The sequence below is a fragment of the Adiantum capillus-veneris genome, chromosome 29 (genome assembly GCF_014529385.1).
Source record: "Adiantum capillus-veneris isolate H3 chromosome 29, ASM1452938v2, whole genome shotgun sequence".
NCBI classification, from domain to species: domain Eukaryota; kingdom Viridiplantae; phylum Streptophyta; class Polypodiopsida; order Polypodiales; family Pteridaceae; genus Adiantum; species Adiantum capillus-veneris.
The window spans coordinates 117,370,469-117,442,557 of NC_140959.1; the positions used below are offsets into that span (position 1 = coordinate 117,370,469).

A 72,089-nucleotide genomic window follows, 5' to 3' on the forward strand; every position below is an offset into this window, starting at 1 on the left:
CTTTTGGAACACCTTAAGCCCCTCAATAACCTTAATCATGGAGCACCTTAGCACCTAGTCATTAAGCACCTCAAGCACCTTAGTCAGCAAGCACCTCAAGCACCTTAGTCATAGCAAGCACGACAAGCACCTCAAGCTTGGGCCAGGTTCCCACGTTTATCTCAACCCTAGCTTGCCTAAGGTCTAAGGACTTTTAACACTAACCTTTGGATTTCTTTAATGAAGCTAACCCTAAGGTCTTTAAGCTCCATTCTAGCATTGCTCTTTGACATACCATCTCTCATTTGGACCCTTTGACTTTGGCCCGGTGTTGAGATAGATCCATAAGCACATGTATATATTCTAACCCTTGTTCTCGTTTATTCTCCCACATTAAATGATCATTTTAATACGAAAAAATCATTTGGGTTGGTTAGATATTAGATTTTATGTCTCTCTCTCTCTCTCTCTCTCTCTCTCTCTCTCTCTCTCAACTAGAAGGAACCATCAAATTCCATTGATTTGTGTGTAATTTAATAAGAAAACATTTTAGACATTAATCATTGGCAGAGTTAATGCCTTAACCCATCACTTGTTAAAGTATGGATAAACCAATGTCCTCTTTTAATTCATAAACTTCTTCTTAGATGCAATATTTAGGCTTTTACGTCCATTTTACAATAATTCTCAACCACAAAAGCACATATCTCAGCAAATAACCAAGCCATTCTTGAAAATCTAATCAAGCTTAGTCTAGAGATACAACCATTTCCAAAGTTTGTCCTAAGCCTTTCTTGGGCCTTCAAACTGAAGATGTGCTTTCTCGGTTGGATCATTTTGAAAACACTCCAATTCACCACTCTTGGTGTAAGACCCAAAATCTCAACAAGGTATTCATGGTATTAGAAGGAATTGTAGCAATTTGGCATGTTCAGCAAAAACCTACAATCAAGGAAGGTTGGGAATCATTCAAATTTCTAGTTTGAAATTTTGGACATGATTATATGGAAAAGAGTGCTCTTCCACAACTAGAAGAATGTTTTGAAAAAACATAAAATGGTTTCTCAGTTAGGGTAAAACTGAAACAAACCTTGGTAAGAATTGAGACTAAGATGAATGAAAATACGAAGCCCTTCTTTATTTCTCCACAAATGTGTCTTGACTTACAAAGGAGTCAAAGATTTAGGTCCATAAATCTTTGCAAAGGCAATCTTCATAGCCCAATGATATGAAGCAATGTCGTTGATGAGAAGAAACCCCTTACATACCTTCCTTAAAGGATCATGTTCCAATGGACATTGACATACAAAATGCTCAAGGATATTTTCAAGCATGAGATGCATCAAGTAGACCTAACTGTTTCAATTGTAATCAATATGGTCATTTTTCTAGAAATTGTAGACAACTTCCAAAGATGCAAGAAATTTTCACTACATACAAAATGTGCAAATTGAAGCCACTTCTCCTTGCCAAAAAATGCTTGAGCAAATGGATCCAAGATGCACCCCAAATTTCATATTGTCAAAATTCAATGATCTCTTTCTCAGACAGGGTTTTTTTTGTTACAATTTAAAAATTAAAAATTACAATTTGTATCATCTGCAAATGAAGCGTATCCTGATTAGTCAAGATGTTGTTCTTATGAAAGGTGCAGTTAAGCCTTTGTTAGCATGTACAAAGGAGATAGATACAAGCTCACAAAGTGTACACAATACATTGTTGTGTCTATTCAATGGTGGGAGTACAATTTAAGTCCTGATGACGCACATGTGCATTATATGCAGGTTTCAAAAAATTTCAAGTTTTCAACATGCCTCTTATGCATGTTTATTTTTTGATGCAGACTTATAAGATATAATTGATAAGGATAACATAATAATAAATTGGGTTCATCTTTATTTAGTCATATTTTTTAAAAAATCAACATGCCATTTATAATAGCTCTCCTAATGGCTTCAAAAATACATAATCCCTACCTATATAGTGCAAGGACGCTCTAAAGAGAAGAAAACGATAAGGAAATATAAGAAAAAGAAAAATACATATGTATCAATGTGCATTGGACCATCTCTTTATATGGACGCAAAAGGTCTTTTGACTTTTCATTTTGTGAGTCTTTTTCATTTCCTAAACTCACCCTTCATTTATGCACTTCAGATGTTTTGAAAAGGTTTTTATCTTTCCGATATTGGGGAGACCTAATGCATCGTTTGACTATGTTTTGGCTATGTCTAGTATGTATCGTGAGGAAGGATGGGTGTCATTTGATGAAGCACAAAATGTAGAATTTTGGTTGGCTACAATGCAATCTAAGTATGATGCATTTATGAAGAATGGACATGGTCTCTGTGTGATTTTCCTCCTAGCAAAAACGCCATTGTCCTAAGTAGGTATTGAAGTTGAAATGATACATGATGGTAGGGTTGAGTGGACTTGTGGCAAAAGGGTATGTTCAAGAAAAGGACATTTATTTGTTTACGTCTATTGAGGTGAAACCAGTTTGTTATCAATGCTAGTGGTTCAAAAATAGGTATTGTTCCAATGAAAGATAATCACTTTAAAGATTTTGAGAGTCAAATTTCAAGACCATATGAAAAAAAGTACCATATTTATGATTACTCACTAAAAGTCATTACTTATTATACCTATGGAAGTATTATTTCATAAGTTTTGATTTTCTTATTAGAATCGGTCAGCAAAGTATTTGTCATCTTTTTGACACAAACTTGTACCTTAGATCGACACGTCAAATCAGTTGCCTTTGTTCAACCTTTGATCCAATATCAACCTAGTTATAAAAATATTGTTGTAGATGCCTTTGATATCGTCTTTGGTCAATAGTAATTCAATCACTAATAGTTCATATTCTGATCTTATGTGTGACTCTTATCATGACGATATTGAAGTGATGTATACAAATTGTATCTCAACTAATTATTACTCATATTTTCATATCACAGTGTGTAAAACATACACAAGGTAAGTCCCAAGGATTTCTCATGCCTTTTCCTATTCCTTTGGGGACTTGGCAAGAGTTATCCATTGAATTCATGACAATTTTTCCTGACACTTCATCACAACATGACATAATATGGACTATTATTGATATAGTTAGCAAAATAAAATATTTCATTGTAGGCAAGAAAACATTGACTACACTGCAAGTTGCTAGGGCATTTCAATCAAAAAAGTGTGTGTTCATTATGTTTTTCCTAAAGAAATCGTTTTTTACAGAGATCACTTGAAGGTAATTGTCAAAATGAAGCCACTAATAGCAGCATTTTAGACCTCCTTAGGTGTTACAAAATCTACCACCGCCAAAATTGAGATTAACACGTACCTTTATTTTAGTTTACTTAGAGAGATAAGAGTGCACTCCACCATAAGAAAAGCATCGTTTGAGATTTTATATGGCCAAAAGTTACCCATACTATTGTAAATCTTGGCTATAAAATTCGGGCTAATAAATACCATAGTCTGATTTCTTTCGAAGTGACTCGGCGTATTCAAAGACATCAAGTACAATATACTAAACCGATCAATAAGAAATGCAAAACCAATGACTTTGCAAAAAACACCAGTATGCATAGCTTAGAATGGAGAAAAGCGAACGTAAAGATAATGAAAAACATCTCAAGATATATCTTGCTTCTAAATTTTATGCTCGTTTCAAAATCATTCAAAAGATTTATGATGATGCTTACATGCTACATGGGCCTTTCAAAACCATTCAAAAGGTTAATCGTATTGCTTGCATGCTAAAATTAGGCATATACATGATTCTTTTCACACAAACCTACCACATCCACTCAAAAGCAATCTTCTTATTATGACTGACTGAAAATCGTCCTCTCTTATAAAGTGATGTAGTATTTTGGATCAATGTTGTTGTCGGATCAATGTTGGACAACAATACCATCGATGTCTCATAAAGCATAATAACCATTTAATTGAGGAGGCAAGGTGGATTCGAGCATCACTTCTTACTCGTCAACATCCATCACCCATATGTGATTCTCACAATCCCATTCGCACAAAATAGATAGCACACGGATTGTTGAGTGCCGCAATGTATGATTGATTCTAGTATATAGCGCCAATTGACGCAACACTATTGTGTCAAGCACCGACCATAGTAACACATGTTTGTAACTTTCTTTAAATTTTTTATTCTTGTGCAAATTGCCAATTGATACACCACAACCATTACATGCAAATCGTGAGGCAATATAGTTTAGATTGATGATTAAGGCAATGTCGATTACTTGTAGAGATCGTCAATTGAGGTAGTACAAACGAGACCAATTGCTTTTACATTTAGGGTCATGTCAAGAAAATAAGAATAGGATAATGATTTTTTATTTCAATCCAATTTAGATAGTACAACTTAGAACATTTGCTTTAAAAATTTAGGTAATGTTATGAAAATAAGAATTTAATGATGATTTCTGATTTCTATCCTCTCGGATACTTTGCTGGTGAGAACTATGATATAACATGTGGTTGACGTGTTGATAGACAAGTAGATGCGAATTACAATGACTCATTCGCTTTACGCAACCTTTACTGCTAGGTGAAAGCACACTCAAGGTTACAAAACATCTTCAAGACCATGCTAATTAGCATAATCTTGTGTAATGTATAAGTAGATTAAGGATAAAGTAGATCAAAATGATCTCTAGGCTGCCTCACCTCAACACTTTGCCCATCAAAATTAGGGTGGATTAGAGAGTAGCATTCAAGGTATGGCTGTGTATAATCAAGAAGAGAGGCTTAGACTTTGTAATGCACACCGCTCAGAATTCTAAGCCTACTCCTCTTGAGACTTTACTTAAATTTGATATGCTTTCACAAATGTCCAGAGCTTATTTGATGCTCAAGGATTATATCCACACTAACTCAAAAGACTCTTTTGGGAAACGATTATGACTAAAGCTAAGCGTGGGAGTGACAATGCGCAGAAGGACACCGTAACTTTATCAAACAAAACTTCTGGCCAGAGCATTACAAGTTTTTTTTTAAATGATTGGATTACACTGGATTTTAGCTTGAACTAAGACTCATCTTATTACACTTGAAACCCCTCTACTGACACTTTGAGCTGATTAGAATGCCAGGTGACTATAAACAATGCACTGCCGTTAAACACAAACTGAACAGAAAACCACAGAGCAGGATAAAGCATGCCTTCGATGATACACAAAAGAGCTGAGTAAAGTTCGCCAGACACAGTCCCCATACTAGCTCAAGCCTACAGCAAAGATTAACTATACAATTGCCACAAGAGGATGCCTTCTCGTATGGAATGGAAGCTCTAGCGTTAAACACATCTACAAGAATTTGCACAGGAGGAAGGTTAGGAATACAGGAAATATCAGGTCAGCCTTTCTTGCTTTCTTCGTTTTCATCATCACTTTCCTTTGAAGGTTCATCAATGAAGCTATCAATTGGATTAGCATATGTCTGAAGAACATCAGTTTCTCTGATTCTAAGTGAGCTGCTGTTACTGATAGCAGGCGGAATACCAGGCTCACAAGTCCCTGCGTATAAACCACGACTTCCGGACACCCATGCCGAAGTCTCCGCGTTGCACTCCTGATGGAAATTCTACAAAACAATTTGTTTTGTTATCAACGTGTACACTACACTAGAAGCATAGGATCAACACAAGGAGATGATCTAAGAACAGAACTGAAAATACCATACAACACAGAATAGGTGAAGAGACTTGCCACGACACATGAAAGGCTTCCACTGGTAAAAAGTGCAGGAACCATCCCCAACAAAGGGCAGCTGAAATCTGGAAACCTCTCCAGCTCTGAAGATAAACTTGTCGCCCAGAGTGACTCAGACACCTGCTCGACGCCATCATCGGAGCGCCTGGCCAAGATTCTGTTATTAGAAAGAAAGGGGAGCACATCAACATGTTCCCTGTGTTCTCCCTCTGGCAGACCAGGTAAACCCATGCCTTGAAACAAGCTCTGACCTGGTGCATCCTGTCCATCAAGCAACCTTTCCCCTCCAGACAGAATATTGCTGAGGAAACTTGGGAGGACCGTTGGGAATCCTGCGGAGGGTACAGGAGGAGGTGCACTTACCAAAAACCCTTTGCTGGCTGATTGAAAATCTACTACAGGTATGTGGACTATAGGATCCGAGAAGAAGGAAGAAAGACTAGTAGTCTGTAAAGGCATTGGAATATTTACAAGAGAAGACACTGGCAAAGGAATTGGAGATATGCTAACCCGGTCAAGACTTAAGGTCGTCTGTGACAATAACGTTGAAGGAGGCTTCACTGAGAAAAAAGTTGAAGACGATGCATTGCTCAATTCATTCATTGGGGGAAGGTACGGGGGAGTAAATGTGTATTGTAAAGCTGAAGATCGCAATGGACAAGGACAATAATAGGGGGCCAAAAGAGTAGATGTCGGAATAGGTAAATGAGAAGGTATGGGAAGGTGAAGACCATTTGAACTGAAAGAAGTCCCTCCAATCATTGGAGAGGTTGAATTTGGAGGACTTGCTGATATCGATGGAACGCTCAATGCTTGTTTGAGTGAAGGATCACCACTGGCAGCTAGTTCAGGCACAAATGGAGACAATGTGCTCGAACAAGATTGCACGCCAACCCTTTCTTCCTCACCGGCCAAAACAGCAGCAGAGCGACCTCCACAAGGTAAACTAGCAGAAATTCGATCCGAATTTACATCTGAGTTAGAACTACCACAATGGTTGTTGCATAAGCTGAATGCATTCACAGGGTACCGTCTTCTATGTTTCTCTCTGAAGGATAAAAGCGAGCGAATGTTAGTCAATCCTTTGGTAGCACCATCTTTGAATCCACTTGCTCTGGGACTGAGGCGTGGTGACTGCCTTACTCCACATGAAGAAGAAGCACTTGAGCTTGAAGCAGCACTAGTTGCAAGTGTCGCAGATGATGCCGATGACAAAGGCAATGGTGATGATGGTTGAAATCCAGCTGACGATGATGCTGCAGCCAAGTTATTCCGTAACTGACATACGAAAGAATTTAATCGAGACTCATTCACACCAGTCAACTGCGACAATGTTGGTCTCTGAAGCAGATAGTCCTTCAACTGCAACAGTTGCAAATAAAACAACATAAATAGGATAGAATGAAGTCAAAGAATCATACAGAAACCAGATTGCTAATTAAAGGGAAACCTCAGTAACCAGCCGACTGCCAATAGCCATTGATCTTTCAGATTGCCAAAAGAAGCGCTTGCCATTAGAAGTCTTCAATACAAAAGATCTGCACGAAGAATCTTCATCAAGAATTTCCAAAGTGACATGGGTGTCCTCGACCATGGACTTGACCGCAGCAATCCTCTCAATTTCATCATCGTCCCCAATAAAAGAGAGCCGCATCTCCGAACAGGGAAGCATTGACAAGCTCAAATAGCCTCTGCACAGATTACCCAAAAATTAACCTCCACTGTCTATTTTACTTGAAGCAGTTTGTTTATCTTATGTTGCTTTGTTTTATCTTCTGTTGCCATGTTTTTTCTTGCTGACCACCTCATGCATAAATGCTTCAACAAATAAATAACAGCTGAACCCATAAATGGGCCCAAATTCACTCAAAGCATCATAGCTACTGCTTTTGAAGATTCAGTACAGAGGGTTGCCATATGCTGCTCCCACCCCCGAAATTGGATGAGTGGTGAGGCTAGAGCTCACTGCGTACCATCTCCTCGTTTTGTAATTTTTTTGTATTCCAAGAGTTTTTGCCGTCCATTATGTATCCAGTGTCATGTCAGTTCATCTTTTCAGACTTACTTTCAACAAAAAAAAGGGCTCCAAGACCTGTTTTTCTAGAGAGAGAGAGAGAGAGAGAGAGAGAGAGAGAGAGAGAGAGAGAGAAGAAGAGTATTTTAACGTCGTAGGAAACTATCCCAAGAGACCTTAAAGATCTATCCGACAAGGAGAGTTGAACTCAAGACTTGTCATTCAAGAGGGAAATGGCATGACCAATCTACCACACTTTGGTGATAGAAAGGTTATACCATTTTCCTCCTTTTATTAGCACACCCACACACACATCCGAGAAGAAGAGTATTTTAACGTCGTAAGAAACTATCCCAAGAGACCTTAAAGATCTATCCGACGAGGAGAGTTGAACTCAAGACCTGTTATTCAAGAGGGAAATGGCAGAGAGAGAGAGAGAGAGAGAGAGAGAGAGAGAGAGAGAGAGAGAGAGAGAGAGATGAAATGTTATATTACTGTCTTGACAGTGTCTTCTAAAGGCCAAAATGACCTATGAGACCAAAGAGTTACATCATGGTGAATCTAATACAAGGTCTGGATAACAAGAAAGAAACTAACTAAACAGAAACACTACTAGAGCTGTAAAAGGTGTAAAAGGTGGGTATCAAGGGCCTGAGGGGTACATATACAAAAGGTGGGTGTGTATATCAGAGAGAGAGAGAGAGAGAGAGAGAGAGAGAGAGAGAGAGAGAGAGAGACTTTCTAAAGAAGACAAGTATTAGCAAGTCTACTATCTGTATATCTTTCAAAACTGCCCCCTTAGAAAACTCTAGCAAGTTTCTAGACTGGCTACCGTATCTTCAACAACTCAATGACTGCACTAGGGCTTAACACGCTATTATTTCTTTCAAAAGAGAAATCTTCTTAGTTCTATAATATAAATAGTCCAAAAGGTTTTTCCCATACAAACTGAAATGGCCATCATCTAAGATAATATCTTAACCAAATCAATAGATTCAAAATCTCGATACCTTGAGGTTGTAGGACAAAGCAAGCGGCCCTGTAATTGGACTTTTCCAACACGAATTGAAACAAGTGGTGCACACAAGCACCGTGCAAGCATACCCAGTTCTTCCACTTTGAAATGCTGCAAAACACAACACGGTACTTAACATGGCAGCATGCTGAAGCAACAAACATAAAACTTGAATTCTACTAAGCGAATCGAAAACAATTTGACCCTTTTGTGAGCACAGAAACATATATCCACGAACAGATTCCTCTCCAAAAAAAGAAAGAAATGGGATTCAGGAGAAAGGGAATCGAGATTGAGAGTAGTAATCACTAGATGTGCAGGCTCGCTGGGGACCATGGGTCATTGGCAGAAACCACACCACACTTTCCAAACATGGGAGTTATTTAGCAGCTGCATTTTGTTTGCCATCAGAAGTGCGTACTTGGTTTACTGGCAGGATCGTCAATCAAATGATTAATAGGAATTCAAAAAGAACTAGATCACTAACCACAAAACGGATCAAGAAGAATTTGCAAAGTACTATAGGGCCATTGATTGGAGTTTGTAAGATTAGTTTGTGCTAGGGCAAGTGTACTTTGCATAGCCTCTGTCACAAACTGATGATGTGGCAGCCCCTGCTGTATGGACAGAGCAGTACGGACGGGCTGACGTGGCAGACAATACGGATTTCCGGGTTCTGCGCTGACAGTGCTGACGTGGCAGAGTGTATAGACTTCCGCTTTAACTCCAATCTCTCTTGGCACAGACCTACGCCAGGCCATGTCAACTCTTTCTCTCTCGTAATTTGTGAATTCTCTGCTGTGTCGCGACAGAATCTAGACTTGGGGTGTCCAAGTTTGTTACAGTGGTATCAGAGCATGACTAATTTCTCTTCTACCGTGAAAATCCGATCCTTTTTCTCTCGACACCTATGGATTCTGAAAAGAATCAATCAACCACTTCTTCAACCGCTGAGGCGGGAGGAGGCAATACGGCAAATTCAAGTGATTTAGCAGAAGACGAGTACGGGCCACCTCGGCCTACACAGTATGAACTTTTGGAGATGCAACGTCGACAACCGGTTGATGAGTGCACAAAGCAGATGCTTCAGTTTGCTAAAGATCCCTAGTTTGCAAAAATTTTTACCCAGCAGTCCATGGCTGAAGTGCATACTCACTGGCAGAAAGCCACTGGACCACCAATCAAACTGGCAATCAAGAAACCTCCTACTCCGAGGATGTTAACTGAAGAAGAACTTCAAGAGGTGGTTCAGACCCAGATCAGTCAGCTTTTGGACACGAAGAATCAATCGAAAAAGCAATCGAAGGAGCACAAGAAGGGGACTGACTACCCCGGTTACTTGGGCCGTCAATCTTCTTTTGAAGTTGCAAGAAAGCTGAAAAAGCGTGTGCGTTTTGAAGAACTACCCAGTTCTTCTGATAGTTCTTCTAGCTCTTCCGACTCGAGTGAGGAGGACAGAGAGGGTAAGAAGCGAAGCAAAAAGCAAAGCTTTGGAAAGAACAAGAAAAAGGCAAAGAAGATCAGATTCCGACCAGTTTCTCATAGTTCTACGGAGGAGTCATCCTCTAACAGTTCGGACTCTGACGATCACATGTTTTATGCGAAGAAGAAGCACTTTTACAGAGCCAACCAATACGATTTCCTCGAAGATAAGAGCAAGAAGGCAAAGGAATTTAAAGAGGGTGGACGATCCATAAAATTTGAATCCTTTTCTGGATTCCGAGATGCTCCGAGGGCTTTGGCTTTCGTCCCAAGAGTTTGACATAGCCTTCTCGGGAGGGCATTACTCAAAGCACTCCAAGATCAGGAGGGCTGCATCATTTTTAAAAGGAAATACTCGAACATGGTGGTCCACTCTTCTTCTAAGGAAAGAAGTCCCAGTCAAATGATTGAAGTTTAAACGATTCTTTATTTCTTCTTGGTTGACTCGGGAGTACGAACGAGATGTAAGAACCGCTTGGAACCATCGTCGGATGACCAAGGTAATTCTTTGGACGCATATTGTGAGAGGTTTTGGGATTCTTTTCTACCGACCCCTTCGTTTAAGAAGGTCACCTTTAAAGAACATATTGAGCGGTGTTGCTGCGGACTCCCTACAGAAATCCGAGATTACTGCCTTGAACAAAAGTCTAAATGTATTCAACAACTGATGGGTCATGCGAAACGGGGATTCTTGATACATTCGGGAAATTTGACCTACCCCACTGATAAAATCTTGACTCAAAGGACCAAACAGACCTTGAACAATGAAAATAGAAAGAAAAAGAATCTTCAGGAAAAGAAAGATACTCGACCCTGATTGACTCTTAGAGAGAGCGCTAAATATCTCAAAGAGGGGAAGTGTTTTGATTGCGGGGAACAAGGGCAGATCTCTGCAAAGTGTCCCAAAAAGGCACAACAAGGACAGACTGAAGACGGGCCAGAGAGTTCTAGAGCAACAGAGGAACGTGGCTAAAAAGACAAGATGAAACCAACCCAAGCCAGATAGATGAAAGTACAGAACTTTGTCAAGCTTGGGGCAAAGTGAAAGATCACGAAGCCCTTACCTTTTTTAATGGAGGAGCCAATTCCAACTTCATTTCACCTGAATTGGCGGCGCGGCTCGAGATTACGCCCGACAGGATGGAGCCACCGGCGGAGGCAGTTCTAGCGGCGCCCGGACGAGATGTAGCCATTACGTCTGTCATTAGCAAACTTCGCTTGCATTGTCAGGGGTATTTAGGACACTTTTACATCATGCCTTTGGAAGGGTGTGACGTCCTCCTAGGAATCCCTTGGTACCATAAGAACAACGTTGTGGTCGACTATGGGCCAAGAAAGTGACTTTGACAAATGAGAAGGGCAAAAAAAATTGTACTAGATGTAGAATTGAAGGGCGAATCCATCCCTATTGTATTGGCTTCCACCATTTCAAAATTAATGAACTCAAGTCTTTGTTTACTCGATCTCTCGAGTCTTTTTGTTTACTCGATCTATTTGAAAGAATTGAATGATGAACATCAAACGAACGTGTCTGAACTAGACAAAACAAAAAAAATTTATGCACACACGTGCTGATTGTTTCTCAAAAGGCCTGCCAGGCGAGTTACCCCCATCTTGTCCTGAGGACGATACTATTGATCTGATTCCTAGAAGCACACCACTGAACCGGCCACCTTACCATGTTAGCCGAGCCCAAAATGAAGAAATCATGAACCAAGTGAAAGACCTTGAAAAGGGTCTCATTCAGCCGAGTACTTCACCCTACTGTTCTCCGGTTTTACTGGTACTAAAGAAAGACGGATCTTGGAGGATATGCATTGACTATAGAGCTCTCAATAAAATCACTATCAAGAACAGATTTTCGATTCTTGGATCGATGATATTCTTGACCAACTTCATGGATCATCTTGTTTCAACAGAACTGATTTGAAAAGCAGATATCATCATATCAAAATCGCTCCGGGAGATGTCTACAAGACAGCCTTTCAAACAAGCTTTGGTTTACACGAATTTTTGGTGATGCCTTTTGGACTTACCAATGCTCCAACGACTTTCATCTGAATGATGGATAGGATTTCCCGACAACATCGATCTTTTGTAGGCACTTGCTTTGATGATATTATAGTTTTCTCCAAGGATGAACCAGAATATTGACACCATCCGCTACACGTCTTTCAGGCATTGCGTGATCACAAATTTTTAGTTACCAATGCCAAAAAGAGCGAGTTTTTCTTGCCGGAGAATCAGATACACTTTCTGGGATACATCATCTCAGCAGCAAGAGTACAAATGGATCCCACCAAGATTGAGACTATCCACGATTGGCCAGACTTGAAGAATGTTCATGAAGTTAGAAGCTTCTTGTGCTTGTGTTCTTACTACCAGCAGTTCATTCGGAAGTTGGCAGAGGTAGCTTCCCGTTTGCACTTATTGACTCAGAAAGAATTCCTTTCTCGTGGGGATCGAGAGAGGTGATGTCGCCTTTCAAACACTTAAGGAAAAACTGACTATTGGACCATTGTTAGCTTTGCCAGACTTGCAAAAGTCATTCGAAGTTTATTGTGATGCTTGTGGTCATAGTCTGGGAGCGGGAGCGGTCTTAATGCAAGAAGGCCATGTGATTGCAAGCACAATGTTTTCAAGGCCATAATTGATAGCACAGATTTATGAGAAAGAGCTATAGGCAGTGATCCATGCTCTTACTCAGTGGCGACATTACCTACTCGGAGCCAATTTCACGATCTTTATTGATCATCAAAATTTACGCTACTTCTTGTCAAAGAAGCAGCTTTCGAAAAGCAGATGCGATGGGTTAACATCTTGTCACAATTTCACTTCCAGATTGTCCATGTTCAGGGACAGAAAAATTTAGTGGCAGATGCATTGTCTCAGAAACCCCTAGTCTTGGCTTCGAGGATATGGTTGATCAGTACACCACCGATCCGGATTTTTCCGATGTGTTTACTCGGATACAGAATGGGGAGATAGTGCCAGAGTACTCCATACAAGATTGTTACTTGATGAAGAAAACAATGTTGTGTGTTGCGCAACCGTTGAGGAAAAAGGTTCTGACTGAGTGCCATTGTCCACCTTTTACGGGTCACCACAGCATTGACACCACCTTGAAAGGTGTTTCTTTTGGCCGAGACTCAAGAAGGATGTGGACGACTTTGTTCGCAATTGTTTACTATACCAAAAGGTCACGTTTGACAGGCATAAGACACAAGGATTACTACAGCCTTTACCCATTCCCACCCGCCCCTGGGAAAGGAATTGCAATGTATTTCATCTTTGATCTCCCGAAGACACAGAGTCGGCACGAAGGCATTTGGACCATAGTTACCGGGGAACGCCCCCTAGCCCCCGTTCCGGCGTTCCGGGGGGCAGTTCCCTTCCCGAACGTTCCGGAACGTCCCGGAATGTCTGACGTTTCGGGTGGCCAATGCAAACCGGAACGGCCGTTCCGGAACGTTCCGAAACGCCCCCGGACCGTTCCGGAATGCCCTTGGAACGGCCAACGGCTACAAACAAATTTGGCAAAAATTGAAAAAATTGAAGTAAATGTTTGGGCTTCTTTTGAAAGTGTGCAAGGCCTCAAGGACTCATAAAATGCACCCCCCTCCCCCTTTCTCTTCACAAGCTAATCCTCAAGGCTCAAGCTCTCTCCCTCTCACTCTCAAGATCTCTCCCTCTCAAGACTCACTCTCTCAAGGCTCAAGGCTTCAAGCCTTCAAGCTCTCTTCCTCTCCCTCCCACTCTCTCAAATCTCTCCCTCTCCATCTCCCTCTCCATCTCTCTCTCTCTCTCTCTCTCTCTCTCTCTCTCTCTCTCTCTCTCTCTCTCTCTCATCATCTAGTCATAGCAAGGTTGAATGGTCTTCAAAACGAGTTTTTTGTGAGTATTAGAGTCAAAGCACTCTAATACTCCTTGTGTTTAAACACAAGGAGCTAAAAATTGCACTATTTGGGTGTTTTTTATACCTCCCGTTCCGGACCCCTAGCCATTCCCCCGTTCCGCGGGGATCCTGTTGCCGTTCCCGTTCCGCGTTACGGGTAACTATGATTTGGACTGTCATTGATAGATTTAGCAAGCAAGCTCACTTCATTCCAGTGAAGAAAACAATCAAGCCGGACCATTTAGCAAGACTGTTCATTCCACAGATATTTCGATTACATGGCATGCATGAGACAATAGTCTCCGACAGAGATCCCCAATTCACGAGTTTGTTTCGGAGGGCTATTTAGGAGAACACTGGCATGCGGTTGCAATTCTCGTCATCATTCCACCCACAGACAGATGGGCAATCTGAGATTGCAAATTCAATTAATCTAGGTTTATTTAAGTCTTACATCTTTGGTCAGAAGAATCAATGGGAAAAAAATTTGCCTTTGAGAGTTTGATGGAATTTACCTACAATAATACACTTCACTCTTCAACAAGGAAGGAGCCATTTGAGATAGTTGAAGGGGCTCCAAAGAATCCACCCTTTCTCAGTACTAAAGACAAGATTTTTGAGGTCGATCAGTACACAAGGGACTTGGACACTGCTTTTGCCAAGGTTCGGGAGGCTTTAGAGAAATCTCAAGAACGACATAAGAAGGCAGTAGACCAACATCGACGAGCGGTACTCTTACGTTTTGAGAAGGCACGCCTAAGGAAAGGAAAGGGAAAGGAGCGGTGTCACGTGCACATCTAACCTTATGTGCATGTGGACAAGCTATCTCAGGTCTAGGGTTCAGGTCAGCCTAGGAAGTGTTCTAGCATCTTTGTGAGCCTGTGAGCAAGCCGTGCATGTCCAGGCACTTAGAGTAGTTGCATATCCTCTGATTGCAAACCCAGTACCACCCACCATATGCATTGTCCAAACAGAAGGTTCAATTTCCGGCCAGTTTTGGGACAGAGCATTTTATAGGCAATTTGGCATTTTATTTATTTAAATTGCATAATTCCAGGATCATGGGCTGTTGGGATGACTGCTCGACCCAACTTGCTGCAGCTATATAAGCAGATAGGGGGCGCCCATTTCTACCAAAAGAGACAGAAAAAGTTCCAGCAACTTGCAGTGTTCTCTCCTCGGTAAGACCGGCAAAAGACAATCTAGCGTTTTCACCCAACAGCAGTAGCTAGCGTTTTGAAGCACACTTCCTCTAGCGTTTTCTACAACAGTTCCTCTAGTATTTTCAACAACAGATCAGCCTAGCGTTTTTTAGTTTCTAGATCAAGCCTAGCGTTTGCAGTTTCCAGCGCCAGATCAGCCAAGACCATTAACGTTTTCAGATTTCAGCACTTAGCCTTTACAGACCCAGCCCCTAGCCTCGCAGATCTCACTTACTCGTAGCAAATCCTTGCCGTACCGTCGAGTCAGCCAGTGTTTACAGTCTCAGCCCACTGTTTTCAGATTTCAGCATCTGCGTTTTCAGCACATCGTTGTCGAGTCGTCATCATCACCATCCTCGCTGACACAGTGTCAGAGTTCAGTAGAAAGTCAGCGTTTTGCATATTTCAGCATTTCAGCCCTAACGTTTTCAGTTTTCAGCTTGTCCTCGTCGTCGTCATCATTGTCGTTAACATCGTCAGCAAGTCCATTGCATCTAGACCTTAGTACCAAATTTGTGCAATCTGCAGCATAGACCTCTCTCGCCATAGAGAGGGGGGGCCCTTGGAGGAGGGTTTGACAACCGTCTGGTGTCGTATTCTTCTCTCTCTTTCTCTCAGTCTCGGCACTTTCATTAACAGTAGCATTCACGTTGTTTGTGATCATTGCACTCTCTCTCTCTAAAGGATGGAAGGCTCTCTCTTCCATAAGTACAAGGAACCCTTGAGCACAGTTCGGAGCACTCATCTTGAGCAATATCAACATTCACTTCTGTTGCACCTTACATTGGTATCAAAGCTCTAGTAGTGTTCTGTATCACTCAAAGAAAGAACCACAAGAAATTTGATGCTTGATGCGGTCGCACGTAACCCAAGTCCACTTGGACGTGTCAATTCCTAATCGTGTTTTTGAAGAGTGACAAGTAACCCAAGAAAGAAGGGCTTGTCAAGCCTCCGCTTGTTTCTCTTTTCACTCATTGAGAGCGGACCGTGCACTTAGCGGCCGGCCAATCCACGTAAGGTGAGAAAAAACAACTTTGGTGTGAGCGCAAGGGCGTCAAGGGGTATGCCCGCAAGGAAGAGTTGAGCTTGGGAAGAGAAAAGCCTTCTCAAACAACGATTGCAAGCTAAAGAACTCAAGAACCTCAAGACCCCAAGTTCCTCGAGAACTTAAGTACCCAAGATCTCAGTGTATGGTCATCACCCAAAGCGAAATGCATACTTTGCGTGAAGGTGATGAGAGTGGAGTTGGTGATGAAGAAGTTTCCCACAAGTTGCGCTCACACCAAAGTTGCTTTTTCCCACCTCACGTGGATTGGCCAGCCAAGGGGTGCGCCCGCAAGGAAGAGTCGAGCTCGGGGAAGAGAAAAGCCTTCTCAAACACTGATTGCAAGCTAAAGAACTCAAGAACCTCAAGAACCCACGAACCTCAAGACCCCAATGTCACATGACACATCCAACCCTATGCGTCCGTGGACAAGCTACAGCACGACAAGGGTTCAATCAATCCAGTCAATCTAGAGTTACAAGTGATATGGCACTTTTGTGAGTCTGTTCGCAGACCGTGCATGCCCAAACACTTAGTATAGTTGCATATCCTCTGGTTGCACAAAGCATGATCATAAGCATTCGTATCAGAATCCATCAGAACCCTTCATGGGAATTTTCAAGTGCATTTAGTTCCCTATTTTAGACATTTTTCACTTATTATTTTTAAGTGACTTTTGTTGGAAAGTAGGTAGGGCAAATTGAGTAAGTTTGTCTATAAGCAATCCTAGACTAGCACTAATTGGGAGAAGAGGCAACTGGAGCACCTTGCTCAATAGGCAACTTCTCAGCAAGGACCCCCCCCCCCCCCCCCGGGGGGCAGGAGACTTGGCGTTTTCAGCCAAAGACAGCCAACGTTTTTCTCCATTGCAGATCAGCCCGAGCGTTTTGCATTGCAGACCAACCCGGGGACAGCAAGACACAGCAGAAGCCTAGCCTTTTTGCAGAAGCACAGAATTCAGCCCTAGCGTTTTTGATTTGCAGACCAACCTCAACATTTGCAGATTACCGCGACAGAACCTCAAGCAACACCAGCGTTTTTAGTTTTCAGCCTTTAGACATCGCAAAAGAACCCCCGAACCTCGCACATCTCACCTTCCCGCAGCAGTTCCTCGCCGCACGGTCAGTTTCCGCAAGGCTTACAGTTTCAGCCCGGAAAACGCAGATTTCAGCATCTGCGTTTTCAACGCATCGTAGTCGCATCACGTCGTCATCGACATAAGAGTCAAAATTCAGCAAATAAAAATTTGCAGATTTCAGCCCTTACGAGTTCTCAGTTTTCAGCCTGTCTCATCGTTGTCCTCATCGTCGTCGACATCGCCGGCAAGTCCAATCATTGTAGAGATTTGTGCAATCATAAGTAGACCGCTCTCGCCGTAGAGAGTGGGGCCTTCGGAGGAGGGTTTTACAACGTCTCTAGTGTCATATTTCTCTTCTCTCTCTATCTCTCAGTCTTATACACTTGCACGCACAGTGTCCATTCACTTGTTTGTGATCATTGCACTCCCTCATTAAGAACGGAAGGCTCTACCTTCCATAAGAAGGAAAAGGAACCTTGAGCACAGTTCGGAGCACTCATCTTGAGCAAAGTTCAAACATTCATTCCATTGCACCTAACACCCAAGTTCCTCGAGAACTTACGTACCCAAGATCTCAGTGTATGGTCATCACCCGAAGCGGAATGGATACTTTCAGTGATGAGAGTAGAGCTGGTGACGAAGAAGTTTCCCACCAGGAGGATTTTTTTCCGATCCTCCCCCATCTCCATCTAAGCCACGGGTTGCATCAAATCGTATGGAGGCCTTGGTCAAGTCGATGATGGACATGATGCTACAACAAGAGGCGTAACGCGCTGCCTTGGATCGCGAGCGCGAAGAAAGAAAAGCAGCCTTGGAGCGTGAGCGTGAGCGTGAGCGTGAGCGTGAGCGTGAGCGTGAGCGTGAGCGTGAGCGTGAGCGTGAGCGTGAGCGTGAGCGTGAGCGTGAGGCGGCCGAAGAAAGAAAAGCAGCTATGGAGCTTGAGCGTGAGCAAGCACGCAAAGCCCAACGCATAGCGGCCAAAGAAAGGCGAGCGGCCTTGGAATTAGAGCGTGAGGCGCAGAGAGACCAACGCATGCAAGAGTTGGTCCTACAGATACTCACCTCGAAATCCAAGCCGGTCAAAGATGTAGGCAGTTCCTCAAGTAGCACAAGTAGAGATGCGGACTCCAACAATCCAGTCACTGAGAAGTTGGTGTTCAGTAGGTATGACGGTAAGATGGATGCTAATGTTATTCACTCTTGGTTGCATCAATTTAATGCTTACTTTGCGACAGCTAAGAAAACAGGAAATAGTAAAGTTTTGACGGAAGCCATGTATCTTGCCGGTAATGTCATTAATTAGTATCACGCATGGCAAGAGGCACAATTGGCCAAGCACCTAGAGAAAGCCGAAGAAGGCATGCTCCTTTCTTTCAATTGGGCCGACTTCCAAGACAAGCTCAAGGCGCAGTTTATGCCACCTCAATACTTAGCACGGTTGAAAGAAGATTGGCGCAATCTCAAGCAAAATGGTATGCCAGTCATGTCTTTCTCTAACCATGTTTTGCAGCTCGGCCCCCAATTACGCAAATCGGATGATGAGCGTAAAGAGGCATTCCTTTTTGGTTGGACAAGTATATCAAGTTTGATGTCGAAGTACTCGACCCCGTGGATCTCAACAAGGCGGTAGCGATTGCTCTCACACAGGAGATGAAGCACAACAAAGGAAAGCCTAAGGAGAACAAGTCTTCTCACGGTACCTCAAAAACTCTTCAGAACCCACAGAACGGTAAGAAAGGTAAGAATGGTAAGAATGGTAGCTCTTCTAGCTCATCTTCCTCTAATCCTTTGGAAAAGAACTCTCAAAATGAATCTAAGGATAAAGCTAAAACACCTGCTAAACCTAAGCTAACCCCACATGAAAAAGCTGCACAAGGAATTATAGGAGGATACATAACGCCAGAAGAACAAGTCATTTATGCTAAGGAAGGTCGATGTTATCAATGTCACGTCAAGGGTCGTATAAAGAAGGCTTGTCCTAAGACAGCACCACCTAAAGAACCCAAAGCACCGACAGCTACCACAAGCACTTTAGTGAACCAATTTGAGTCTCCACATGTTTTTGAGACACACATTGATCAGTCTCTCTTTAAATGTTATGGTCGTGTGAAGGGTCAACATTTTGTTTTATTGTTTCATTCAGGCAGTATGCATGATGTGATTGGTGACTCTCTTGTAGAGAGAGCCGCCTAGAAGTGAGCCAGACAACTCTCGAGGTGTCTGGCTTCGCTCCCGGGGGCCGGTATGGACTCTCTCACTATGCAAGAGTGCCTTGATGTGTTATTCATTGTTCAACAAGCTTCCTTCCGTCGACAATTTGTCGTGTCTCGTCTCTCAAGATGTGATATGATTTTGGGCATTAGATGGTTTCGTGAGCATAACCTTCTCATTGATTGCGCCGATAGTACCCTCACTCTAAATGCCAAAATTGACTCTCCCATGATCATTCATGGTGAGGAGGGTCTACATTCTTTACCTCTCATTTCTCATGTGCAGGCGAAGCGTAAATTACGAAGAGGAGCACGAGCGGCACTCATCTATGCCTCCCCAGTTACCCAAAGCATTAAGCCTTTTTTACCAAGTACGAGCACCTCTTTTTGCAGGATGATCTTCCACCCCCTCTCCCTCTCAAGCAGCCAAAGGACCATCACATCGAACTCACAGAGGGGGCACAGCCAGTCAGTAAGGCTCCCTACCGTTTGAACAAGATTCAAGAAAAAGAATTAGAGCGACAACTCACAGAGTTGGTGGCCAAAGAATTCATACGTCCTAGTGTAAGCCCTTTTGTTGCTCCTATTTTATTTGTCCGCAAGAAGGATGGTTCGTCTCGTTTGTGTGTTGATTACAGGGCTTTGAACAAGATGACCACCAAGAACAAGTTTTAGATGCCTCGCATTGAGTATATCCTCGATAGGCTCAATGCGGCAAAAATTTTCACTAAGGTCGATTTCAAAAGTGGATACCGTCATACAAGGGTATTCAAAGGCAACATCTACAAGACCGCCTTTCGCACAGAGCGAGGGCCATGGAAGTATGTGGTTATGCCTTTTGGATTGACGGGTACCATGGGTACATTTAACAGTCTCATGGTAGGCCGTTTTGGCGATATGGTTGGCACACGTGTGTGTGTATTTTTCTTGATGATATTCTCATTTTTTCTACATCGTGGAAACAACATGTAGAAAGGGTTTTCGCTCGTTTGGATGAGTGTCACATGTATATTGCAGCTAAGAAATCTGAGTTTTTTCTCACTGAAGTTACTTATCTGGGTTATATCATTTCTCCAGAAGTTGTCAAGCTCGATCCCGCGAAGGTAAAACGGGTTAATTAGGATTTGCCCAAAACTGCATATGATGTGTGTTCTTTTCTTGGTTTATGTCAAGCATAGAGTTCGCACATAGAGAATTTTGCACGCATTGTCGCACCTATAACAGATGTTTTGTCACGTGACACATCCCAACCCTATGTGTCCGTGGACAAGCTACACCACAGCAGGGTTCAGTCAGTTCAATCAAGTCTAGATTAGCAGTGATCTGGCATTTTTGTGAGTATATTCGTAGACCGTGCATGCCCAGTCACTTAGTATAGATGCATATCCTCCAGTTGCACACAGCATGATCATCGGAATTCCCATCAGAATCCATTAGCATCAGTTAGGGGAATTTTCCAGTGCATTTAGCCTATTTTTCTATTTTTGGTTATTTTCACTTATTATTTTTACGTGACTTTCCAACAAAAGTAGGTAGGGCAATTTTGCTAAGTTAATATATAAGCAAACCCAAGTTAGCACTTTCTGGCAGAAGAGGCAGCAGGAGCTTCCCGCTCAACAAGCAACTTCTCAGCAATACCCCCCCGCAGCACCATCGCTGCAGATCCCGCTTCTTCAGCGTTTTTCACAGCATCAACCTCGCCATTGAACTTCCCCCTTCTGGCGTTAGTTCCCCAGCAAATCAGTCCCATCCTTGGTGTTTTCCCGCGACCAAACCATCTCAGCCCTTAGCGTTTTTGTCCCAGCAAACTCAGCGTTTTTGCAGCCATCCACTAACGCTAGCTCTGCAGGTCAATTCAGCGTTTCATCAGCATCAAGACCTCAGCATTTCAGCGTTTGCTGGCATGGAAACCACTGCTGATCCAGCGGTTTTCAGCATGCAACAGTAGCCTTAAAAACGCAGCCTAGACAGCCAGCAACATCAGTGTTTTTACCCTCAACATGACCCCCGACCAAGACAGTCATTTTTCAGCCATGAAACCAGTAAGAAAACAGTTATTTTCAGCCCCGAAACAGCCACCGAATTCAGCCCATAGGAGATCACAGTTTTCAGCCACAAAGTCGGCGTCGTCATCACCGTCGTCGTCATCGGCATAGTCCCATTGCATACGCATTGTACACCTTTGTGCAATCAAAGTTAGACCACTCTCGCCGACGAGAGTGGGGCCTTCAGAGGAGGGTTTTACAACCTCTCGGGTGTCGTATCTCTTCTCTCTCCTTCTCTCAATCTCATTCACTTGCACGCACAATATCCACTCACTTTGTTCGTGATCACAGCACTCTACAAGACGGAAGGCTCTCTCCTTCCCTAAGAACTAAAAGGAACCTTGAGCAATAAGGATCACTAATCTTGAGAAAATACAACATTCATTCCGCTGCACCTTACATGTTTTGAAAGGGGGTAAAAACTCGCTGACAGCACGTGGATTTGCCCGAGGCAGTCATTGAGGCAACGGTGACCGAAGCATCGTGTCTCATCCTTGCCTCTTGGGACGACCCCTTTGAGGTATGGACGAATGCGAGCAATGTCGCCATAGGTGTTGTGCTTAAGCAACATGGTCGTCTAGTTGCATTTCTCAGTCCGAAGTTAAATAGTGCATAAAAGAATTGTTTTGTTTATGACAAAGAACTTGTGTTTGTCATTCACTCTCTCAAGCATTGGAAGCATTTTGGTGGTTTGAATGAGTATGTAGCTAACCATGTTGCAAATGCGTTAAGTCGCAAAGGATAGATCCTGGCTCTTGAGTCAAGATCAACAGTTTCTATTCAGGGTATCTCTTTCGACAACATGAAGAACCGGTATGCAGATTCCGAGTTTGGTAAGCCAATGGTTGCAGGCTCTTGCTTCCCAAGGGCCCAGCAACTATCTCATTCGTGAAGGTTTGTTGTATTTTCGTCACCATCTATGTGTTACCCTCTCTCAAAAGAACCATATTGCACGATGCTCATGACTCTCTCACGGGTGGGCATAGAGAAATGAACACCACTTTGGAAAAAATAAAAAGATTCTTATTTTGGCCTAAAATGCAAAAAGATGTGTTTCGTTATGTCACACAGTGCACCATTTGTCAAAAGGTAAAAGCTCCTCAGGGTAAGCAGCAAGGCCTCTTGCTACCGCTGCCTATTCCTGACGGGCCTTTTCAGGATATTTCTAAGGATTTTGAGACTAACCTTCCCCCTAGTTTGCATTCAAGGAACACTCAATGTTTGATAATTGTTGACCGTTTCAGCAAATTTTGCATATTGATTTCTTGAAAGGCCACGGTCACTGCACAAGATGTAGCACGGTTGTTCATTAAGCATTAGTACCCCCTCTGTGGTTTGCCAAAGTCAATCGTTTCAAATAGAGATGTTGAGCTCACGTCCAATTTTTGGCGCGCTCTCTTTAAAAATCTTGGCACTAAGTAGAATTTTTCATTAGCTTTTCATCCACAGTCAAATGATCAAACAAAAATTTACAATTAGTTGGCTTTTAATGTTTTAAAGGCATATGTGCATGATCAACAATCTCATTGGGAGCTCTATCTCCCATTGGTCCAAGCAATTTTCAATTACTCTTACCTCGGCCATTGGTAGAACTCCATATGAGGCAACTTTTGGCCGTCCATTTCAGTCACTTTTGACTCGCTCGGTCAATCAAATGCCTAATGCCAATGCTGAAAGTCAATTGTTGGATGAGATTTCTGAGAGTGTGAAGCTTCGGCTAAGCAAGGCTCAAGAGTCTTACTCACGATAGGCTAACAAGCATCGTCGGGATGTTTCTATCAAGGAAGGGGATTGGGTTTATTTGAGAATAATGAAGCAACGTCTTAAGCAAGTAGAAAAGAAGTATCCTAAGTTGTCTTTCAGAATGTATGGTCCATTTCCTGTCATTAAAAAGATCAATGAGGTTTCTATGAAATTAATTGCCTAACTCATGGTCAATGCACAACGTTTTCCATGTTTCTTGGTTGAAAGTGTTTCAGGCATAGTTACCCAGAACGCGGAACGAGAACGACGACGGGATCCCCGCGGAACGAGGGAACGGCGACAGGATCCCCGCGGAACGGGGGAACGGCGCGGAACGGGAGGTATAAAAAACACCCAAATAGTGCATTTTTTAGCTCCTTGTGTTTAAATACAAGGAGTATTAGCGTGCTTTGACTCTAATACTCGCAAAAAACTCGTTTCGAAGACCATTCAACCTTGCTATGACTAGATGATGAGAGAGAGAGAGAGAGAGTGAGAGAGAGTGAGAGACTCCAGAGAGTGAGAGGGAGAGGGAGAGATTTGAGAGAGTAGGAGGGAGAGGAAGAGAGCTTGAAGGCTTGAAGCCTTGAGCCTTGAGAGAGTGAGTCTTGACAGGGAGAGATCTTGAGAGTGTGAGAGGGAGAGAGCTTGAGCCTTGAGGATTAGCTTGTGGAGAGAAAGGGGGAGGGGGTGCATTTTATGAGTCCTTGAGGCCTTGCACACTCCAAAAGAAAGCCCAAACATTTACTTCAAAATTTTCAATTTTTGCCAAATTTGTTTGTAGCCGTCGGCCGTTCCAAGGGCATTCCGGAACGTTCCGAGGGCATTCCAGAACGGCCGTTCCTGTTTGCACTGGCCACCGGGAACGTCAGACATTCCAGGATGTTCCGGAACGTTCGGGAAGGGAACTGCCTCCCGGAACGCCGGAACGGGAGCTAGGGGGCGTTCCCCGGTAACTCTGGTTTCAGGGTACACCTCCAAAGAACATTCCGAAGAAGAAGAGTTCGAGATCATCGATGAAGTTGAAGTCATGGAGCCGGAGCAAGTGTGGTTGCATCGGTTTCACCATGGCTCAAAGAAGCAAGTCAAACAGTACTTTTTGAAGTTCAAGGATCGAGGAACCCACAAGGCAGTGTAGGTCAATGAAGAGTTTTTCAGAGGTTACCCAAAGTTGTTGACAGACTACAAGGAAGCCATGCAGCTCGATACCAGTACCTCACTTTGAAAAGGAGGGGATATCACATGCACACCTAAACCTATGTACATGTGGACGAGCTATCTCAAGTCTAGGGTTCAAGTCAACCTAGAAAGTGTTCTTGCACCTCTGAGCAGGCCATGCATGTCCAAGCACTTAGAGTAGTTGCATATCCTCTGACACACCCCGTACCACCCACCATATGCTTTGTCCAAGCAGAAGGTTCAATTTTCGGCCAGTTTTGGGAAAGAGCATTTTACAGGCAATTTGGCATTTTTATTTATTTAAATTGCATAATTTCCAGAGTCGTGGGCTGTTGGGATGACAGCTCGACCCAACTTGTTGCAGCTAAATAAGCAGATAGGGGGCGCCTATTTCTACCAGAAGAGAAAGAAGAAGTTCCAGCAACTTGCAGTATTCTCTCCTCGGCAAGACCGACAGAAGACAATCTAGCGTTTTCAACCAACAACAGCAACCATCGTTTTGGAGCATAGTTCCTCTACATTTTCTGCAACAGTTCCTCTAGTGTTTTCAACAGCAGATCAGCATGGCGTTTTCCAGTTTCCAGATCAAGGCTAGCGTTTGCATTTTCCGACGCCAGATCAGCCAAGACCATTTGCGTTTTCAGATTTCGACACTTAGCTTTTGCAAATCCAGCCCATAGCCTCCCAGATCTCACCTGCTACGGAGATCTCACCTACCCGTAGCAGATCCTCGTTGTACCGTCGAGTCAACCAACATTTACAGTTTCAGCCCGCTGTTTTCAGATTTCAGCATTTGCATTTTCAACACATCATCGTCGAGCCGTCGTCATCACCATCCTCGCTGACACAGTGTCAGAGTTCAATAAAAAGTCAATGTTTTGCAGATTTCAGCATTTCAGTCCTAGCGTTTTCAGTTTTCAGCCTGTCCTCGTCGTCATCATTGTCGTCGACATCATCGACAAGTCCATTGCATCTAGACCATTGTACCACATTTGTGCAATCTATAGCATAGACCTCTCTCTCACCATAGAGAGGGGACCCTTGGAGGAGGGTTTGAGAACCGTCTAGTGTCATATTTCTCTCACAGTTTCAGCACTTTCATTCATAGTAGCATTCACGTTGTTTGTGATCATTGCACTCTCTCTCTAAAGGACGGAAGGCTCTCCTTTCCATAAGTAAAAGGAACCCTTGAGCACAATTCGGAGCACTCATCTTAAGCAATATCAACATTCACTTCCGCTGCACCTTACAAGCGGCTTTTTCCAAAGCTTAGCATGAGGTATTATGGCCCTTTCCAGATTAAAGAAAAGATAAATAATGTCTCCTTTCAACTCAAGTTACCCGATACTTGGAAGATTCACAATGCATTCTATGTGAGTCTCTTGAAACCTTTAAAGGTAAGGTACCAATTGATGGGGAGCCTGATGAGCAACCCAAAGTGAAAGAGAGCGAGGAAATACTCGTTCCTAAACAAATTTTAGCACATAAGGAAAGAAAGATTAAAGGTAAAGTGATTCGGCAGTTCTTGGTTAAATTCAAGAACTATCCGACATAAGATGCAAAGTGGATGGAGGAGGAGGAGGACCTAGCAAATACTCCTCAAATTTTGAAACTTTAACTAGAAGCATTCAGTTTAGCATAGTCTACTCTGATAGAACCCCGAACTCAACAAGGTTGAATCTAGTACAACGGGTTTGCACAAGAGAGTCGGTTTTTCCTTCTACGGAGAATCTGATCCCTTTTATCGCCGCACACATGGATTCAGTTGACGAATCCTGCGACGAGGAGACTGTTGTACTTGACCACTCAAGATCGAAAGAAAACACTAAAGATTCAAACGGACGTCGACCACCTTCTGTAGACTCAAAAGGGGAGTACGGGCTACCTTCACCTACAGAGTATGAAGGAATGGAGATGCAACGTCAACAGCAGGTTGATGCATGTATCCAACAGATACTCCAGCATTCAAAAGATCCTCACTATGTGAATTTTTTTATCAAGCACCCAATTGACAAAATGCATTCCTGATGGCATACTACCATCTATTCACATCTGAAGTCCGCTCTAAAGAAGACACCTACATTGGCAACAGGTGTACTTGGAGTATGAATTTGATGAAGCAATAGAAAGGTGAGTCAGTTGATTCATGAAGACCAAGAAGCAGCCGAGGAATCACTCGTACAATGCATAAAGGCTTCCAAAAGCCCTCAAACCTATAGTCAAGTTTGCTTTGCCTTACTAGTGATATGCAAGGGGCAAATCAAATATACCACAGTAGGTCAGCACTTATCCTTTCCTCAGCTGGACAAATGCTTGCGATGCATGCAAGAGAGCACAAGGTCAATGCAGCTGAGAAAGCCAGTGCCCTATTGTAAGTAACCCTTTCTTGGCATGTAGAAGCTACTACCCACATAAGTCTTTTGACTAACCAAAACCATGAGTAAAATGTCAAGGTATACATTCTGCAAGCTAGAATCAACCGTATATGACTTGCATTAGAAAAAGTGCAGAAATTCATCAACCCTCCTCTGATTCAATTACAAAATTCATCTAATCTTCGATCCATAAATGGCGAAAAGAGACAGGCCACATGCACACGCACAATCATCAATATAAAAGTCGAATTGGTTCAGTAAGATGCAACTGCCTAAAACCACATTTAGACTCCTCACATACCTGACTCAAATGGGCAAGTAGCTGCCCATCTGCACCACTGTAAGAGGAATTCCACCGAAGCATGGGCTGCAGCCTTTCATCTGCTCTACAGGCACCAACTACATGAACATCTAGTGCTTGCAACCACTGCGACATCACACTATCTCTGCCTGTGGATGGAAGGACAAGGGATTCATCTCCCCTTCCTTGCAACACTTCAGTCAGTCTGCGAACCACTTCCCCTTGGCCAACTGCACATGAGTGTGAGGTCTGCGACGAGGAGTTCGAGTTGCATGTCGGTGGTACAGAAGCTGCACGAAAGCTGCTCTGAGATGCTTCACAAGGCATGCATGGCAGGCTTTCTCTGGTTGAAGGAGACGCTTCATCGCTGCAAGGTAAAGGAGAAAAAAAGGCACTGGAGGCACTGATCTGATAAGAATCTACAATGGCAGAGGCTGAAAGAGGAGGTGGTAGGGAGGAAGCAGGTACTTGAAGTGCAAGGACGCTTGACCTACCCCCAAGCTCTCTGCCATGAACATACGTAGAGGAAGGAGCGGCCAGGTCAAATAGAGAGCGCAGGCTGGAAACACTTCTTGTGGGGATGGATGGAGATGAAGAGTTTCTACGTGCAGAATCGACTTCTCTTGTCAATGAGGAAATGCTGTGGTTCACTGCAAGATCGATTCGCACGGGCCGACCATGGCCATGACCCCGAACCTCAACAAAGAGCTGAGAGCAAGTCTGCGACGTCACAGACGAGGGGGGATCGGCAGAAGTGGCATCCTCTTCTTCGGGATTGTCCCCACGCTCTTCACGGAGACGTTCGTCTGTTTGATCTTGGTCATTGAAGAACACCATCGAAGCTGGGGTGGAGTCGGGATTTCTGCGGGCTGGAAAGGGAGGGGGACCTGTCTAGGGTTTGCAGGTGTAGAGCTTTTACTGTCCTGCACTCAAAAGACACTGAATGATCGAATGGTGTGGCCGACTCCAGAGAAAGGAGAGGGAAAGAGAGAATGGATCCACCGTTATGCCCACGTTGACAAACTTTCCACGTGTACCAGTTAAATTGTAGCAACATAATCCACGTGTTTTTGCATTCCCAAATAACGGAGATTATAATATTATATATTGCACGAAATGTCCCATTTTTATATCTACACGGGGATCGATGGCCCATTTTTATTTCAACCTATTCCCCAAGTTTATATTATAGGTTGGCCTACCTTATCTACCTGTAAGGTATAGGTATCTCTTTATTTAAAGAAAAGTGCAAAGTTCCAAGGCTAGAAAAATACGTTTTTCCTAACCAATCAAAATAAGGGGAAACTTGAAATTCTCTCGTTTTGTAGGCCAAGATTTGAAGCTTTCGCCGGTAATTTCACTAAAACTTGTGTAAATTTGCCAGTTTTCTTATAGGCAAGCTCAAAATCTAACCGGGATTTTATAATTTCAACCGGTTAAAATACACTAGACCCCGGTTTTTTTCTAACACTAAGTGCAAATTGCCTTCCCATCTTGATCTGGTGAGAGCAGTTGAGTATCTATGCAAGGAAATTAAGGATGCTCCATATGCCTATTGCAATCAAAATCAATGCCCATTGTAATCAAAATCAATTGCAAAAGCAGCTCAAATGGCAACATTGGAGATCAAAGATCCAAAGCTCTATTCATGCAATAGGCTCCGTATGAGGGATGCTTTTAAAGCTTTTTATGATTTTCTTTCATGTTTAAGGGTCAACCGACCCCTTGCCTATGGAATCTTTGTATCGGTTGGTAATTGAAATCATTCTACCTTCTTTAAAAGAAAAGGTACAAACTAGCCACCCGACTCCCTGAGGTGGAGCATCCCAGTCAGATAAGGTAGGTCGACCCGTTACATTTAAGTCAGATGTGTGAGTTGTAATTTCAGGGTGTAGGTCTCTCTCTATAAAGTAAAATGAAGAAGTACAAACTAGCTAGCTAGAGAGGAAGAAGATGAAGAACATTCTAATTGATGTATTGAGAAAAGTAGGGGGTACCAAGTGAATTTAATTCAAAATATTGAGTAGAAAGTGTGATGCTCTCTGAGGTGAATTTAATGTGCGAGAGAAGAGATGCCATGTGGAGGCCAGCCCATATTTCCAATTTAGGTGCTCTCTCTCTCTCTCTCTCTCTCTCTCTCTCTCTCTCTCTCTCTCTCTCTCTCAAAATGACATCACGACTTGCGAGGCTAGTAGGTCTCTTGCTCTCACTCACCACCACTCTCTGTGTTAGGAAGTGGGTAGCAAAACACCCAACCTCTCTCTCAAAATGATGTCACGACTCATAAGGCTAGCAGCTCTCTTGCTCTCGCTCAATACCACTCTCTGTGTTAGGAACTGGGTAGCAAAACACCTGAGGAGGCTCTCATAGGCATATGGTGTGCCTGTGCAATAGAAAATTGTGGAAGCTACAAAGTGGGAGTAGCAAGAGAAAGGGGAGGGTTGTGAGCAGCAACAACAACAGTGGGGAATCGAGTCAAAGGGGGTAAATGCCGATAAGGTGAGAGGGGGAAAGCGGCACCCAAGTAGGGTAGGAGGTGTTCACAAAGGGGGGGGGGGGGGGGGGGGGGGGGGGGGGGGGGGGGGGGGGGGGGGTTGTCTAGGATTATTCCCAAGTATGGATTATATTTAAAAGTGAGCTAGTATGTATGTGAACCAACTTCTTATCCTTGTCATTGTGATTTGAAAAGGAAAATATCATAGGTAAACTAACTACTACCTAATATTGGCTCTACTTTGATTAAATTTATTGAGAAGATTCCCCACCCCCACGGCCCTCCTTGCAAGTAGCCCTCTTTCCACCACTTTTTGTGCATGCACCTTCCTATAATAGCCCTTGCCTCACAAACTCAAGAGAGAGAGAGAGAGAGAGAGAGAGAGAGAGAGAGAGAGAGAGATGATTCCTAGCTTAGAGATTGCCTCACAATGCCTTTTTGCAATAGCCCCTCCCTCGCAGCTTACTTAACACTAGTTTGGTTCCAAAACAGGACATTTAAGTGTCCTTTTTTTACAAATTTAGATTGAACACTACGTGCATCATACCGTGTATTTAAGAAAACCCTTTTGATATGTTTAAATATGTTAACTAGATTGTCTTTTAAAAATATATAATCTTGCATTTAAAAAGCTATCATGATCAAGAATCAGACTCATCAATTGGACCCCGTAAGATTGTGATTGATGCTTTGAAGAAATTGACAAACTCAAGAAAAAAATGAAGAGACCTTGTAGAAAATTGTACGTGACTTTTCTAAAATTGTGCTATAGATAATTGCAAGCTTCATGTGCACAAAAATTTACTTTGCGAGTATATAAAATCATGGAAAGCTATACGTATTTGATATGGCCATATCAAACGTATCATTTTAAATATAGAAAGCTATACGTATTTGATATGGCCATATCAAACATATCATTTTATATAAAGAAAAAAAAAATTGATGTATTTGTGATTTTTAGAAAGTGATACATTGCTTACCCTAGCTATTGAGGACTCAAGGTGGCAAGTAGAAGTGCTTTGGTAAGCAATAATCATTGCATCATTTCAAATATTCAAAACTGCGTATGAGAAGACTTTGATATTATGTTTTTTGAGACAAAAGCATTCAAAACTTTAAATATCTTCAAAATTTTCATGCAGATCAAATAAATGTGTCAACATACATGGTCCGGACACAATTGAAACACCTAAAACCTTGGTTTCAATGTTATTTTGGAGGACTCAAGATTTTCAAGAGTTTTTGCACAATAAAAAAATTCAAGATAGAGTTCAAGCAACAAAATTTAACTAAGTTAGCGAGCCAAAAAAATACTGGCTTTTTTATAATTTTTGGCAACTATACCACTCTAAACTTCATGTTTGTGAGGTTTAGATGGCTAGAGGTTAGGACTTCATAGTTCTCAACATGTTTTGATGCTTGTAGGGAGAGCTAAGTGTTAAAATTGAAAGTTATGACCAATTTACAAGAATTGCATAATCCTATGTTTTGGCCAAAATTAGCACTTTTATGATTTTTTTGGTGGCTTTCTTGATATCCAAATTCAATTTTGATTGTGTAAGTGTAATGTATAACATAAAGCTAATCTTCCTTGAGTTTTGGGGGACCTAATATGCTATATAGCATAGTATATGATGATGGTTGAGTTTTTTGATTGCTGAAGAATACGATACATTTTAGAGTAGCAAGTATAACTTTCTCAATATTGCTAGTTTCTTAGGCCAATTGTAAATATTTTGTAGGTAGTGACCATATCTAATCATAGACTACATACTTGGCTAGATATTGAGTAGTTTCTATGGGTTTCTAGAGGTCATAATGCTAAACCCAATTTTTTCATGTTTGCTATATTTAGCACTTTATCATTGCCCCCAAGGTTCCAATTGTAAGAGATCCATTATCCTTTTGACATGCTCCATGGCTCCTTTTGAATCCAGAGGCCCAAAGGGAACTAAGAAAACATGTATATAGTATTTGTATTGAGCGTGACTATAGAAACTTTGATGATAGGTCCGCAGAATGGCAAAAATGCAACTTTTTTGTACCTATTTTTTTTGCCCAAAAAAAAAATAGTGAGGAAAAAGCAACCATATGTTTTGGTCACCAACCCATTGAAGTTAACGGGGCATTTTATCTCATGTCCTAAAAAAATCTCCACTCTTATTTATATGCAATCAACCGTAAGAAATTACTGTTTTGGGCAAAATGCATTGGTCCATCAACTTTGAAGGCTTGTAGTGACCAAGGGATGAGAAAAATTAAAAGTTTCTCATTTTTTCCATATGTAGTAGTTATTGAACTATAAGCTCATGAAAGGATTTTTCAAAATGAGTGGATCTACTATGGTTTTGGAAATTTTTCCGAAAACCCTGAAAGGGCACTTTTATGTCTTGTTAGGTTACCATTCTAGTGTTAATGCGTGAAAAAGCGGAACACGTCACAATTTTTCCCACCCATTAAAACTTCATTTTCACCAGTAGCACCTGCGCCACTGCTCCTTTTTACACTACTGCTCTTTTCCTTGCCTGCGAAATATTGACACGTAGAAAAAACAGTGAGAAAATCGCCATTCGTACGTGCGAAAACCATTATTTCTATTGCAGACCAACAAAAGCCATATTATCACTCAATTTTTGCACGCGAAAATATGTCTAAAACTTGTAGTGTATAAAAAGGAGCATGAGCGGTTGAGTGTAGAACAAAGAGAAGACTCTCTACACAACGGTGAGAACACACAAAGTGCGCAACCCTGCCACCTTCTTCCCCACGACTCCTCCAAGACGATGACTAAAATAGCGATCAAGGCACAATCCTTAGCTGTTGGGAGAAGAGGGGGAGATCGACCGCTTAGAATATTCAACACAAGCTTTCAAGCCATCACCATCAAACTGTCCACCTCTTCTTCCAATTTCCAAGCACACACACTCACCTAAACTATGACACACACACACACACACACACACACACACAGAGTAAACATAGAATTGACATAGACAAACATGTAAGAGAGTGTAACAGAGGTGTAAGAGATGGAGACTAGATTAAAGAGTACACAGCAAAATAACCATAGCTTAAGAGAGTAGAGAAGAGAATCTGCAAGAGAAAGGCCTAAATCTAGCCCCAAACTCCACGGCACCTCTCTTCTCTTGTGGAGTTGGTATTTAATATATTACTTTGAGTTTAAAGTGCCAAAAATTGAGGCACCTCTTTTACAACCACTTTACTTTTGCAAATGAGTGAAGCTCATTAGTTCTTGCATGACCCATAAGGGGAGTTCCCACTACAACTATTTACAGAGCCATAGTGGCTTATTGAAATGATGTTCTAAGATACTGTGCAAATATAAAATGGCCAAGAGTAATTGCCATCGCCTCTTCATCAACTCCCCGCATTCCACTCTACAATCATCATCAACTCAATTAGTAAAATAGACAGCACATAATTAACCATTACGCGTAGCTATCCCAATTGTAGCTAACCACTACAACAGGAGGGTGCCCAGTCTCGTAACATCCCTCCCACCAGGGATAGCAACTGTCCTCAGTTGCTCAATAGTGAAATCAACTGGACCGTGAGTGATGTAAAGTGTGGAGAAGGTCGGGAAAGTTGCGAAAAAACTTTTCAGGCATCCATTTGACATCCTCTCTAGGGTGGCCCTTGAAAGTCAAAAGGTAACGGTTATAAACCATTCCAGTGCGTATAGTATGTGGAGAGGGTGTAAAAGTCCCAATTTCTTACCTGTAGTAGCTGCTTTGATTTTTTGACAAATCAAACAAGTTGAAACATACTGTTTAACATCCATTCTCATAGTAGGCCAATAGAAATCACGACATAAATTTTGAAAAGTTGCAGCAAATCCTCTATGTCCAGCATAAGGTGGTTTGTGCAATTCTTCAATAATTAATGTACGAAAAGGTTTAGTCACACACAATTTTTGTTTGAAATAAAGGAAGTTTTCTTGAATAGTGTATTCGAGAAATGTGTGTACAGAATTATCAAGCATGTGCAACCATGTCGTTTTGAAGTCATCATCATGTGCATAAGTGTCAGGCATAGTGCCAAAGGAAGTTCTCGTAATGGTTGATAGATGATTAAGTGAGGGTCTTCTACTCAAAGCATCAGCTACAACGTTTTCTTTACCAGGTTGGTATTGAATGTTGGGCTGGAAACTTTGAATAAAAGCGGCCCACTTAATATGTCTATCATCTATTAAGGGTTGAGAAAGTAAATATTTGATACTTTGTTGATCAGTTTTAATGATCAAGTCAGTACCCATTACATAGTGTTTCCAGATTTTCAATGCATGTACCACAACAGTCAACTCTTTATCATAAGTACTAAACTTTGTTTCAGATGGTTTGAATTTACGACTTTCGAAAGCAATTGGATGGTTATCTTGCATAAGGACTGCACCAATACCTTTCCCACTAGCATCAGTGACTACCACAAAGAATGGTCTTTCAAAATCAGGCAATTGCAATACAGGTGCATTAGTCAAAGCATGTTTAAGTGCATTAAATGAGCTTTCTTGCAAATCAGTCCATTCATAAGGCGTGTTTTTCTTCAATAAGAGAGTCAAATAATGTGCTTTGTAAGCAAAATTACGAACAAATTTCCTGTAATAGCTACAAAGACCAATAAAAAATCGTAGCTCATGCAAGTTTTTGGGTCTAGGCCAAGATTGAATGGCTTCAATTTTCTTTGGATCGACATGTATTCCCTTACCCGATACAATATGTCCCAAATATTCAATTTCATATTGGAAAAATGAACTCTTTTCAGGATTCAAAAACAAGTGATTTTGTGCAAGCAGATCAAATACACGTGTTAAATGCTACTTATGCTCTGCTTCAGATTTACCGAATACCAAAATGTCATCAAAAAATACAATCATAGAATCTTGATGGTCAATGAAAATGCGATTCATATACGTGTGAATGTAGCTGGTGCATTTGTCAAACCAAATGGCATGACAATAAATTCATAGTGTCCAGTTTGTGTTCTGAAAGCAGTTTTGTAGACGTCATGTTCAAACATTTTGATTTGGTGATATCCTGATTTAAGGTCAATTTTGCTAAAGATGTGTGCCCCTTTCAGTTTGTCTAATAGGTCATCCACTCTAGGAATTGGAAACCTATTCTTAATGGTGATCTTGTTTAAAGCCCTGTAGTCGATACACATACGAAAGGTTCCATTTTTCTTATTGACAAGAAAGACTGGAGCTCCGTATGGTGAACTACTAAGTCGGATTAGGCCTCGGTCAAGTAAATCAGTGATTTGATTTTGTATTTCCCTGTGTGCGGTAGGATTTACACGATAAGGTGCTCTACAAGGAGGTTCACTACCCAGTATGATGTCAATTTTGTGGTCTTCGGGGCGTGATGGTGGAATTCCAGGTGGCAGATCATGCATGAAACAATCTTTAAATTGTGAAAGAAATTCATCGTGTGTGGAATGATGTGAAGTTTCAATTTCAACAGAAATTTGATTTACCAATACTAGATATGTTTTCCCCTGTTTTCGAATTGCTCGTTTGGCTTGAGTGTGAGAGAGAAGTGGATTTTTTTTTTTGTGTGCCAGTGTTACTTGGATGGAGAAAGTTTTATTATGATGAGTGAGAGACATTGTACGTGTTTTATAATTAATCAACGGGTCAAATTCATGACGAAATGGCATTCCCAAAATCATATCAAGACCATGCAATGGTGCTACCAAAAATGTACGTGCTTGTGTGAATTCACCAATGCAAACTTCAACAGTGACTTGAGTTTTACAATTAAAATGTTGATTATTAAAAACAGTTTTGACCTTATGAGGTGATGAAATTTCAGAGAGTGATAGTTGCTGTGCCAATCGTGTGGAAATGAAATCATGGCTACTACCATCATCTAGCAGAATGGTGACATTTTCACCCTTAACAGTGCCTTGCACTTTAAACAAAGTGTGAGGAGATATAGGAGTACCTGAGGATAGGTTGTCATCGTTATCATAATCAGAATCATATCCCTCATCGTAGTTAACTTCCACTTCGTTGTCGTTAGGTATAGCATCTTCGATAAGGTTAAGAGTAGCTCCGTTGGGGCGGTTGTTGTTGAAGGGTTTTTTATTTGAATTTCTGTTGACTCCATTGGAATGGCTATTGGATTGACCATTTCCCTTAGCATGACCATTTGGGCACTTGTCTGCATAGTGACCATATTGAAAGCATTTAAAACACTTCACCTTTTTGTTACCATTAGAATTTGGAGGAGAACGCTGGTTGACAGGATGTTGGTTGCCTCGTTGCTGAGTGTTGTTGTGGTTGTTGCTCGTATGAGGTTGAGCAGTGGTAGGAGGATTGTCAAATCTTCGTCTTTTGAAAAAAGTACAGCTTTGGTGTTTACTTCTGTCAAAGCTAGGAGAAAAAGGAGGTCTCTTGTTGCGGTTAGTGTTAGCAGGTTGATCAGTGTGAGAAGAATGTTCACCTTTCTTCTTTTCTACGTTGAGAGCCAAATTAATGGCCTTTGACAGAGAATCTGGTTCGAATATATCTACCTCAGCACTAATTTGTAGTGTCAAGCCTGATATGTACTTTCGCTTCAATTTCCTGCGACTAACATGTTCAATAGCTTGCAATTGAATTAGACAATTCCAAAAACGGTCAGTGTAACCGTGTACATCTTCATTTCTACCCTGTCGAATTAAATCCCATTGACGTCGTGATTTAGCTTTGCACTGTGTGGGCAAAAATTGGGGTAAAAACACTTTTTTAAATGCATTCCATGTGCGTGGTCTTCTTCTATGTTGTTTGGTGGCGTTCCACCACAATGCAGCGCTGCTAGTGAGATGATTGGATGCACACTTTACCATTTCACACTCGGGAAAGTCTTCATCATGAAAATAGTCATCTAGTTGACTAACCCATGTTAGAACCGTGCTAGCATCTTTAGTGCCATCAAAATCTTTGAAAGTGAAGGCTTTTCTGCTAATTTTGTTTTTCTTGGGTGCCGGTGCAGATTCGGTGCGTGCAGAATGTAATAATTTATCTTCAAGTTCTTGCCTTCGCATGCGTTCATATGTGAGTGACTGCTGTAAATTTTGAAGTTGCTCTACAATCGTGGGGGCATGAGGAAGATGTGCCATGATTGCGTGTTTTTTTTTAAAAAAAAAACAAATAATTAAATGGTAATGCTTAAAAAGTCTATTTGGTGATATTTGCAGATGCAATATGCGGAATAAAATAAAATAAATAACAGAAATGTAATGTACTTAGCTGAGAACGAGCGGTGGCATCCAGTCCAGAATGGCGATGCGCTAGGAAATTGCCAGAAGAGTGAGCGGTCCAATGGTGCGTCTGCGAGTCGGTTGAATTTCGTGGCGCCCGATCTCTCGTACCCCCAAAGCAAAAAGCAGTAGCAGTCGCAAATTTTTTTTGCAAGTTATTCAGGTGACCTGCTTCTTGGCGGATAATGTCTTGGCAGCGAGTACAAGAGGAAAACGAGCAGGCTATGATGATTTGGGAGATAGCACTTTCTAGAATGGAAATTGGGCTTTGTGATAGTAGGAAAGTATGTTCCCCAAGCAAAGGCGATTCTCTTGCTACCAATCAAAGGCACTTTTATTGCAGGTCAATTAAGATTGATTTTGTGTGCAAGGGTTGTGTCCCACAGTGTGCTTCTGTTCGAGTTGCTCGGGGTGAATTTCAAGCTTGAATTCACAACTCGAGGGATTCAAGCTTCCTTGGAGGACCTTCAAATTCTCTTCGTCTTTTCTTTGATAGCCGTGATTGCCTACTTTGTTCCACAACGTGTAATTCGCCAAGCTTTAGAGAAGATTTCCACTCTTAATTCCGCCGAGTACAACCCTTCTAAAATCTTTCAAAATCCTCCTATGCCGAGTCGGTTCCATCGCTTTTATTCCAACTTCTTTCGAATCTTCTTATCACCTTCTTACCCGTATCGTCATATTGCCACAAATTTTAGTATTTATCGCAAAATAGATGTTGCGCATACCCGTGTTTAATCGTTGTGAAGCCGAAATTGGAAACCGGTTACCGATTAGTAGCCGATTCGCCACCAATTGATGACCGAGTAGAATTTGTTTTGCAAATTAGACCGATTAAGCTTTGAATTTCCACGAATCCTTGAATCTTTGTATTGCAAATTTGATAGATTACAATTTCAAGGTTGTCGATTCGAGAAATTCCCTTCTTGAAATTGAAATCTGATGCCAATTTACTCAAACCTGTTTGCTCTGATACCACTGTTGGGAGAAGAGGGGGAGATCGACTGCTTAGAATATTCAACACAAGCTTTCAAGCCATCACCATCAAACTGTCCACCTCTTCTTCCAATTTCCAAGCACACACACTCACCTAGAAACATAGAATTGACATAGACAAACTTGTAAGAGAGTGTAAGAGAGGTGTAAGAGATGGAGACTAGATTAGAGAGTACACAACAAAATAACCATAGCTTAAGAGAGTAGAGAAGAGAATCTGCAAGAGAAAGGCCTAAATCTAGCCCCAAACTCCACTGAGGTGCACCTGGCACCTCTCTTGTGGAGTTGGTATTTAATATATTACTTTGAGTTTAAGGTGCCAAAAATTGAGGCCCCTCTTTTACAACCACTTTACTTTTGCAAATGAGTGAAGCTCATTAGTTCTTGCATGACCCACAAGGGGAGTTCCAATTACAACTATTTACAGAGCCATAGTGGCTTATTGAAATGATGTTCTAAGATATTGTGCAAATATAAAATGGCCAAGAGTAATTGCCGTCGCCTCTTCATCAACTCTCCGCATTCCACTCTACAATCATCATCAACTCGATTAGTAAAATAGACAGCACATAATTAACCATTACGCGTAGCTATCCCAATTGTAGCTAACCACTACAACAGGAGGGTGCCCAATCTCGTAACATTGGCATACTTGGCAATGGGCTACAAAGGCTTCAGTAGGTCCCCAAAACGACTTTTTGAGAAACCATTAATTTGTTTAGGGGGGGAAAGAAAGGAAAAGGGAAGGGTGGGGGAAAAGAAAGGAAAAGGGAAACGTGGGGGTAGGGTAGGGTAGGCTGATGGTTGCGTTTGAGGCCCAATTGTTTACTTGAAGTCGATTGCAAGGTAACTAGGCATTGTATTAAACCTCCTTGTTGTTTGTACCTCCAATGGAATGTGGGCTTAAGTATTAATTTAATGTCTACCTTAAGGTCATCCATGCTTAGAATAAGTATATGAGGGATATACCTAGAATTAGTTAAGTATTCATGTATGTCAGTGTGTTATGGATACATGCATGGGTACTCAAAGGATAGAATCCTTCGTTTCTTTTTTGATTTTGTTCACGTTAATTTATCTCCTCTCGTTGTTATTACTCCTTCCTAGTAACCCTCTTCTTAATTACATGTACATGGTATGTGAAGCATAGGTTCTCCACTTATGGTTAATGTGTGTACTAGGATGTGTGACTAGGTGACTAGAGCCATAGCCCCATGCATTTGGATGTATCCTTCCTTTTATTTATTAGTTGCCCTAACATCCGAGTGATCTTGATTGATTTTAGTATTACCACTTTGCTTATATTTTTTGTGTCCTGCATGATGAGAGATGACCCAAATAAAAAATATGCAAAGCTCCAACGTCGGACTCTTACCATACATTGAGCGAATTTTAGTGAGCGAATGAAAAAACCGAGCGAGACGTGTGTGTGTGTGTGTGTGTGTGTGTGTGTGTGTGTGAGAGAGAGAGAGAGAGAGAGAGAGAGAGAGAGAGAGAGAGAGAAGGTAAACATCAAAAATGATATGTGTAGGAAAAAATGGTGTACTTTTAGTGATGTAAAGTAATGGTAGTGCTCTGTACCTCTGAATGAAGAACAACATTGAATTGTACCTCTGAATGAAGAACAACATTGAATTATTGCACTGCAAGGAAGAAAGAGAATAATAATAATAACATTATTTAAGGGCTATACTTTTCTCTATTTATATTTGTTAGTTTTCTAGATTACTTCAAGAGCCTTAGGAATCACCCTTCCCAAGGGTAAGGGGGTTTGCACCTCCAAAAGGAGGGCTCAATGCCTTAGGAATCACCCTTCCCAAGGGTAAGGGGGTTTGCACCTCCAAAAGGAGGGCTCAATCTTGCGTCGCGCAGTAGAAGGAAGACATGCCTTTGTTGCCCTACACCACAAAGGTCAAGACACTAATCTGGTAGAGCTCAACACCCTTTTTTTAATTTTAATGATATCACCATTTCTACCCTCACGGCCTCATGTTTGCTCAACATCCCCCCTCCCTCCCCCCTCCCTCGGGCTCCCTGACTTTGCCTCTTGCTTGCATGACATCCCCCCCCCCCGCCCCCACGGCCCGAGATTGTGCCTCCTACTCAACATTCCTCCCGCCTTTGTTCCTTCCTCTTGCACTACCTCCATCCCACATCAACAAAGGTTTGTCTTTGAGTTTTTTTTTCAAAAATAATAGCACCTACTCGTACCATTGACTATACTAACAACCTCTTATGTCCCTAAGGTTTGTAATGAATACCCACCACTCGTCAATGAATAACTAATTCAAAAGCTATACTCATCCTCTCCATCCACAAAAGGCTATCAGATGCAACCAAATACAAAAAGTTGGACTAAACTAAGTACGTGTAACCAAACACAAAATGTTGGACTAGACCAAACACACAAAAACATTTAAATAAGTTTAAATTAATGTGTATTTTACCTACAATAGACGTATCTATGTCGATGATTCCATCGCGCCTACACCATGTCAATCGCATGACATACATTCAGACTAAGTACAAAAGCAGAGCAAAAAAAGTCCTATTGAGAACAATGATGAGAGAAGTGGAATGAACCCACCTCATTCGGTGCTCTATACATTACCATACTAACGAGATATCTTTTAGAACATAGAGCATATTCGCATGCGTGAAGGACGGGGGTAAAGCAGACATGAGAGCACCGAAGGACGGGGGTAAAGTAGACGTGAGAGCAGACGTGACACCAAGGGAGGGTCTCTTTCTCCTTCCATGACCCTCCCTTGGTGTCACACATGGGCGCGTGGACATGCCCAAAAGGGGCTAGCTGGGCGCTCAGTATGTCACACATGAGCGGACACATTTATTTATTTTAAAGAAATCATGAACCTCTTCTGTGAAAGATGTTTGACCAGCTGGATTACTTCAGCGCTCAACGTGGGAAAGACTACCGAACTGTTGCACTTCGCGCCTAGATTGTTTTCATGTCCGCGTGTAAGGAAGAGATGGGTGAAGGGTCCAAGCTTGCCTGTTTTGCCCCTTAGAGGATATTGTAGCTCACCAATGAGCGTCATCCAACTCAAGTGCGCATTCGTTCAAGTGCCCATGGGCCTCATCATTCCACGTGCACCTTTAGTATAGGAAACCAGCTCAAGCCTGTCAGACTGTTTCAGTCTCTTTCTCCTTCCACGACCCTCCCTTGGTGCCTTCTAGGACCCTCGTTTGGTGTCTGAAATCATTCCACGCCGGCGCGGCATCCTTTAGGATAGGAAACCAGGTCAAGGATTTGCTCATTCAACGCCTTAAAATGCCTCAAGGCTTTATCTAGATCTTTCTCCTTCCAGGACCTTCAGATACATCACACTGCACAAGGACTCAGCCCCCCCCCCCCCCCCCCCCCCCCCCCCCTCTCTCTCTCTCTCACACACACCGAGTTGTCGTGTGCTGACAGCCTCTTAGGCTCGACTCCTGTGTGACGCACTTGTTTGGCAAGATCTCTCTCTCTCTCTCTCTCTCTCTCTCACACACACACACACACACACACACACACACACATGGACATGTGCTCGAATGGGCAGTTGCATCTTTTTGAGTGGGGGCCCAGGATGCATTGCACTATCCTATAATTCAGGGTGCTCTGCAAGCGTCTGATTTGAGGCCCACGAGGATGGAGGCGCAAGAGCTCTAGCTGCTCAATATTTGAGATGATTAACTTTTTTAACAACCATTCAAAATTCCTTTGGGGCATCAACAAGAAAGAGGTTTCGGGTTTGAAACCTATAGCAAAATAACTAGCATATTTTGTAACCACACTATTTTGTCAAAATTTCCATGCGGATTTTCTCCTTCTCCAAACTGTTTTCATTTATCAACCAGCTCTAACACTCCTCCAACATAGCTACATCAAGCAAGAGCCAACAAGTGGAGGGGTCGAGAGAGCTTCATTTCTCCAAGCTCAACAAAGAAGTAGATAGATTAACGAGTTTAATTATCTTCCATGGGTCTTCATTCTCACTTATGCTTGGGACAATGCATGAAACCGTCCCGCGTCGGTGCGGGAGTGTTTCTTGCATTGTCCTCAGCATGCCTTGAAAGCTCAGGAGAGGTACTATGCTAGCTTCTTGAACACAAAGAGGATATCAATATAAAAAACGGAGACTAAGATAGGTAGTGAGAAGGACGGAGAGCAATGGAATGCATGTATAAGGCGGGAGGCAGTAAGGAGCCCCCATTATTGTGGTGTAGTATTGCACGCAAGTGTCAAATTGTAGGTGCACTAGACGGGAGGCAGCAAGCTAGGAGCCCCATTATCGACACAAGGTGCGACGGTGGGTTGTGGAGCAAGTATACCACATAGATTACACATTAGGGCCAGGTGCACATCTAGTTGGGCACTTTCTCAACTGTGGTGGAGGCCACGCTATTTGAGATTTGGCACATCATAGGGCTCGCATCTGGCTGGGGAGACCGTGCTACCTTGAAAGGCTCATTCTTGAAGGGAGAACATATTCCTTCATAACTTTTTCATTACCCTTCTTGATTATATATTTTAGGGTAATTTAGAAGAGCGATTTGTGGATTTTATGGATCTCATGCTTTTTTTGAAGGGTAAATTTTTTTCCACCCTTCTCTAAAGGGTTAAAAGGCCTTCCCCATGCACCCTCACATCTCTTTGCTATTGTCCCCCCCTCCCCCTCGTTCTCTAATCCCTTGCAACTCGCCATGCTATGTTGCAAACCTGTCCCTTTAGCATGGGACGAGTTAACTACAATGGTTCTTCACTAACCTACGGTTGCTTCTCTTCTTCCTATCACCTTCACCCACTCCCTCACTTGTCAACTCCCAGCAAACCCACCTCAGAAATCCAAGTCCCCCAACTATCCACGCTCCTGTATACAACCATTCCTCTCCGTAGCCATTTTGATCCAATGTACTATCCTCCTCAAGGTTTGATGGGCATTCTTGCATTTGATAGACGTGTGAGACGTCCTCAGGACCTACCATGGAACATCTTTCAACCATATTTATGAGCAATCAATCTTAGAGTGTCTCTAGTAAAAACCTAGTGGATGCACTCATACGATAGTGTTTGAAATAAGAATTCCAAGCCTAAAGATGAGTAGAGGTTCAATAAGGAAAAAGAGTGTGGGCAAAACACGATCAATCTTTATTGACATAGAGGAAAATCTTGAAGAAGATAGCCCCGGACCTGATTTTGTTATTGTTTCCATCCCAGTTACTAGTAACAAGTCGGATGATGATTTTGTGCATCAAAGATGTGGCTAGATCAGAAGCTATCTGGAATAGTTTGGGCAATTTGTCGAACAAAATCTTGTAGGAGAGTGGTATGTTTCAATGTTCTTCTTGGTGAAAAAGCATGTGGCGATAGATTGATAAATAAAAATTCAAATAATGTTATAAACAGGACCACCTTGATTTTTGGGGTGGAAGAAATATATTTCTATGGGTACAAAATCGGGAGGGGTTGTTGAGAATTTGTGTGGTTTTGAAACAATAGCAACCCTCATGCTTAGAATATTGATGAAAAATTTGTTCTAAATCTCCTGCTTGCTCGACATCCCACCCCTCCCTCCCCCCCCCCCAGAACATTCCCCACCTCACCTCAACTTGTTTCCTATAGTACTCGTTGCATTTTGTTAGCTTAGATAACTTAAGCAAGTATGCATTTTGCATCAAGTTTTTAACAAGCTTTGCTCGAAAAAATGTGTCGCTCGGTTTTGTTTGCTCGGAATGTGGATCCCCCCAATGTCGTACTTGCAGCGCTAAAGAATCCTTAATCTACAACATAGGTAAATGAAAATGCAATTAACCAACATCGATCACAAGCCACCATTGCCTTGCACCTATTTTGGTAGGTCAATTTTTGCATTAACACGTGAGAAGCCAAGGGTGTCCCAAATATGTGTTTTCGAAGTAATGTCAAAATGAACTACTTGATTAAAGTACTATTTACTTTAACATTCTACATGTTTAAGCACTATTGGAAAGAATTCCTTGAGAAGAAAGTTATTGATAGGGCATCTTCTTGCTAGATGGTGTTTGTCGTAATAATCAATATCTAATTCTCCTAAATGATTTTCTCATGTTAAACTGGTCATTTAATATGGGAAAGTGCCAAGGGAGAAAAAGCTAGAATATTGGTTAAGCTAGCAGACTGACCACAATAGGGATCCAAAGGAGGGAAAATAGGGATCCAAAGGGGGGGCCATCTGCAAAAGAGCAATGTCCAACAATGGGCTTAAAAGACCCTAAGGTTCAGCCCATTAAGACTTCCAAAGTGCTAAGGTTCCAAAATTCAAAGGTTGTGTCCAAAGGTCAGAGCTTAGGAAATTTGGATGCTTTGTGTGTGTGTGTGTACAAAAGTCTTCACAAGTCCCTACATAGGAGGGGGCGAGCCCAAGAAGTAGGGGATGAGAGAGAAACACCCACACACTCACAAGCTTCATTTGTACACAAGGAGAAAGAGGGACACATGCCAGCTCCCTAGGTGTTAACCCTCACGGCTCACGGACACCCCATCACCTACGACGGACGTGTATTATGTATTTGGTAGAGTCAGGTACCGAGCTTGTCGGACCAATAGGAAAAGGGTAAGAGTGATCGCCGATGAGAGGCGCACTCTAACCGGGACATTCAAGGGATTAGTTGGCTAAGCATGGGCGCCCAAGTGTGAATGGGGTGAGCTCATATAAAAGCAAACTAAACCTAAAATTCACTCATTCTCTCATTTGTGCAATAGAAGAGTGCTCTTGCTCCATCTCCATCTCCATCTTCTTCTTCTTCACCTCCTTGTGTGCGTGTGTATGTGTGTGTGTGTGTGTGTGTGTGTGTGAGAGAGAGAGAGAGAGAGAGAGAGAGAGAGAGAGAGAGAGAGAGAGAGTGTGATCGAGCATTACTACGAAGGCACGGCGGCGGCGAAGCGGTTGAGCGCGGCACGACTGCAGCTTCTTCTTCATCGCGGCGAGGAATCCACCACGAAGGCGAGCGTAGAGCGGTGAGTGACACACCCTTTGCTCTCTTGAGCTTGCTAGATTAGTCTTGTTGTGTGCTTGGAGCCATTTGTGGCTCGCACACGGTGTATCGGCAAGTCCCTTGCTTCGACAGTGCGGCAAGGAGCGCACATTTTTGGCGCCGTTGCCGGGGAATCGCCCTGCACTAAGCCCAAGAGGCACTTTGTGCTTCTCCTATGAGTTGTTTGTAGTAGGAAAGAAGAGGAAGAGGAAGAGGAATGAGTTGTTTTTCTGCAAGTTGTTAATTTCTGTATTGTCTGCAAGTTCTGTGATTTCTGCATAATGTTGTGTTTTATGTTTGCACACAGTCTTTGCACAATTAGTAGTCGTTAGCTTGTTTGCAGTGAATGAATAAGTAGGAAGGCAGTTAGCAATTTCTGTTGCACATAGTCTGTACACAGTTTTCTGTCAAGGTTTGCCTACACACAATCTTTGCACAGTAAGGTAGTGAGAGAGGAAGTAGGTGGACAGTTAGGTCACTGTCAGTAAGCAGTTAACAGATTAGTTAGTGGTTAGTAGCACTGTTAGTAAGTAGATAAGGTAGTGAGCTGTTGACTGGGAGGTTAGGTAGGTGACAGTGTGTGTGGCCAAGAAAGGGTCACCAAAACCGCGCGGGGTCGTCGCCCCAAAAATAAAAATAATTTTTTTTTAAAATTAAAACAAAAATCCGAAAATATTTAAGCGTGAGTGACTGGAGGGCTACACTAAAATTTTGATCGGGATTGGGATCATTTCCCCTTGCCCAGGCCCAGGCCCAGGCCTCAGTCCTATGATATATACTAAACTCACTCTTATATATATACCCTACCCCCTCAAGAGGGAATGAGAGCATGTGGGGCAAGTCCTCCACTCTCCTCCCTTCTCTTCCCACTTGCACCCTTAGACTTTCTAATTTGGGCCTAGTTTCCTACTAGAAATTGACGGTTTTAGGGATTCTGAGGGCATAAAGCGACCAAACGGAGGGCTGTAAAGCACAGCACATCCCTCTGACCGAGACGCTCGTTTTGAGCTATCATACGTTCTATTCTATAGCTGGGTCAGAAAAAAAGGACCAAAAAATCAAACAATAAATAAATAAGAAAAGACTTGGGTTGCAAAACACCCAAAATTACTAGGTGAGCAGCCTTCACGGGCCTTCACTGACACTTCTAGGGGATCCAAGTCATATGAACCTACGCTCTGGACGAGTGTTAGAGCACGAGCATATTGGTAGTGCCTCCATTTACGCGGGCACCCATTATTCCTCCACCCTAGGTTCTGGACCTTCGGCCGGGACTCAAGGTAGCGCGACCCAAGATCCTCATATCGCGTCTAGTGATTCTTCCTCTGACTACGAAGTCATGGAGGGGTATCCTACACAAAACCCTGATAGTTCAAGTCAATGCATGCATGCCATGGGCCCACGGCCCGGGTCCAGCGTGTTTAGCCGCTTAAAAGAGACCCTTAGTAGAGCTACTCGCTCCGAACATGAGGTTAATGAAATAAATGAAGGGAGTGGGGAAGTACATTCGTCATTCATACCTAAAATAGACCCTATGCTTCTTGAGAGTGTTCATGTGAATGTTCCATCCACTGCACCTCCTGATCCTTTAGGACTATCTCCCTCTGAGGTTTTACTACCCGATGGTAGGAGTCTTGCCGAAGTACAAGAGATCGAACGCTATATGCAAGCAACAAGGGAGAGGGAAATTGAGAACCTACGAAGGCTAGAACAAAGTCGAGCCCTGAAAGCAAAGGCTCCTATGACAACAATCATGCTAGCCGAGCAACCGAGTGCTCCCAAGGTAGCAGTCACGAAGGGGCAAGCGATGGGGAGCAATAATGCTTCCACCTTGAGGGAAACCTCCAGCACGCCAGGCCTAGATGGGATATTCCTAAACGAAAATTGGGAGTATGACCTACAAGCAGAAGCTTTAACTGATCGGTACACAGGACACACCTATCATGTGGGTTGGTTAGATGTTATACAATCCACATCGGGTGCTACTAGCATAGATGAGCAACAACAGAAAGTCTGTGATGTCCTCCATAGGATTGTCGAGTTAGAAAGACAGAACACAGGGATCAACATGCATTCAACAGGCCTAATGAGATTCTTGGATACGGGAAAGGCCAACCAACCAACTCTGTCACAAATGGAGACTCCCTCAGTGAGCCCCATTGATCCTCCATATGTTGTTTCGCCAGGAGCCTCAATACAATCTGAGCCCACAAGTGGCAGCTTTACCTTCCCAGATCTAGCTCATCTTTCTCTTAATGACACTACGGCTACCATGCATACCCCAGTGGTGAGCATGACAAGAAGTACACCATGGAGTTCATTTGTTAACACTGCGCCGATGCCTAGTAGCACAGTGCCCCCAACTATACCTACATGTATGTATCAATCATGTGCACCTGTCGTACCTCAGCCTCATGTAGCTCCTACACCTCCGATTATTCCAAGAGCTTACAATCCACAATGGAATTATCCAAGCTCTTATACAAGTGGAGCCATGCCATTTAATAATAACATGCCATATCAGGCACCCCCTATGCCTAGGGCCACGCCTGTAAACTTTGGACCACCATCTGGTACACCACCATACGAAATATGGGACCCAAGAGCCGCGCGTATGCCAAGGCCAAGGCCAACTCCCATCTCACATGTGGTTCCAGGAGCACATACACCCATTATACCTGCTCAAATAGGAGATTTGGCAGCATTTGCTCAAACTATCGGTTGCTCTATTGCGGAAAACATGCGTAGTGCACCTGATAGAGAGCCTAGGAGCAAGCCAGTTCAAGTAGCTAAGCTCACACATAAATTCAGTGGAGACGGAGATGCTAGAAAGCATATGGAAGTCTTTGAACATGTGTGCGATTCCTTGGAAGAGCACAATGAGCTACATAAGTGTAAGGCTTTGAGTTTGACCCTAAGCGGAAAGGTTGGAGATTGGTATAGAACCTTAAGAGTAGAAGAGAAAACAATCTACTCTACTCTTAGGAGACTGTTCTTAAAAGAATACATACGAGAGGGAGTACTTTGGGGTGTAGCCTCTCAGCTCCAGAAAGCCCAACGAGAAGAAGGTGAATCCGTGAGAGACTTCATTAGTCGCCTAAAGAATTTGAATTCTCGATGCAATCCAAACGAGCGATTCAACAACAACCAATTGCTTGATAGATTCATTAGGGGACTACGACATGAAAGTATTTATAATGGCCTAGTCATTAGAGGTATCACTACTTGGGAAGCAGTCACTATGAATGCAATCCAATTGGAGGATAATTTAATGATTGCAGGAGAAAGAGTGTCTGCCGAGCCGAAGTCTAGTAGCTCGCAAGCATCAGGGCATGAGCCAATGAAGATAAAGCCAATCGTGAAAGAGCAAACGATATCTGAGATGACTTTGGCAGATCTCACAAAGGCCATCCAAGAAAGCCTTAGGGGTAATCGTGCTCCACAAAACACTCATATGTATCCAAGAAGGGAGCAACAATGGTGCTCAATTTGCTTGGGCCCACATACTACGAGTGAATGCCCTACTTTCAGAGTAAAGTTTAACGAGACTTGTAACGCGTGTGGTAGGTATGGCCATCAAGTGAAGGATTGCCTAATGCTTAAACGCATCATGGAAAATAGACCGCCTATAGCTTGGGCAGACTCACCTCGAGTTCCTGCATTGATGCCTACCCCACCCATGGAGCAACAGTTGCCATTACAGCACATGGTCCCTAGAACCCAAAATGTGGTCAAAACCACACCGTTGCCACCTCCGGTGCTAGGACCGCAACCCCCTCATCCAAGAGTTACACCTATGAACCAAATAGGTTGCGAGTCATCTAGTACTTATGTAGATTGCGAAGAGGACATAGACTCTAGTATCACCTATGGAGTCGACATGCTTGAGGAATGTCCCATGTACTATATGGAAGACCATTGGGGACAAATCAAACCGGTATATCAAGCTACTGCGCTAGCAGCAAGAGGCCAAAACATTAATAGTTTTGCCAGGAGACCACCTCTTCAGTGCTACGAATGTGGTGGACCACATCGAGCAGCTGAGTGCCCCATTAGAATACAAAAGAATGCCGCACTAATGCAAACAAGTCAAGGGAGTGCATTGGCAATGCCAATACTCACTTGTAATCGTTGTGGCATCGATCATTTGATCGCACAGTGTCCTAACAATCCAAACGCACCGAAAATCACACCATTGAACATAATAGAGATTGTTGATGGGACACCACCAACTATAAACATAGCACCAGTGAATGCACTCACACGGTCGATGCTCCAAAAGCAAAATTACATCCTCGAAGAGAGAGATGCTGCATCCATTGGCCGAGCGAGAAAGAAGAAAACATGAAGAAAGAAATCCCTTAATGCTTCTAGCTCAAAACCTAGTTCAAAGACTAACATAGGGACAGGAGAGGATCCCGTGTATATGAATGACCCTGAGGATGACTCAGATTCGATAGAGACCACGGAGACCAAAACTGTTACTACAAAGGAAAAAGCTAGTGAGGAGGATCACGAGAGGGGATTACGACGAACACCAAAAGAGTATTCAAAGTTAAACTACCCAGTTGCGAACCCCCAAGATAAGCCACGAGAGACAAAAAATGAGGATTGCAAGAGAAAGATTGGAACCTATCCAAACCCAACAGTGGAAATTGAACGAGTCCAACAACTGAGGGGTCATGTGGAAGAAACTCAACGAACATTAGAACTTGAACCCAAACACATCCAGATGTTGGACACAGTGTTTCCCAGACAAGTTCAACCTCACAAGAACTATAGGCCGTTAGCTATACCCAGTATCATTCGGGAAGAGAGTGAGGGTAGGACATCTGAAAGTGGACACACACCTTTCCTACTAGAGAGAATGTTTGGTGAGGGAATACCCGACCCCCTAGAGGAAGTGGAGATTCCATCTTCACCATTATCTTGTCAGGCTCCTACGTCCCACAAGATGCCATTAAATGTTGCCAAATTGATGGATTTCATGTCTTCAGAAGTTAGAACCACCATCATGTCCAAACTATAAAAAGACCCCGAGCTAGTCTCAGCTCTTCGAGCCTTCCTCAATGGAGAATTACAGGCCGGATTACCACAGTTTGCACATATGAACAAACCTGACTCGGTAATGAATGATGAGGAACATTTAGCACCACCATCTGACCTAGCGGGACATGAATCCATAATTGAAGTACCTGTTAACAAGTTGGGGCAATACTTTGAAGGTGATGAATCTAATGCTACTCTACCAATCACTTCTAAAGGATTAACTGTAAAGGGGGTCCTTGACGGTGGTGCGGGAGTCAGCATGGTGACAAAGAGTTGTTGGGAGTCTATGGGGCGACCTCACCTTGAAGCCACAAGCGTAGTGGTAAAAATGGCTAATGGATCTATTGTTACGCCTATTGGAATGCTAACGGATCTCAGAATCAAGGTCTTGGGACACAAGGTAAGGCAAACTTTCATTGTTATGGATTTTTCCAAGCATCCTATGTCATTTGAGATGATCTTAGGGCGTCCATTCATGAGGGAAGCAAAAATGGTGTATGACTGGTCCAAAAACCACGTCTACTTACAGTTCCAAGACTCTGTCATTCGAGTTGATCTTTTAAGTGGTCGAACGCATCCTCTAGGAAATAAATTCATCATTGATAATCGATCAGACACAACAATTCACTCCGCTTCATTACAGTATTGTTACACGTGTAACGAAGACACGGATATTGGGAAGAACTCTCCTTATATGGATATCCTACCCGGAATGGCTGAGTCAGACAATGTCGATTGGGTACACCTAGCGGCAACTATAGATACATGGGAAGCTAGAGGAACAACCTGGGTAACACCATATGGGGAAGAGATACCACACATTGCACCAGTAAACATGTTAGGTGTAGCGCATGTAACATCCGATGAAAAGAAAGAGGCACACCTACTTGAGAGTGAAACTGATGATTCCTCAAAGGCTTCACGCCAATACACATCGGAAACGGAATCTCAGAAAGAAATGGATTCAGAACCTGAGGAAACATCGAGTGAGCCAAGTATAGAAACTGAACACTCAAGGTCTAGTACGACCATCTATGGTAATTTATATGAGAGTGAAGAAGATACAAGCGAAGACCTATCAGGCGAGTCGAGTTCAAACATTTACCAAAATCAAAACCTTAACAAGAAACAAAGGTCATATAAGAGACGATGATATCGAGCAAATGTGAGAGCTAGGATAAACAAGGAAAGATCTACTGTAGAATGGCTTAGCTATCTAGGGGCATGTGATGCTCATAGAAAGCTAGTAGACAATTGGGGTGAACATCTCCAGAGTGTCATGTGGTGCAGCCCGCGACCCATTGACCTCGCTCAATTGGAGGTTACAGAGCCGAAATTGAGCCGAACTATAAGAAGACGCCAAAACCGAGAGTTAGCACAACAACAAAAGGAGGCAGAACTAAAAGAAAGGTCTCCGTTAGGACAAGAGCCTGCTGACTTACATACGGCTCCTGAACATTTTAAATCTTATACCACGGGGAAGCGAAAGGTTGTGTATGCCAAGGCCCAACGAATACCTACCAATGAAAGCAGTGGAGTCTATGATGGTCCAGCGGTAGTTAAAGAGATAGAATTAGCAGAACCAGGTGAGGAGTCTAAGCCAGTCTTTATTGCTCAAGACCTTACCGAAACTGAAGAGGCTGTACTTAAGGAGCTCCTCAAGGAATACAAGGATATCTTTGCTTGGACATATCATGACATGAAGGGCGTTCCACCTTCTGTGGTGCAACATACAATTCCCATGATCAACACTGCTAAACCCGTCCAGCAACGACCCTATCCAATGAATCCTAAGTACGCCAAAATTGTACAAGAGGAGATTGAAAAACTTATCCAATGTGGATTCATATACGCTATTGAGCACTCAGAATGGGTTTCTCCAATAGTCATTGTGCCAAAAAAGAATGGGAAACTAAGAGTGTGCGTGGACCTCAAGAAAGTTAATGTAGCCACTAGGAGAGATCATTATCCCTTGCCATATTCAGAACATGTGCTTGAAAGAGTTGCGGGCAAGGAAGCTTATAGCTTTTTAGATGGGTACTCTGGTGACAATCAAATCACAATTGCATTAGAGGACCAAGCTAAAACTGCTTTTATCACAAAGTTTGGAGTGTTTGCATTTCGTGTTATGGCTTTTGGCTTAACAAATGCCCCTGCTACATTCCAACGATTAATAAACACTGCGTTTAAAGAATTTCTAAGGGAGTTTTGTGAAGCTTTCCTAGACGACCTTTGTGTTTATTCTTCTTGGGAGAAGCATTTGTTATATCTACGAAAAATATTTGAAAGGTGCAGATTTTATCGCATCTCATTGAACCCTTTCAAATGCCAATTTTGGGTTAAGCATGGAGTCATTCTAGGGCATATAGTGTCCAAGAACGGGATATCCATAGATGAGAGTAAGATTAAAGCCATTGCCGATTTGCCACCACCTACGAATTATAAAGGAGTTCAAAGATTTATGGGCCATGTTGGTTATTATCGAAGATTTATTTTAAACTTTGCCGAGATAGCGCGTCCATTGTACAAGCTTCTTATCGAGTTTCACTGGACGGAAGAATGTCATCAATCTTATGAGTTATTAAAGAAGGCCCTAACAAGTGCTCCAATCCTGCGAACACCTGATTGGAATGTACCTTTTCATGTGCATATTGATGCATCAAATTTTGCTATTGTGTGTGTTCTAACTCAACCAAGAGAACATAAATTGGACTACCCTATTAGCTTTGCAAGTCGCCAATTAAATGATGCCGAGATGAACTACACTACTATAGAGCGCGAAGGTCTAGCTATGATTTACGCAGTAAAGAAATTTCGCTATTACCTTCTTGCTACCAAGTTTGTGTTTTATGTTGATCATCAAGCATTGCTATATTTGGTAAACAAGCCGTGTTCCACAGGTCGAATTACACGATGGTTGTTAATTCTTCTTGAGTTTGACTTCACCGTTGTTGTGAGGCATGGGAGGAAAAATGTCATGGCAGATCATTTATCTCGTATCCCTAATGGCGAAGCTCCTACGGGGGTCGATGATGAATTGCCTGATACTCCTTTGTTCATTGTTGAGACAATGCCTGAATGGAGTGAAAAGATTGTTAACTTCTTAGTTAATGGTTTTCCACCCAAAGAACTACGAAAAGATATAGCTCGAAAATTAATCAAGGAATGAGAACCCTATTGCTTACTGGCTGGAACTCTCTATAAGAGAGGAAAAGATGATGTTCTTAGACGCTGTGCCCGTGAGGATGAGTATTTATATATTCTACAAGAGGCACACATGGGTGTAGCTGGTGGTCACTTTTCAGGAAACTTGACTGCCCGAAAGATCTTACAGTCAGGCTATTGGTGGCCCACTCTGTTTAAGGATGCATCACTTTTTACAAAGGGATGTGATGAATGCCAACGCTTCAAGAAGCCACAAAGAAGTGATAGGATGCCTCTACATCCCATCAAGGTAACCCAACCATTTGAAAAGTGGGGCTTAGACTTTGTAGGACCGATTAGTCCGGCTGCACGTAACACGCAATCACGATATATCAATGTGGCTACCGACTATGTAACCAAATGGGCTGAAGCAAAAGCAACACGGAAGGCGGATGCAAAAACAACAGCTAAGTTCCTCTTTGAGAACATTATCACACGTTTTGGATGCCCCTTTGTACTTGTGAGTGACAATGGAACTCATTTTATAAATGAAGTAATAAAAGAACTCACATCAAACTTCATGATATCACACCACAAGTCTACACCCTATTATCCCCAAGCAAATGGCCAAGCTGAGAGTACCAACAAAACTCTCATCTCCATTTTGACAAAGACAGTCGAGGCTCATCGCACTGATTGGGACCTAAAGCTTACATCAGCTTTATGGGCTTATCGTACTGCGTATAAAGTTGCTATTAATTGCACACCGTTTAAGATGGTGTATGGCCAAGAAGCAGTTATGCCATGGGAGTTTGTCATTCCTAGTTTTCGAGTAGCTTCTCAAGAAGGTTGGGATGGTAACCCCTTAGTGGAGCGATTATATATCCTGGAAAGGCTAGATCAAGAGAGGCAATTAGCTGTGCGAAATGCTCTAGTGGAGAAGGATAGGAGAAAGAAGTGGTTTGATAGCCATTTAAAGGATAAAGACATCAAGGTTGGTGATAAAGTTCTTATGTACGGGGTACGTAATGAAAAGAAGAAATTGAAATACGCTGGTAAGGGACCATATCGAGTGTGTGAAATTACCCCGCAAGGTACCATTCGTGTGGAGACTCTAGATGGAGTTGAAACCATTGGATTCCTTAATGGGACTAAATTCAAAAGATATTATGATCCTCTAAGCCAGGAAGAGTTGCAAGCCATCCATCAAAAGAAGGCTGCCAAGGAACAAGCAGAGCTTAAAAAAATCCAAGCAAGAGTTGAGGCTCGAGAACGACAACAATGTCTTAGACGCCAACGAGAGGCTAATCTGGGAATCACACAAGCATTTTTCGAGGACACAGATGACGACTCATTAGAATCTGAACCACCCCTACGATACCCAATTGAGCTAAATAGCCCCTATGGGAAAGTACTATACAATGCCTTGTTAGATACGGGAGCTAAACACAATTTGTTATCCTATGGAGTTTGGTGTCAATTAGGGAAACTGAACCTATCCCCGAGTACGATGCAAGTCAAGGGCATTAATAAAAAGAAAACTGCTATTCTTGGAGTCCTTCAGACCCCTGTTGTCTATGACAATGGAAGCATAGTGCAGAGGTTTCTAGTCATGCCCGCGGGAGCTATGGAAGGCAACGTAAACCGGGGACGCACGTGGATGTTGGCAACCAAATGCACTATTGATTGGGATACTGGTAGTGTCACGACGCGACCACCGACTCTTACCCCTATCATTCAAGCAAAGTCACCTACGTTGCAAACTCTAGCAAAGTTGAAGGATAGCCAACATTCACAAGACAAGGTGGTTAAATCGTCTTTGCCAGCTACCCATGAACCTAGCACTTCAACACTTGTAGTTGCAGCAAGCAGTAATATTGTAAGTACTCAACCTACACGACCTAAGAGTACATATCAATGGGTCCCCAAGGCCTTACTTCCAACTACCTCAACCCTCCCATCCATTCCAAGAAAAAATTTCCTGGGAAAACCAAGAGCGCGCCTTAGGAGAGTCAAGACCAAATCACGATGGATTCCAAAACAACTATTAGAAGCCCAAGGCTACGATGATGGAAATGAGCAAATTTGGGTACCTAAACGTAAAATGTGTCCTTCCCTATCGACAACAAACCCATATGAGTCAAACAGTGTAACGCTAAAGCCAATGGCAGACCGTGGGAAGGGAAAGATCACAGAATGCTACACACCTAGTCCATAGCTAGTTTGGGCTCCAAGGCAAAACCAATTTATTCCACCTAGCTCAGGAAGGGGGGAGTTCCATGAAGCTTCTAGCTCCTCATGTAATACATCCATAGAGGTAAAAGCTTCTACACAGCCTCAATCTATAGTAGTGGACCTCCATGAAGCTACAAAAGAATCCACACCTCCCAGTGTTCAAGAATCACCTGATGAACCACTTCAAGTTCGATCCTGGGAGAGTACCTTACCACCCTTGCAACTTGACGAGGCACCTAGGGTAATAGAAAACTAATGGCAAAAATCCTCACCTATTACCAACTGGAACAATTGGTTTCAAAGGGTGACGACATCATTTCAAACGGTATGATCTACCCAAGGAAGGGGGGAGTGTTTGTGGACATCCATCATTCACTTGCTTCCCTCTCAACCTTTCTCCCTGACCTCTTAATCTCCAATCTTAGGGAATGTATATATAAAGCCTTATACTCACAAAACAAGATAAAAAAGTAAAAGAGCAAGAGCCATAACACAAATCATAAAAACAAATTATGCACAAGAACACGACCCTTGTAATATTTGCACTCTAACCATCATCTATTTGCGTGTACAGATATGGCTAGTACGCTAGAGTCATCCACTCCTGCCTTGGGTGAGAGGTACCCTCGTTACTTTTCACAAATATTTCACATGGTCTTTCTAGTGCTTGCATGTGAATGGGATTTGATAGGTACGCTAGCATGTGAGAGGAATTTTGAGGAGTTAGAATGGCTGATACGTCTCTTGACCACGTCTGATCCATACTTAGTAGAAAGAGTTTCTCCCATTGCACAAGCCTACCCTTTTGACCAAGATGACTATAGGCGTCTAGTGACCTTCTTAGTAAACATGGGCACCTATGATGAAGAAGAAAATTTACACGACTACACGGATGGCACATATGGTCTCATGGATGATGAATTTGTTTATCTCGACGACGAGGATAGGGGTTTAGCCTTAGGGTTTCCCCCCAACCTCTACAATATCCTATTCCCTTGACTCTCTAGGGGGAGTGCAAATAATTAGGTTAGGGTTCCTTATGTTTTTTGTTGTGTTCAATAAGTGTTGGTACCTTTTTCCACTAATGTGCCTCCTGGAGGTATTCCTTTTGTTTCCTAGTGTGTACAGGAGCGTGTTGCTATTGGTAGGATTTGGACCTTCATGGAATCTTTATCTCGACTCACTCTTCAAATCAAGCGCGACCATCGACACAAACAGGTGTTTCTTGTCCATTAGCATTGCCCCTTATCTTTTTTGCATCTATGATTGTCAGCTTTAATTATGATTGGTAGCCTAATATTCACCGCATTTGCTTAGTATCAAACATTTAATTCAATGTAATTTTTTGTCATAATCACTTGTCTAGGTTTAAAAATCAAGCAGTCCGACAAACTAGTTTGACCAAGTTAGGTGTTGAAATCTTCTCTTAATACCATGGGGAATGCCTTCCTAATAATTAATGGTTACTTAGGTTCTTAATCCGATTTAGGCAGCATTGTGTGAAATGTACTAGGGCTTTCTAGTGGGCTTGACCCTATTGACCTTTAGCTTAAGTATTATAAAGGGAGTTTACTAGTGTGATGAGCCTGGGGAGGTGTATCAGTGTTATATGACCCCCCAAAGTTACAAAATTAAAATGCTGAAAATGAACAAACAAAAAATCAAAGTGCCACACTGTAAAATCTTAAGCTGGAAGAGAAATCTCAGCTTGATTTGGTACTTCACTCACATGTATTGCCTATGGTACTAGAGCCCTAGAGGTTCCCAGTATGGGCGCTTTTACTTGAAAAGCAAAAAACCCAAGGCATACAAAATAAGCACACACATCAAAATTTAATCACTGTGAAAAGACTTTGGGGGGTCAAAGAAAAAGTAATCAGTCAGGCGATGATTTCATGAGAAATTCCTTTTATGGTAGCTTAACTACAAGGTCTTCTAGATATAGCCTCTAGTCAGCCCTCGAACATGAATACTTGGCTCTCGCGATTAAACAACTTAATTGACCACAGAAAATTAAGAAGCTTACCCATGGTATTAATATTCGATCTCTAGTGCCTTTCGACCGTCAAATTAGCGACCCCAGACTTGTTTAATTTTTTTTACCTTTACATCTGTTTATGCATTTGATTATATTGCAATTTAATGTTCATTGCTGACAAATTGTTTGAAATTCTTTCACCAATCAATTTGTCTACCTAAAACTGCATATGCTTTTTAATCACTTATGAGAATGCAATTACTGTGCCAATGTTGTTTGATTTTGCAGTGACTGAAGAAGGCTAAGGACATTCATCTCAAATGCTCTTCCACCTCGACGAACGAGCTTCAACTCAAATAGCTTCCGAGGATGGAATCTACATCAGGAAGGGGGGCATGTTAACCCTCACGGCTCACGGACACCCCATCACCTACGATGGACGTGTATTATGTATTTGGTAGAGTCAGGTACCGGGCTTGTCGGACCAATAGGAAAAGGGTAAGAGTGATCGCCGATGAGAGGCGCACTGTAACCGGGACATTCAAGGGATTAGTTGGCTAAGCATGGGCGCCCAAGTGTGAATGGGGTGAGCTCATATAAAAGCCAACTAAACCTAAAATTCACTCATTCTCTCATTTGTGCAATAGAAGAGTGCTCTTGCTCCATCTCCATCTCCATCTTCTTCTTCTTCACCTCCTTGTGTGTGTGTGTATGTGTGTGTGTGTGTGTGTGTGTGTGTGAGAGAGAGAGAGAGAGAGAGAGAGAGAGAGAGAGAGAGAGAGAGAGAGAGAGAGAGAGAGAGAGAGTGATCGAGCATTACTACGAAGGCACGGCGGCGGCGAAGCGGTTGAGCGCGGCACGACTGCAGCTTCTTCTTCATCGCGGCGAGGAATCCACCACGAAGGCGAGCGTAGAGCGATGAGTGACAAACCCTTTGCTCTCTTGAGCTTGCTAGATTAGTCTTGTTGTGTGCTTGGAGCCATTTGTGGCTCGCACACGGTGTATCGGCAAGTCCCTTGCTTTGACAGTGCGGCAAGGAGTGCACACTAGGCCAGATGCCCACAAGGTGTACTCAAATCCTATTGGTTGGCCTTGGAGGTGGACCAATGAGAATTAAGCTAGAGTAAATCTAGTTCAATTAATTTAAAAACACTTAATAAAAGAACCAATAAGAATTAAGCTCTCTAGAAGACTATTGGACAGTCTCCCTGAGGGGACCAATGAGCATTCAGCAGCCCAATGGCTTGCCTGATTCCTATTGGCCACGAGGCAAAGGGGTCCAATGAGAGTTTAGTTGCATTTATTAATTACCTAAAGCTCTCACAAAAGGGGAAAGGGGGACACATGTTAGAAGGCTATCACTTATGCTGCTTAATTTCCATTGGCTAGGCCTGGGGAGGTCCAATAGGGCTGTAGCATGAGCAATTAGCAAGGCGGGTCGACCAAGAAAGAGAGGGGGCTGATTTTTGCAAGGCATTATCACACACACACTCACACAATCTCATATGTGAAGCAAAGAATACTTTCTCTCCTTCTCAAGCTTTAATGGAAAGCTTACCACCTACTCCAAGCTTGTGAGAAGGGAGGCCTACACCAAAAACTCTTGGCTTTGTGATGCAAATCCAACCAAGAGCCAAGCTTCAATGCATGCTCATCTCCTCTACCATGCTAATTACTAAGCTAAGCTATGCTAATATGAGTGATTATGTGAGGAGATGTACATATTTCTCGTAAGAATACTCCTTCTTCCTCTCAATTAAGAATACTCCTTCTTCCTCTCAATCTACTCTCATACCCCGCTAGCTCTCACCATCTTCGAAGGTGTGTGAGGTCTTGGGTCTGAGACCGTGAGGGAATTGATGTTGTGTTTGATAAGTGTTTTGCTTAGTGCATGAAGTTTCCATCTTCATTGCACTAGCTAGTATTAAAGGAACACAAAGAATTGTATTGTAAAATGTCTCTCTTGATGGGAGAAACCATAATACAAAGCCTTTTGGAGGGGGGACCGGCTCCATGCAAATCCGGTCCTCAACTGTTGTCAATTTCTTAATTTCTCTCTCTTTTGAAGTATTGTTCATGCTATCTAACTAGGTGTTATACTTTTTGTTGCTCTCTCCACCCAATCACTCTTGTTATTCTCATTAGGAAGCTATTCTAATGAAATTCTCACTATGCTCATGCTATTTTCCGCTACACACAAGCTACTAGACCATTAAATGTTACAGTGTTAAAGTCAAAGCATCTCAAGTGAATGTCCCAACGCGTTCCTAGTTAATTATTTGTCTTTAGGTATTTATTTTACTTATGTGACATGATCCTAAGAAGGGAAATTTTATGAGGGGGCTACCAAAGGCCCCCAAGTTAATATATAAGTGCACCCCTAAGCCTTCATTGTAACAATCATTAATTCATTGCCTAGTTGGCTTGGTTCATCAAAAACTCTCTCGTGCATTCTCTCCCTCGCTTTATCGTGCCAAAATGCTCTTGAAGATGGCTTGCGAGGCATCCTTTGTGGGGGGTAAGGCCATTGCAAGACACCGTTACCCCATTGAGTTCCCGAAACCAATCTTCTTTGACCAACTACCGGCTATGAAAAGTGCTTGGATTGATTCTCATTTAGTGGCCTTTGTAATGGGAATTGATTATAATAAACATTTATATGTTACAAAAGACAGGTGGGAAAATATAATTGGTTTATGGACTATGCAAAGGATAGCAAGTTTATTTTATTAATAGAGCTCTTTACGAGCAATGGTCATTTTGTGTCTAGGCGGGCATTTGTACATTTTTTCGCATTGAAGGAAAACCATAAATAAATATGTGCAAGAAGGAAGTGCTCACTCTTGCATGGGGGGAGATTGCTCCTAGTTTCCTTGTGTTCTTCTCATCTCTTTTATTTATTGTGCACGGATAGCACTCCGCTCCAGCAATGGTCATTTTGTGTCTAGGCAAGCATTTGTACATTTTGTTTGCATTGAAGGAAAACTATAAATAATTATGTGCAAGAACTCACTCTTGCATGGGGGGAGATCGCTTCTAGTTTCCTTGTGTATTCTTCTCATCTCTTTTATTTGTTTTGCAGGGATAGCACTCTGCTCCAGGAGGTGCATGCGAACACGCGTCTTGCTTTATCACTCTCTCTATCTCCACCAAACTGATCTCGTCTTTGATGCGTCATTTTTCTATACATAACTTACAGACCCAAATGCCATATATAATGCACCATCCTAGTGTTTTATTTTATTTCCTTGTTTGTCTTGAAATTTTGTGCTCATGAACCAAATTTTCACAACAACTGCTTATATTGCAATCTACTAGTTTAATATGCACGTTTGATAATGCTCGCCTTCTTTACTTTCTTGTAAGTTATTTGCTTCACATATAGACCTGTATAGACAAGCTCAAGTAGTTTGAGACAATGGAAAATACCATTGGAAAATTTTAGACGGACAATATCTTCACAGATAGACCTATATACACAAGCTCAAGTAGTTCGAGACAAGGGAGAATACGATTGGAAACTTTTAGAGGGACAAGATCTTTCAAGTAGCTAACAAGCTTTCCCTCCTTCCTCATCCCCAAGCTTTGTTATGCCTGCACGCATGCTCTCTCCAAGCTCAAGCTCTTGATCTTTCTCCCCTCTTTTTAGCTCATCCAGAAAATCCATACTCAATGGAATACCCTCATTTTTTCCACCCAACCATTTATTCCCTGTGAGAACCTTCTAGCCATATTCAGACCTGGCCGGTCCTCACTTGGAATAACCCCCCAGCTGGCATTCTTGATCCACTTAGTGAGCTTCTCGACCAACCCAGCCGGCCCTCATAACTGAGAACATCATCATTATCTAACATTATATTCCCCTTCAACAAGGTCATTGTCCTCCATAGGCAAGGTAGGGAATTGTTGATGAATGAAGTCCTCTTGCTCCCAAGTAGCATCAATAAGTGGAATACCTTTCCAAGCAACCAGAAACTCTTGGGGAATATGTTTTCCCATTCTTTTCTCTCTCTACCTAGTATCTTGTATGGAGTATGGTCATTCTATGTTGATTCTAGTAAAAGAACAATAACATTATCAACATTGTGGAGGTAACTCCAGTCGATAGGCGACGTCACTAAGCTTTTTAATAATCTTCCAAGGAGCACAATACCTTGGGGAAAGCTTGTGACATTGGCCTATTGACAAAGAAGTAGACTTTGAATGAACTTGGGGAAGCATTATTTCTCCTTCTTCAAAAGCCCTAAAGGATCTCTTCTTATCTGTATAAGTTTTAACCCTATCAGTAGCTTGTTGAATGCTTTTCTTGGCTATAGTTAGCATGTCTTGCATTTTGACAAGGAAACTTGCCATAGAAAGGCAACTAGGGTAAAAACCTAAAATTCCTAGAGCTAGAGGGATAATACCATAATTCAATTCAAATGATGTCATTCTTGTAGCTCGATGTGGACAACTATTGTGAGAAAACTCCACCTAAGGAAGATATGTATCACAATTTGTCTATCGATGAGAACATAGGCTCTTAACATATCTTCTAATCGCTCATTTGATCTAATCACCTTACGCAAGGTACATAATTTCCATGTGAAATTGTGCCATCAAGTCGGCCAATCTAGCCTCACGGCCTCACAAATCTGGTTGAGTACAAAAGTACTTCAAGGAGTGATGGTCTATGTAAATTTTAAACTCTACACCATAAAGATAAGGGTGCTAAGTACATGAATAATAGCGTGCAATACTAAATCATGCACATGCCACTCTAACCATGGAGATGAAAGCTTCTTGCTCTCAAAATCCGCGTGCCTTCCATCTTCACTTAGTATTGCATGAACAATGACACCACTAGCATCCGTGTGTAATTTGAAAAGCTTTTCTAAAACTACAATTGTAAGCATTGAAATTGAAGCTATCGCTTCCTTCAATTGTTCAAATTTTTTTGTGCCTACCAGTCCATTATCTTGCAACAAATTAGTCATAAGAGTTGCTACGAATGAATAGAACACAATAAACTTATGATAAAACCCTAGGAGACCAAGCAACAATCTCAAGCTTCTTACATGCTCCACAATGTACTTATACTCTAACAATTGTGTCTGGAGCTTCAACTTCTTAACAAGCCTAGAACTGATGAGGTTATGTGTGGAACATGTGTCAAACGAGACCTTAAATTACTTTCCTTTGATAGGTCCGTTCATAACAATAAGTGCGAATTGGTATCCCTTCTGTGCACCTAGAGACAAGTATACAAATAGCATACTTGGCAACAAACACTGTCAAAATTCTTGGAGGAGAATCAAAGTCATCAAGCAGATCTTCTTCCTCCTCCTCATCCTCCTCACTCAGAGGATTCAACACCATGTTTGTTGCCACCATAGAGTTCCTTCATGGTCTTTTCCCTTTGTTGTGGCATCAACACCGACCAATTGAATGCTCTCTATCATAGTAAAATTGTTTCTTTTTATAGCCAAGAAAGTAGTGAATCTTTGGCTTCCCCTACATCTAACTAGATTGTTGCATGGTAGGTGTACTAGGGAGCAAAACGTGTGGAAATTTGCTCCATGAGGATCTTCGGATAATTGGATGGGCCCCTTTTTGCCATTCTCTAACACAAGAGCAAGTTCAATGCCCTCATTCAATGTATTACATTTTCCTTTGCACACAAGGGGCCTCAAACTTTTCTTCAATCCTAGTGAAAACTTGTGCACTTGCAAGAAGTAGGGAATATGCCATGGCACTTTCAAAACAACTTCATGATACTTGCCTGCATACTCTTGTTGTATGGTCACGTTCCTCTACAACAAGAAGAACCATGCATCAAGTGCACGACTACGCATGCTAGCATGCACAAAAGTTCTAAAATGAACATCACTTTGAAATCCACCCAAGTCTGAATCACTAGCTTGTCTTGCTCTATCTTATGCCATCATCTATGTGCAATATCTATAACATTATATGTGGCATGTTATATCTTGGCCTCCTTATATTTGTAAACGTGGCACATTTTAAAGCATTGCTCCACTGCATCTGTTGTACAATTATCTAGAGAACCATTAATTTTAGGTGGCTTTAGATCTTGGAGTTGCCATGTCGGTCCTTGAGTTCCTAGGACAAATCTCATGAGCATGTGTGACCACCTTGAGTGGCAACGGTTCTTGAGTTTCAATTTTCTTGTTCTTGTTTTGCATCTCTAGTAGCGCAATCATTTGCCCCAAAAGTGCATTCAAAGTGTTATCAAGGGTGGAGATCTGCTTATCAACATCACCCTCATCTACATTTGATATAGCCATGCCCTCATGGACAATAGCATTATCATTGTATAGCTCATTGCGGTCCATTTTTTTATTTTTGACTTCTTTTTGTCGTTTTTTATTATATAAAACTTGTGGGTTATTTATATATTTTAACAAATCACAACTTCCATGTACATCATATGCATCACCGCATGCATAAACAAGAGCACAAGTGATCAAATTTGTATCATAATCACCCACATGCAAAATTACGTGTATTCAGGCGCTTCCAAAAGCATGTTAACACTAGGTTGGTAATGGGACACTTTTATGTCCTGTTAAGTGACCATTTTCCTTGAATTATGTCAAGAGTTTCAAAATGGATTTTGAGGTGCTATCTGTCTAGAAAGTTGTCTCATGAGCTGAAAAAAACTTGACACTTTTTTGGAATATCAATTCCATCTTTAACCTTGTCCTTGCACAACATTTCACAACCTAAACTGTGTGAAAAAACGGGTCCTGTTTTTGGCTTTTTTCAACTTTTTGCAACTATACCACTCTAGAATTCATGTTTGTGAGGTCTATAATGCTAGAGAACTATCTTTAGTAGTCCTCAACATGTCCTGATGCTTCTAGGGAGAAATAAATGTTAAAGTTGTAAGTTATGACCAAATTACAAAAATTGTCAAATCCTGTTTTTTAGCCAATTTTAGCTCTTCTATGATTTTTTTGGTGGCTTTCATGATATCCAAATGCAGTTTTGATTTTCTATGTTGCATATTGTAACATAAAGCTAATATTCCTTGAGTTTTGGGGCACCTAATACCCTATTTTTCATAGTAGACAACGATGGTTGATTTTTTCAATTATAGAAGAAAACGAAACATTCTAGTATATCAAGTATAGCTTTTTCAATATTGTTAGTTTCTTGTGACAATTACAAGCATTTTGTAGGTAGTAACCATATCTGGTCATAAGGATCAAATTTGGCTAGATATTGAATAGTTTCTATGGGATTCTACAACTCATAATGTTGAACCCAGTTTTTTCATGTTTGCTGTATTTGGCACTTCATCTTTGTCCCCAAGATTCCCCTTGGTAAGAGATGTATTATTCTTTTGACATGCTCCATGGCTCCTTATGAACCTAAAGGACAATAGGGAACTAAGAAAACATGCATATATTATTTGTATTGGGCGTGGCTATAGAAACTTTGATGATAGGTTTGCAGAATGATAAAAATTCAACTTTTTTGTACCTATTTCTTTCGGCAAAACAAAAAATAGTGAGCGAGAAGCAATCATATGTTCTGATCACCAACCCATTGAAGCTAACTAGGGAATTTATCTCAAGTCCTACAAAAATCTCTAATCTTATTTTTATGCAACAAAACGTAAGAAATGACTGTTTTGATGAAAATGTATTGGTCCATCAACTTTGGAGGCATGGTGTGACCAAAAGATGAGAAATTTCACAAGTTTCTTATTTTTTCCATGTGTAGTAGGCCTTGAACTATAACCTCATGAAAGGATTTTACAAAATGAGTGGATCTACTATGGTTTTGGAGGTTTTTTTCAAAACCCTGAAAGGACACTTTTATGTCCTGTTAGGTTACCAACCTAGTGTTAAGCATAATAACGTATTCCCATTGTAGTGTGCAACACATAAATTATTTCTCAAGTGCAAAATGCAAGCATATGAAAGCATCAAATAACATACGATGACAACATGCGTTCCTGAGCACTAAAGTGATGTAGACACATGCAAAAAGGGTAAAAAAAGCATGTTTAGCACCCAAAAACGAGCTTGTAGAAAAATTTTATATTTTTGCACGTCATCTTCAAGTCTAAAACTTTGCTTGATTTGATCTGGCTTGCCACAATAACCTTGTAGGTGCTTACAACTCAACAATTGAAGGTGTTTGGAGCATTTTTTAGCTCGTTTTTTTATTTTTTTGCTCTCTTTTTGCTTTTGAGGACAAAATTGCATTTCATTGCAAAAAATCGAGTGTGCGATTATCGGGTGGCCTCCGATGCTTTCTTCGTCCTTATGCTGGCTTGCAGTTTTGTTCTCACAATAGCATCTCCACAAGAAAGACCCTCTCACTATGGTGATGAGTAAGCTCCCTTTCAATAATTTATCACTACTATAATAACTTATAAAGTTATGATAGCTTATCAAACCTTCAAAATAGCCTTGTCATTGATAGCTTAAAAGTCAAGTGAGCATGAATAACTTATCAAGTGGACATATGTCTCATCATTACCGATAGCTTATTACTGTATTATCAATGTTTAGATTTTGCAATCACATCAAATTGGCAAAACCCATATGACCATTATGGCATGCAAAAGTTTTGCATCTAAAATAGCATTAGAATTATAAAATACACAGTTGAATCCTCCACAAACTTGTTGCAAGAGCTTATATAGCCCACATAACAAGGTTCTAGATGCTGCAAATGTATCATAGAAGCTAAGGTCATTCACATTAATTATGGGCCCCACAAGTTTGACTACAAGACCAAGTTTTGCAAGTGCGGATACAAACATAAGATTTTTTCTTGATCCTAGGTACATATTAAGCATTGACGAGTGTGCAAGAGCTATTACTTGCAACAATATGCATAATTTTACCAACTTATGAAAATTGGATGAGAGGCATTGTTGGCACACCACCTCCCTACTAGGGACAACCTCAAAGTGATTTGAACAAATCATGATGAGATATAATGTGCTTGGTTGCCTTGATGTCAAAACACTAAACATGATCCACACATTCAAATTGAAACCTGGTTGCATGTCTAGAGTTCAAAAGACTATAAAAAATCCTAAGCTGCGTGATCTTTCTAAAAACATTGTCAAAGAAACCATAACTTTAAAGTCATAGAGGACTCACACTTGAAAAGTTTGAAACCAAGCTTAGAACTTTCCTTCCAAAGTGATTCCAAAGTATTGAACCATAGTGTGAACATCTGTGACTTTTTTTTGGCATAGATTATGTGCCAAAATTGTGTTACATGATCGTTGATCAATGGTCTTGCTATAATACTTACATAGCTTTTGCAAGTGGGATGGTTTAACTTCCATAGAACTTCCTCCCTTTACTCGCCAAGAGATGGTTGCCTCGAGGGCATCTTTGGATGCGTTTTGCTTGAGTACTATCTCCCAAGTTTCTTTAGAGGTTAATTGTGGTTCCTAAGGATCTCTATGTGGGCTGCACTCAAAAGAAACATGGTCCTTTTTTCCTTTCTTGTCTTTCAAACCCTATCCTAGTCCTCCTCTTAAGTTCCATGGGCCTGGATGGTATTGAGGGGTGTGGATTGGGCATCATGATTCACTTAGGTGAACTATTGGGGTTGATTCTATAGTTGTAGAGACGTTTGATCCCCCCCTGCCGCCAAGTCTCTAGGGAAGACCAAAATTACCTTCCAATTATAATCTTAATGGTTGTATGGGTTAAATCTATATTACTATGTTCCCCACACATCACAAAATTGAGGTGTAGAGGACTCATTACTATATACATGGAGCTTACACTCAGGAGGGTAGAAATGTTTGTGACTAGGTGTCTTATACACCCATCCAAGAATATCATCATACAAAATGGCATAAGGGTCATCCACAAATACAAGATGCATATGATTTCCCCTATCAAAGTAGGTTGCAATGGATGTGGAGGAGGACATGGTCAAGTGGGGATAGCCTCAAGTTCTTATACATCCTCTCCATTAACCAGACATTTTTCCATGGTAACAATGTTGGATTTGGCTTGTTCAACTCATTAAGAAACAAAAAAGAATTGTTGATTGAAGGGGAGGCTCACTTTGTGTTGGATAATTTCTTTGGTGATATTTCCCCATGAATCCAAGGCTTTGTAGAAGTGGGTTTTAAGAAAGATGGTGTAAGCCTTGACTTTATTGTTTGTCGTATACACATCCACTCCCAAAAGTGTTGAGCATGCACGTGCATGGATGCGTGTGTGCTGAGAGTAGAGAGGAGAGATTGGAGTGGAACCACACTTGGTGAGTGTGTGTTCTCGGTTCCTTATTGCATTATAAGAGAAGGAGAGTAAATAACGTTAGTATTAGTGGTGTAGGGAGCTAGTCATGGCAGGGATGTGTAGCCACTATGGGACCTTTATCCCAACAATCTCTCACTTAAATGCCAATGTGGTTGTAAGTGGCTATGACTAAAGTTAGTGAGAAAAATCTTGAAGCACGATGGTAGCTTCACCCTTGTAGAATTGTGCTCATTGTACACCCGTTGACTTAATGCAATGTACAAATCACTCCATAGCTAGGTTCTTTGTAAGAGAATCCATTGAGTTGTCATTAGTCTAGACCTTGATAAGCTCCAATTGATTATCCATCAACGCATCCCGAATGAGATGACACCTCACCCCAATGTGCTTTGACTTGGAGTGAAAATGGTATTCCTTACCAAAGCAATGGCACTTTGACTATCATAGTGAAAAACTAGAACCACTAAATGTCTAAGTCTCCCACTAGACATGCCAACCATATAGCTTCCTTGTCGGCATCTAACACCATAGCATACTTAGCCTTTGCAGTGGAAGAAGACGTACAATCCTGGGGAGTGACCTCCAAGAAATGTCTCCTCTTGTAAATATTAATATGTAGCCAGATGTAGACCTCCTATTGTCATTGCAACCTACGTAATCCATATCCATGTAACCAACAATAGATGGATCACTATTACCGAAGCATAAGCATTTTCTCATTCTAGCTTCAAGTACCTAAGGATGTGTTTCACTACTATCCAATACTACGTGCCAAGATCAATCATATACCGACTAACCACTCCCATTGCCATTGCAATGTTTGGCCTTGTAGCTACCATAGCATACATGAGACTACCTATAGGCAAAGAACATGGCACACTTGCCATTTCTACTCTCAGCATTTGACTTGGGAGAATCTTCCTCGCTTAGTTTCAAATATGACATTAGTGGGATACTCACTACCTTCCCCACCTGCACACGCTACAAGACCTTGTGGATATAAGATTCCTGAGATAACTCAAGAATACTCTTTTTTTAGTCTCTCTTGATAATCATACCAAGAAAAAGATTTGCTTCTCCCGAATCCTTCATAGGAAATTTTTTTGCTCAAAATTTTCGTCAATTTGGCAATCTTCTTAGTAAAATTTTGTGCAATTAGCATGTTAACTACATACATGTAAGATAAGAATGAGTAGCAAATCACTAAGTTTTTATGTATCCAAGCAATGATTCTCCTGACTCATTCTGAATCCATGGCACCTCATAAAAGCATCAATATTTTGATATCATTGCCTTGAATCCTACTTTGAGCCATAAAATGCTTTCTTGAGTCTACATACAAGTTCCTCCCTGCTAGGTTACTCAAAACCTTCAAGTTGCTTCATGTAAACATCCTCCTCAAGATCCCTGTGAAGAAAGGTGGTCTTCACATCATTTGGATAAGCTCCATGTCCTCAATGGCTATTAGTCCAACCAATGTATGCAGTGTAGTCATCTTGACCACAAACGAGAAAATTTCATCAAAATCAATTCCCTTCTGCTGCTTGAACCCCTTAGCAACCAATCTTGCCTTGTACTTTGGCTTAGGATTTTCAATGTTAACTTCTTCTTGTAAACCCATTTGCAAGGTGAGTCCTGCTTGTCATTTGAAAACTCAACCAAGTCCCATGTCTCATTAATGAACATCGAGTCATACTCTAATTGTATGGCCTGCTCCCACTTGACCTTGTCATCCATCTACATGGCTTCTTTGTAATAAGATAGCTCACCACAATCAGTCAGCATGGCATCATCCAACGCTGGTTGAAATTTCTCAGATGGACGCAAGGATATACTAGATCATCTCAACGACTGGCAATTGCTCTGTGTCCTATCAGTTGTAGCGTTGCTAATGGAAGGTGCATCACTATTCTTCTGAGTTTTCACCGAATTTGAGGCAACATCCACGAATGTGACCTTTCTATACTCAACCTTTTTAATGAGTGTCTTGTCCATCTTTGACTCGTTGAGGATAATGTGTGAACTACAAATGACTTTATGAGATTTTGGGTGCCGAAAATGATATCCCATTTCTCCATCTACACCATAACCAAGAAAAATACACGTGTAACTTCTAGGTCTAGCTTCTTGTGAAGCTCCATTGACACATGTGCATATGCCTCACATTCAAAAATAGCAAATGATCATAATGTGGCTTCTTTTCGGACCACAACTCTTCTAAAATCTTGTATCTAGCGGCGTACTAAGAGACTTGTAAATGATATCTATCGCTATCAATACTACTATAGAGTGCACGTGTGGTGCGTGAAGCGTGCGTACAAGAGAGGTGAGTGCAAGCGTGAGAGGGTGAGGTGCAAGGGAGACAATATGTGGTGGAGCTCACAGAGAGCAATACGCTCTAGCCCCTTATTCTCTATATGTACATAAGAATAAGATGAGGGTTAGTGTGAGTGGTCAGTGTCAGTGTGCGGCCGGGCACTCGGCGCCCAGCCCGTGGTGAGGCACATCACCTTTACCCCAACATACTCCCACGTAAAGGCGACTGTGCCAATAAGTGGACCCTACTAGCTATCTACTAATATATACAAGATGATAGGTGAGAGACTCTTTCAACCCACGCGCACTGGCTCACTCACTCGATCTACATGCAGATGCATCGGCTCTAGGTGAGCGTGAAAATCAATGCTAGAGCCTGCATGCAAATCTTGTAGACATCTTTGTATGGTCTACAATGCTCCACGAAGCGTCATGCTAGCATCAGTCATCGCTAGTCTAGCAATCCCTACTGCAAATGCTCCCACTGCAGCTGATAAGTCGAGCCTCGACACTAACAGGTCGTACGTGAGATGCACGAACGCTCATGAAATCTGCGCAATCCTAGCTTTGTCGGCTTCCTCAACGCTATATGCATACATTGCATCGGCAGGAACACTCATCACGTATGGGTGTGTCTCGTCTGACACTGGAACATGCATGTCCCTGTTGTCCATAGGTGGTACCCTGTGTCCTGGCAAATCATCATCAACATCTAGCATAAGCATATCAAAAAACTCCATATCCGTCATCTCTGCACATGCCTCTAGGGAGCAGACCGGCTCTACCTCTCTCTGCATAAAATGAGATAACTCCTATTGTGACTCACTGGAGCAAATCCGCTCCACCTCTGCTATGCTGCAGAGTCTACTGACATGTCCTGCACAACTAAATGCTATGTCTCTGGAGCATACTGGAGCTCACTCGCGAATGAGACTTGCCTAGTCTCTCGCTCATCACACGTCAGTGTAGTAACTGAGACTCTATCGTCTGGTACATCAGAAACATGCAGTGAGTAAACCACAGAAGACCTAGCACCTCGAGCAATGACTAGACGACCCAACTACAACTGGAATGACCGCTCTCGAAGCAGTACCTGACAACCACATTATCTCAAACATGTCATTGAGATCAAACTCTGTGCAATCCCAGTAACATAGCGCACATGTGTGAGCGTAGTAGTAGACATATATCTCCTGCACCCTCTATGTCATACACTGAACTATTAGCCAAATGAACACGACCATACTCCCACTAGCAAATGTGCTGAACCAGTCACGACATGGTGAGAAAAGAAATGCTGCAGACTCATCTAGCAGCAATCAGGAGCAAGTGTCATCTCTATCAGACCTGTATCGTGGGTGGAGACTAGATGTAAATGTAACATCATCGTCACTGGCATATGTAGCCGTCTCTCTACTATGTGTCGTAACTGTTTGTGCATCACACCTCTGTCTCCGCTGCTATCTCATGCGTCTAACACAACAACGCCTAATGTGCCCTGTATGACCACAATACCAACATCGCATATGTCGGGAAGATCGCGACTTCCATCTTTCATGAGCCATCACTGTAGACTCTCACTTGGGAACAGGTCTTGTGCAGGTGAGCTACCCTAGATAGCTCACACATCACAGGTTCACAGGTGTACAGGTTACACGGACAGGTACAGATTGTCCAAGACCACTCGTACAGGAGTGAGCACTTTGCCATGGTTTTGGCCTATGTATGCCTTATGTGGATCAGTTGTTGACAGGTTTATACGCTTTGTTATCACAGATATGTTGTCTTGCCTCTATTGTGTATAGAGAGCATTTTGGTCAATTGACTTGATTTTTGACAGCTATGCAGTGACAGACTTGCAGTCTGATTATGCGTATAGCCTCGCTTGGCTTCACTTCAGTTGGTTTACTTTCGTGTTGTCGTTTATGGCTGAGAGTTGACTTGAGATTGTGCTTAGTTTACAGGGGAAACTCTGTCGGATTTTCTCCAGGTTCTCGCCATTATTTTGACAGTGATCGAGTTCTACTCTCACTTTGACAGGTT

General features: G+C 42.0%; 1 protein-coding gene and 1 pseudogene across 1 annotated transcript; both read right to left on the bottom strand.

Moving 5' to 3' along the window:
• Nucleotides 1-5,097: 5,097 nt before the first annotated feature.
• On the bottom strand, nucleotides 5,098-28,253 carry LOC147419824 (flocculation protein). The gene is made up of 5 exons (XM_086505332.1): nucleotides 27,299-28,253; nucleotides 8,739-8,854; nucleotides 7,165-7,405; nucleotides 5,712-7,076; nucleotides 5,098-5,586 (listed from the first exon to the last, which is right to left on the bottom strand). Exons 1-5 carry the CDS (start codon nucleotides 28,133-28,135, stop codon nucleotides 5,359-5,361), a joined length of 2,787 nt encoding a protein of 928 aa, XP_086361458.1. The 5' UTR covers nucleotides 28,136-28,253; the 3' UTR covers nucleotides 5,098-5,358.
• A 33,067-nt stretch (nucleotides 28,254-61,320) lies between these two features.
• LOC147419825 (uncharacterized) lies at nucleotides 61,321-61,830 on the bottom strand (annotated as a pseudogene).
• Nucleotides 61,831-72,089: the final 10,259 nt, after the last annotated feature.

Coding starts and splice junctions, on each gene's coding strand:
- LOC147419824 (XM_086505332.1), bottom strand. CDS start 28,135: ATGGTGTTCTTCAATGACCAAGATCAAACAGACGAACGTCTCCGTGAA. Junction 8,855..27,298: donor TACTTGCCCATTTGAGTCAG/GTATGTGAGGAG, acceptor TGTGTTTTGCAG/CATTTCAAAGTGGAAGAACT. Junction 7,077..7,164: donor GCAGTCGGCTGGTTACTGAG/GTTTCCCTTTAA, acceptor CAACTGTTGCAG/TTGAAGGACTATCTGCTTCA.